The following is a 72,089-nucleotide window of genomic DNA, read 5'->3' on the forward strand; positions in this document are numbered from 1 at the left end:
GGTGCAACAATGGGAGCCCCTGCCTACTGGGAGCACGATCGACAGGCCTTTGCACTCCTGCCGAGTGGCATTACCCTCCCCAGTGCGCTGCAGGAATTCCAGCCGCCAGTGGGTCCAAGCTCTGAGCCTGCTGTGACACATTCCTTCCAGGACGGAGGACAAGCGCCATTGCCCTCTCTTTGCCACCAGAGCCACCGCTGTCTGATCCCGCTCGGACCAAGCCCCACATCGCTGCGGAGCCTGAGCCGGTCACAGGGCCAGCAGCTTAAATGATAAATGTCCCCGCCTGCTAGGGAGCCTAGGACACGGCATTGTGATCCCCGCTGGAGCTGTCTGTGCTCTCCAGCCAGCTCTCACCACCGAGGTACCCTGCGGGGTCCCCAGCACCAGAATCCAAGGTTGCTCCAACCCTCCCAGGCGGCATAAGAGGCGGCGCTGCAGCCTGTGCCTCTCTCAGCACCACTTGCAGCCCCAGCCTTTTCAGGCCAATGCAGAAGGACCGCACCTGGGGGCCTGCTCCGCCTGTGTAGCCTCTGCCCACAGGCTCAACTCTACAGACCTACAGGGACCTACGAGTGCTTGCTGATCTGAAGAGCATTTTTTCCTCCACATAGCCCGGCTCCAGAGCCCAGATCAGCACCATGTCCCATGTCAGCGAGGCCTCACCCACCTTCACCTTCTATTAGGCATTACTAGAACTTGGAGGGAAAGGAAGGGGGGGGGGGATTAAATATATATATATATATATATATTATCTAGTGCTGGTTTTTCTCTTTTCTTTCTTTTACTTTGTTGTCTTTTCTCTCCTTTCTTCCTCCTTTTTCATTATTGCTAATACTTTTTTTCTGCCCCTTTTCTATAGGTTTTCTTCTATCTCTTTTTTCTTCTCCTTCCACTTCCACTATTATCACTTCTTTTCTCTCCTCTTTTACAGCTTCTCCTTCCTCTTTTTCCACTTTCTTCTTTTCCCCCCCAAAAATTGTTTAAAATTATTTTTTTTAATTTTTAACCTTTAAAATTCTTTTTTATTACTAAACAAAAAAAGGGCTTGGAAGGGTACCCTGAAAAACCAGCTCAAAGAAGCCTGAGGGCACTCACTGAGGCTCCAGCCCCCACTCCAGTTACTGAAACATTTCACCACTGCGGTCACTAAGCCTTTGGGGAACTCTGCCTACACAGCAGTCTGACCCATCCTTTTAGTAGGTCATAGGCAGTCGCCTGAAATAATCCTTAACAGTAACACAGATAAGGTTCCCCTGGCCTCCCAGAAGCATGGGGCCTATGAAAGGATCGAGAAAAAATCAACAGACCACATCACTCCCAACAACAACAAAAACACAGAGAGATGAACATAGTAGCAGAGCTAATGTCTCTCATAGAAGAAACAGATACAGATCTGCCACAGAAGGAAATCTTCAGAAGTCTGCTTGCAGTAATACAGGAGCTGAGGGAAGCAACCCAGAATAAGGATGCAATGATAGAGGAGATGATGTCCACAATCAAGGGAATGAAATACACCCACCAAAGGGAACTGCAGGAGCTAACAGAGGAGGTACCAGAAGCCACACACAAACTCACAGAATTTACTATTAGGATTCAGGAGGCAGAGAACCGTATCAGTGATCTCGAGGACACTCAAACAGAGATAAGCGAGCGAAAAAGACAGTCGTGCAGGAAAATTAAAGAAACATAAGATAGCCCGAGATCAATGACAAAATCTATGAAGAGGAATAATATTCGAATAATCGGTCTACCGGAGCACAACACAACACACAAGTCAACACCCAAGATATCAAAGGAATTTCTGGGGAAAATTTTTTCCACTCTAACAAGGGAGAACCAGGCACTTATACAGGAAGCAGAAAGGACACCAGCTAGACTAGACCCCAAGAAGAACATGCCAAGACATATAATAAAAAAAATAACCAACGTGGAAGAAAAAGAGAAACTTTTATGAGTAGTAAGAGAAAGGAAGACAGTCACATACAAAGGAGCGCAGATAAGAATATGCTCAGACCTATCAGCAGATACTGTGAAGAGGAGGAGAGAATGGAGCAACATCTTCCATAAGCTGAAAGAAAAAAACAGCTCCCCAGAATCCTGTACCCTGCCAAGATGTCCATTAAGATAGATAGTGAGATCAGGGTCATCCAGGACTAGGAAAGACTCAAAGAATATGCTGCAAGACAGCCGACCCTGTGGAAGATAATAGCTGACTCCCTATGGCCAGAGGATCAACTTCCACCAAGAACAAACAGGTACCACCATATAGCCCATCTCCATCTAGAGGCCAAAATGCCAGCAACAATTACCTGGACAACAGGACCTGAGATGGAAAAGAGGACAAGATAGAAACTCTCCACTCAAACACAGAGCACTGATATGAAGTCACATAGGTAAGCACTGATATGAAGTCACATAGGTAAAGGCCCAAAATACAAAACAGGGTGTGACAACTAAAAATCCACAGATATTGATAATAACTTTGAATTCCAATGGACTCAATTCTTACAGTAAAAGAAAGAGGCTGTAGAACTGGCTCAGAAAACATAATCCATCAATCTGTTGCCTGCAAGAGACACATCTTAAGCACACAGACAAGAATATGCTAAGAATAAAGGGTTGGCAGAAAGTTTACCAATCAAATCGTAACTCAAAAAAGGCAGGGGTGCCCATCTTAATCTCCGACAAAATGAACCTCAAGATCTAAACCATAAAAAGAAACAAAGAGGGACACTACATAATGCTCAAAGTTTCCGTAAACCAAGAAACACTTAGCATATTGAATATTTAAGCTCCTGATAATGGTGAGGCGAATTTCATCCAACTATTAAAAAGAAGAAAAAAATAAATCACAGACTCAACAATCATAGTAGATGACTTTAACACTCTGCTATCAGAGAAAGACAAATCACTGGGAAAGAAGCTTAGCAAAGAGGCCATAGAGCTAAACAATGTAATTAGACAGCAGGGTCTGATAGACATCTATAGAGCTTTCCATCCAAATGAAAAGGATTTCACATCCTTTTCAAATCCACATGGATCTTTTTCAAGAATAGACCACATGCTTGGAAACAAGTCTAGCCTGAGTAAATTCAAACACATAGATATTATCCAGACATCTTTCTCATATCACCATGCCATAAAGCTGGAGATTAATAAGACGATGTCCAGAAAAGCAAGGGCAACCAATTGGAGAATAAACAATGATCTCCTGCAACATGAATGGGTACAGGCCCAGATCAGAGAGGATATTAGGAAGTTTCTAGAAACTAATGAGAACGAGAATACAATGTATCAAAACGTATGGGACACTGCGAAGGCAGTTATCAGAGGTAGCTTGCTATCATTAAATGCATATATGAAAAAAGAAGAGAGGTATATGACAGATACGTTAGCACAAAACCTCCAACAACTAAAACAGAGTCAACAGAACAACCCCTCCAATAGCAAGAGAAAAGAAATAGTAAAAATCAGTGCGGAGTTAAACCAGTGGGAAGACAAGAGAGCAATGCAAAAGATGAATGCAGCTAAAAGCTGGTTCTATGAAAGAATCAACAAAATTGACAGTCCTCTGACAAAGCTTACCAAGGGTAGAAAGGAGAAAACATCAATAGCGAGGCGAGGGATGAATCAGGGGTAATAACAACAGACCTCAATGAGATTAAAAGGATAATCACAAAGTACTATGAAGGTCTGTATTCTAATGAATTGAGAAACCTGGAAGACATGGATACATATTTGGAAAAACAGTCTCTCCCTAGATTATCTCAGAGAGAGATAGAGAGAGTCATCAAAAACCTACCAACAAAAAAGGCCCCAGGGCCAGATGGTTTTACAGCAGAATTCTACCAAGAATTCAGGCAAGAGCTGACACCAATCCTCCACAAAGTATTCCATAACATAGAAGAGGACGGCAAGCTCCCAAACTCATTTTACGATGCCAGCATTACTTTGATACCCAAACAGGGTAATGACCCCACAGGCGTAGAGAATTACAGACCAATATCTCTAATGAACATAGATACAAAAATCCTTAACAAAATATTGGCCAATAGAGTACAAAGGTTTATAAAACATATCATCCACCACGACCAGGTAGAATTCATCCCAGGGATGCAGGGACGGTTTAACATACAAAAATCCATCAATATTATACACCACATTGAGAAGGAAAAGGATAAAAACCATATGACAATATCCATAGATGCAGAAAAAGCATTTGGCAACATCCAACACCTATTCCTAATCAAGACATTCATGAAGATAGGATTGGAAGGTAAGTTTCTCAAGTTGATATAAGCTCTCTATGAAAGACCAACCACCAACATCATAGTCAATGGAGAAAAGACAAGAACAATCCCACTGAAAAAGGGTACAAGACAAGGATGCCCCCTGTCCCCACTTCCATTCAATATCGCTTTGAAGGTTCTGGCTAACAATATAAGACAGCGGAAGGATATCAAAGGGATCCAAATGGGAGAGGAGAAGGAGGTGAAACTATCGCTATGTGTCGACGACATGATCCTGTACATTGAACACCCCAAAAGCGCCACAGCTGGAGTACTTACAGTGATAGAGTAATATTGAAGAGTAGCAGGATACAAGATCAATAAACAGAAGTCGGTAGGTTTGCTATACACATCGGATAGGACCATGGAAGAGGGGATTAAGAAGGAACTACCCTTCACAGTAGCTAAGAACAAACTGAAATACCTAGGAATATATTTAACAAAAAATGCTAAAGACCTATGCAAGGAAAACTATAAGACCCTACTACAGGAAACCAAAAGTGACCTCCACAAATGGAAGAACATCCCCTGCTCATAGATTGGAAGGCTCAACATATTAAAGATGACAGTCCTACCTAAAGCACTTTACAAGTTCAATGCTATACCAATTCAAATACCATCAACCTTCTCCAAAAACTGGAAAAACTGACGACCAATTTCATATGGAGAGGGAAGAAACCCAGAATTAGCAGAGAATTCCTCATGAAGAAGGATACAGTTGGAGGACTCACCTTAGCCAATTTTAATGCCTATTACATAGCTACAGTGGTCAAAACAGCATGCTACTGGCACAATGGCAGACACTTAGACCAGAGGTAAAGGAATAGAAGGAATAAGAATAAAACCATCAGCATATAGACAACTGATCTTTAACAAGGGTCTCAAAACCATCAAGTGGGAAGCAGATGCCCTTTTAACAAGTGGTGCTAGAAACAATGGATATCCACATGTAGAAAGATGAAACAAGACGTTTACCTCACCCCATGCACAAGAATAAACTCAAGATGGGTCACAGACCTAGAAGTTAAACCCCAAACCATCAGGGCTCACTGCAATAGGGAAGGGTATACACACAGGTGAACTGGAAATCGACAAATGGGATTTAATAAATATAAAGCACCTGTGGACCTTGAAAGACTTCACCAAGAGGGTGACAAGACAACCCACAGACTGGGAGAAGATTTTTAGTAATGACACATTAGAAAAAGGGCTCATTACTAAAATCTACAACACCATCATGACCTGCAAAAAGAGGAAAAGAGTTAACCCCCTCAGGAAGTGGGCAAAAGAACAGAACTTTCACTAGGGAGGAGACCCATATGGCCAACAAACATATGAGCAAGTGTTCCAGGTCATTAGCCATAAGAGAAATACAAATCAAAACAACCATGAGATACCACCTAACACCACTGAGGCTAGCCCAAATTAGCAAATCAGAGAGCAACAAGTGTTGGAGGGGCTGTGGTGAAGTAAGAACCCTCCTCCACTGCTGGTGGTCATGTAGATTTGTACAGCCACTGTGAAAAGTACTCTGGAAATACCTAAAGAAAATGGAAATTGATCTACCTTATGACCCAGCCATCCCTCTACTGGGCATATAACCAGTGGAAGCAGCGAATAAAACATGACCAGTCATCTGCACTCCAATGTTTATTGCGGCACAATTCACAATCTCAAAGACTTGGAAACAGTCTAAGTTCCCATCGATAGATGAGTGTATTAGTAAACTCTGGCACATACACACAATGGAGTACTATGAAGCACTGAAAAGCATGGACGATCACATGAAACACGTCGTTTCATGGGAAGAGCTGGAAGGAATCATGCTACGCGAGGTAAGCCAAACTCAAAAGGACAGGTATAACATAAGTCCCCTGAGGTAAGTACAATCAGCATGCCAGGAATAGACAAATAAACATCTAGCTCGCAATAAACGGGTGGAAGCATAGGTAGTTGGAGGGAGGGCAGGCCACACCTAGGGAGGTACATGAGAGTCCAATATAAAGAAGGAGAAGGGGGATAGGTTGAGGGAAAGTAGGGTGGGGAGAACCCGAGTGGATGGCACGGGGTGAACAGGGCATTAACCCACCCAGTATTGGTTGTGTCCCCACAGAATTGGAACATGCATACGGACCCTACCATGGCACACCAAACCAGGAGGGCAACATTACGCATGAAGGATTCTACAAAGAGACTGGACCATACACTGGTCCTAAGCAGAATTAGTCCGACTCCCACTATCGAAGGGAGTACCACAGAAAATGAAAATCGATCGTCTGGTGTGGGAAAGGAACTGACCTACCACACCACACCCCAAAGGAAGCTGAAGCAAAGGAAGGAGGAAGAACGGAGCAGAGCACATCTGGGCCCACCAAGCTCAGAGGATGATAGGTCAGCTCAAAGGGCCCAATGTACAGAGAGGATCATATAGCCGGCCCCCTGGCGAGATGTGACATCCTGCATTGACCCATGGCCCTACACGGGATAGCAATGGAGACACAGTGGGGGATGTGTGACTGAGCTGATCCCACCACACTGAGGCAAAACACTGGGGGCGTGCAATGAAGCAGAGGAAGAAGCAGAGCAAGGAGGTCCTGAGGGAGTATAAAGGATGGACATTGGGGACAGGACGTGGCACCGCATCAGACTCGTCGGGAAAACACTCCTAAAGGTCAACAAACAGACCTTGAACTACTAACAGGCCTCTTTTTTTGCTGTCTTTTTGTTTTGTTTTTTCTTTTTTTCTCTTCTTTTAAATTTTGTATGTCACTGGCTTTTTTGTTTGTGAGCTTGTCTGTCATGCTGCCATCAACACCATGTTCTTATGTGTCACCTTGGTGTTATCCAAGCCACCTGCATTTTTATGCACATATTACTATATCTGCCTGTCCACCTAGACAAGATAGGCTGGACAAACAATGTGAGGAGAAAATAACGGGACCAACGGTCCCGGAGGGACGTCAGAGCGTGGGAGGTAGGGGAAGGGAGGAGGTGTTGGCCAACCCAGGGACAAGGGAAGAATGAGTGCTTCAAAACCAGTGGCAGGAAGGGGAGGGGAGGACTGGTAGGGAGTGACCAAGGGCAAGGTAACTGAGAGGAATTACTGAAACCAGAATGAAGGCTGAACATGGTAGTGGGACAGGAGGAAAGTGTAAGGAAATAGAGGAAAGGAGAGGAGGCAAAGGGCATGCATAGAAGCCTAAATACAGACATGTACATGTGTAAATATATTTATGATTATGGGGGAAATAGACCTATGTGCATATATTTATAGGTTCAGTAGTAGGGTAGCAGGTGGACATTGGGCCTCCTCACGTGTATTCCCTCAATACAAGAGCACTTTCCTCAGCTAAACGGTCATTTCATGATACCCACCTTCCTGACATGATTTCTGAAGACAGAAGTGTGCATAAGCAAACGTGATGAAGAAAGCTGATGGTGTCCGGCTATCTAGGGTCTTAAAGGCTTGAAGGCAAACAAGTGGCCATCTAGCTCAGAAGCAACAAAACCCACAGAGAAGAAGCACACAAGCCTAAGTGAACACGAGGTGTTGAAGGGATCAGGTAGCAGACACCAAAGAACAAAAACCATCATTGTGTGATCACCTTCCCCACATAAACGCTGAAGACGAATGTGTGCATAAGTAAGTGTAGTAAAGAAAGCTGATGGTGCCTGGCTATCGAGAAATATAGCGTCTGGGGACTAACAGGCTTGAAAGTAAACAAGCGGCCATCTAGCCCAGAAGCAACAAAGCCCACATGGAAGCAGCACATCAACATGTGTGATCATGAAGGGCCCAGGGAACCAGGTTTCAGGCACCAAAGGCGGGGGTGGGAGTGGGGCGAATCATATCATTGTGAATGAGAGGAGCGCATGATAGGGACCCAATGCCCATCTGTAGACAACTGGACATCCCTTGAAGAGGGGTAGTGGGGAGGAGATGAGTCACTCAGGATTCAGTATAGCAATAATGAAACTCACACCTTCTTCTAGTTCTTAAATGCTTCCTCCACCCAACTATCATGATCCCAATTCTACCTTGTAAACCTGGTTAGTCCAGAGGATGCATAGCGGTACAGATGGGATCTGGAAACACAGGGAATCTAGGACAGATGAACCCCTCAGGACCAATGGTGAAAGTGGCATTACCGGGAGGGAAGCGGGTGTAGAAAGGGGAAACGCTCACGGGGATCTACATATGACCTCCTCTCTAGGGAATGGGCAACGAGAAGGTGGGTGAGGGGAGACGCTGGGCAGTGTAAGATAAGATAAAATAATAATTTATAAATTATCAAGGGTTCATGAGGGAGGGGGTAGCGGGGAGAGAGAGGGAGGGGAAAAAGGAAAATGAGGAGCTGATTCCAGGAACCCAAGCCGAAAGCGAATTTTGAGAATGATGAGGGCAACGAATGTATGTGTGTTTTACACAATTGATATATGTATGGATTGTGATAGTGTTGTATGAGCCCCAATAAAATGATTTTTAAAAAAACATTCTGGTACATGGTTGTTCGGGATGCGAAACTTAGGGACACTGTTGGCATAGTGGCCTATCCATTGGGCTGCTAACTGCAAGGTCAGCAGTCTGAAACCACCAACTAATCCATGGGAGAAATATGACTCAATTACTTCTGTGAAGATTTATAGTCTCAGAAACCCACAAGGACAGCTCTATTTTATCCTATGGGATAATTCGTCAGACTCTACTCAATGGAAGTTAGGTTTTCTTGAGAGGTATGAAGTAGCTGGCTTACAACGTACATGGATGTGCTTACAGCTAAATGATTAAAAAAATGAAAACCAAACTCACTACCATCAAGCTGATGTGACTCCTACTGACCCTAGAAGACAGCATTGAACTACCCCCCGTGAGTTTCAGGGACTGTAAATGTTTTGGGGAGTAGAAAGCCCCATCTTTCTGCCACGGAACAGCTGGTGTTCTCGAAATTCGGACCTTTCAGATTGCAGCCTGACACATAATCACTACACCACCGGGGGGTTTTATGTATGGAAAGGACAATGGCAAGAAGATCCTGGGGTAGGTTGCCATGCAGTGGATTATTTAATATGGTTCTTATAGCCATGGACTTTGTTACTCCCACCAGAAGATGATGGCTGGGTAAGAAGGTGGGAAGATATACTGATTGGACAATATTACTAAACTACTAGTCTACTAACAGGATTAATTGTGACTACTAACAGGATTGTGATTGTCATCCTACTGGATATAAAATGAGCCATCTCAGAAGCAGGAAATGGGGGCAGGTTCTACTATCAAAAGAGAAGCATCAAGAGTGGACGACATCTCTGGGACACAAAGGTTGCTGAACATTGAGCCTCCTTGATCCAGGAAGCAGCTGTGGCACCAGAGGAGTGGCAGAGGAGCAGCAGCAGCACCCGAGTCCAGGGCATGAGACAGAGTAGTGGACTCCTCCGCCCACAGAGGAAGTAAAGCTGAGTGCTTAGAGGCAGGAGGCTAGCTTATGGAATGGAGCCAAGTGCCTAAGGGCACTTGATGGGAAGAGTTTGGTTTGCTGACCTATGGAGCTGGAGTCTAGTGCTTTCAGGCACAGGCTTATAGCAGAGTAACATGACCTTTGGACGTTTGTTGGCAGTCCTTTCTACGGCCTAATTTATTCTTTAGACCTGATAATTGTCTCCCTGACCTTGAGAAGTTTCAGTGAATTGATATAATAAAGTCTGTTGGAAAGTAGTTGAAGAGTGAATGCAAGAAGCCCAAGCAGTTAAGAGGCCAGGCCAGAAGGCTGGGGACCAGAGAAAGGCCTGCCTCCAGCCGCTGCAGAGAAGAAACTGGCTGGCTGAACAATCAGTTGTAGCCTGAGCATTTATCTCCTGAATTGTAGCCTGTTAGCTAATCAACCTCATAATCCTGAGCACATCTGTAAGCTTTGCATGGCCATTGCAATGGCTTATCGAACGCAGCTGTGAAAACAGAAAGTGCTATGGGATGGGTAACAGCTATCAGAATTGGTAAAAAGAATGGTAAGTATGTGATCTCTGCCTTGTGGCAATTGGTCTTGGGGGCTGGAGGAGGTCAGGTGTGGCCTCTCTGCCTTTTCCTGATTTACGATGTGTAAGCCCACTGCCATCAACTCAACACTACCTCATAGCAACCCCCTACCCCCACTCCACACCAAACTCTGTCATTGAGTCAATTTTGGCTGATAGCAATCCTGTAACTTTCTGAAACTATAAATCTTTTTTTTTGAAACTATAAATCTTTAGGAGCACAGAAAGCCTCATCTTTCTCTTGTGGCGTAACTGGTGGGTTCAAACTGTGGACCGTGTGGCTAGACAGGAGACAGCTGTGTCACCAGAGGAACAGCAGCAGAACCTGCATCCAGAGCAGGAAGCAGAGTGGTAGACTCTCCATCCCTAGGGGACTCCCAGTATGACCCCGTGAATCTTTAGAAGACCCAAATGGAGACATATGGATAAAGGGTATATTTAATGACCTCAACTTTTCAATTTTCAAATTTAACTTGAAAATTCAATTCAAACACAACTCAATTCAGAACATGCTGCCCCACTACTCAGAGCTACTAGAAGCTGGAAGAGGCAAGGAAGGATTCTTTGAAAGAATTTTTTATCTGCTGACATCTTGCTCTTCTGCTTCCCAGAACCATGAGGGAATCATTTTCTGTTGCTTGATATGATGAGACTTGTCATAATATGTTTACAGCAGCCCCTGGAAACTAATACAGTGTGTGCACTGCAGATTTGCCCGATGCAATATGGCCTTTGATTTCTTGACTTCTCCTTCCATGATCGTTGACTGAGGATCCAAACAGAAGCAAACTCTCACAACCTCAATTTTATTTCTGTTGATAATGTTATGTGTTGGTCCAGCTGTGAAGATTCTTGTTTTAATTACAGCGAGTTGCAATCCATACTGAAGGCTGTAGGCTTTGAACTTCATCGGCAAGGGCTTCAAGTCTTCCTCTCTTTCAACAAACAGGATTGTGTTATCTGCACATCACAGGTCCCTAATAAGCCTGCCTTTAATCCTGATGCTGTGTTCTTCTTCGTGTAGAACAGTTTCTTGGATTATTTGCTCAGCATATAGATTTAATAAGTATGCTAGCAGCATACTGTTGTGAAGCATGTCTTTTCCGATTTTAATATAGTATTACCTTGTTCTTTTTATAGGACTGTCTCTTCAGCAATATTCAGGTTCTGCAAGAGTACAGTGAAAAGCTTTGGAACTCTAGTTCTCAATGCTATCTATAATTTGTGGTGATCCACACAATCAAATGCCTTTTCATAGTCATTGAAACACAGGGAACATCTTGTTGCTATTCTCTCCTTTCAGCCACGATTCAACTGGTGTCAGCAATGACATCCCTTATTCCATGCCCTTTTCTGAACTTGGGTTAAATTTATGACAGCTCCCTGTTAATGTACTATTGAAACCACTTTTGAATTATCTTCAGCAAATTTTTACTTTCATGTGATATTAATGATATTGTTTTTTAATTTGTTGGGTCACCTTTTTTTGGAATGGGCAAAAATGTGTATCTCTTCCAGTTGGTTGTTCAGGTAGCTGACTTCCCAATTTCTTGGCACAGAGGAGTGAGTTTCCAGTGCTTCATCAGCTTGTTGAAATATTTCAGTTGGAATTCCATCATTTCCTAGTGCTTTATTTACAGCTAATACCTTCAGTGATCTTGTACTTCTTCCTTCAATACCATTGATTCTTGATAGAATACTGTCTCCTGACATGGTTGGATACCCCCCAGCTGTCTTTGGTACAGTGGCTCTGAAAATCATTTTCTTTTAGTGGTCCCTGCATCATTATAAACTTTGCCCATGGAAACCTTCAATAACTCAATTCTAGGCTGATTTTTCCCCCCTTAGTTCTTTCAAGTAGAAATAAGCTGAGTGTGTTTTATCCTTTTTGGTTTTCTAACACAAAACCTTTGCAGATTCCATTGTAATACTTTACTTTGTCTTCTGTAGATGCTCTTAGAAATTTTCTGTTCAACTCTTTCAGTTTAGCTACTCTAGGTTCAATAGCAAATCTCAGAGTCTCTTGTGATTTCCACTTTGGTCTCTTCTTTCTTTCCTGTCTTTTAAATGACTATATATATAATATTCTTGATGTAATTTCACAGCTTTTCTGGTCTTCTGTCATTAGTGTTCAATGCATCAAATCTCTTCTTGAAATTCAGGTTGGATAGACTCAAGGTCGTATTTTGGCTCTCATAGACTTGTTCTAATTTTCTTCAACTTCAATCTGAACTTACATATCAGCAATTGATGATCTGCTCCATAGTGAGCCCCCGTCCTCATTTTAGCTTCTGATGTTGAACTCCATTATCTCTTCCCACGGAGAGAGTCAGTTTGATTCCTGTGTAATCCACCTGGCAAAGTCCACAGGTATAGTTATATGTTAATCTGGGTAGACTAAAGAAACAAATTTATAGACACTCATATATATAAGAAAGAGTTTCATATACAAAAGCAATTGAATATTGAGGAAAACATCCCAGCCCAGTCCAGATCAAGTCCATAAGTCTGATATTAGCCCATATGTTGGATACCAATCTATAAATTCCTCTTCTGACTCATGAAACACTAAATGATACCAAATGCAGAAAGATCACAGGCCAGTGGGTGGGAAGTCTTGTGGATCCAGTGGTGGCATCTAGGCATCTAGAGTCTCCATGTGGCTCCTCCAGCTCAGGGCACGAGCCTAGCTCCATGTGTCTTGTCAGTTTCAATGTCTCCCAGGATATCAGCCTGTGTCCTGTCTCTAGCGAGGTATTTATCTCCTTAGTGCCTCCAAATGAGGTCATCAAGCTGCGACCTGACCTGATGGACAGGCTAAACTCCACCCTTTCACGCTTAATCCTTTCAAATTGACAACAGATTATATAACTACCACAAGTTACCATTTATATGGTTGAAACAAAAATATTTGCAATGAAGAAGTTGTTGGTCGTGCAAAATTATATTATACAATCTCCATTTTCATTTATATTCCCAAAGACACATTTTCTGACTGCTGTTCCTTCCTCTTTGTTTCTAACTTTTGTATTCCAATCACCAATAATTTTCAATGCATCTTGTTTGAATGCTTGATCAATTTCAAACTGAAGAAGCTGGTTGAAGCCTTTAATTTCTTCACCACTAACATTAGTGGTTGGTACTTGAACTTGAATATTAGTTGTATTAACTAGACTTCCTTTTAAGCGTAGTGATGCTGTGCCATTACAGACAGCATTTTACTTCAAAATATATCTTGAAAAAACTTTTTACGATGACTCTGATGCCATTCCCCTTGAATTTGTCATTCCTGGTTTAGGAAACCATATGATTGTCCAGCTCAAATTGGCCAATACCAGTTCATTTTAGCTCACTAATGCTTAGGATATTGATCTTTTGGGCATTCTGTTTCATTTTTGATGAGTTCCAATCATTCTAGATCCATACTTCATACACCCACATTCTAGTAGTGAATGCTTGTAGCAGTTTTTTCATATTGAGTCATGACCCATCAGGAGATGAAAATTCCCAAAGTTTTGCTCCATCCAAGTCATTAATGCCCACTCTCCTTTGAGGAGGCAGTTCTTCCCAGTGGAATTTTGCATGTATTCCAAAGGGGCTCGTTGACAGGCACTGTGTTTGACGAGGGTTCCCTGCTGTTCATAAGGTTTTCAATGGCTCACCCCTACTCCTCTTGTCTTCTCTCTGTCTGGAAGGTCTGTTGACACTTGTTTGCATTAGGTGATCCTGCTTCTAGGGTAATGCTAATTTGATAGATAATTTATTTATTAGGCCTTAATTTATATACAATTGCTAGATGAGGCGGTAAACAGAGAAGGATGGACTAAATAAGGTATCTGAGAAAATTTAATATGTCCCCTAAAAGACATATTAAAGTACTCATCCATATACCTGTGAATATGTCCTTGTCTAGAAATCAACTCCTTTTTTGTATTGTTAGTTGTTAAAGTAAGGGGTCATATGAGAGTCAGGTGAATCCTAATCCTGCTTGATGATGTCTCAGAAAAGAGAAGAACAGACATGGAATCAGAGTTGGGTGAGGAAGAGAGAGGCCAGGTGAGATGCATCTTAAAGGCAAGGAATGCAAGAAATGAATCCGGCTGCCTGAAGCTGGAAGATATAAGAAAATGCCTTCACCAAGAGCAGTGGTTCTTAACTTTCTTATGCCACGACCCTTTAACACAGTTCCTCAGGTTGTGGTGGACCCACCCCCTACCAACCATAAAATTATTCTTGTTGCTACTTCATAAGTGTAATTTTGCTACTGTTATGAATCAGGCGACCCCTGTGAAAGGGTCGTTTGACCCCCGAAGGGTTTGCGACCCACAGGTTGAGAACCTCTGGCCCAGAGGAATAGAGAACAAATTTGAATTTCTAGGCCCAACACTGTGAGACAACATATCTCTGTTCTTTAGCTCTGTGGTAATTTGGTTATGACAAATCTCTCCCTCTGCTTTCTGTGGTGTTTTCCCCTGTGTGTCTCTGTATCCGTTTCACCATCTGTTTTCCTAGAACAACTTGCCATTGGATTTAAGATCCACCATTACCCAGGATGACCTCATTTTGAAATCTTTACCTTAATTATATACTCAAAGGGTCTTATTCAAAATAAAACCACATTCCAATTCTTTACTTGGACATGTCTTTCAGATACGGCAATTCAACCCACTTATATATATTAACATCATGACAGAAAAAGACGCTCTAAATTTCTGAATAAAAGTATTATTTAACTCATTCTATAGTACCTAATGAATGGGTTAAAACTGAACATTGTAAGATAATAGAAATATAACTCTTCAAGAGAGAGAAACTGTCACTGTGACTAGCCTCAGAGATGGTTCACATGTTGGAATTACCGTATATACTAGAGTATAAACCAACACAAATATCAACAGAGGCACCTAATTTTACCACAAAAACTGCATAAATTATGTGCTGAAAAACTCAGCTTATACACAAATATACACGGTATTTAAAGTTTGTGCTTTAAAATAAGGGAATTGACATGATTAAAGGATTGAGTGGAAAGGGTGGGCCATATATGTTAACAGATGAGCAGAGAAGTGGAAACTATAAAACTCTGAATAAAATTCTAGAACTTAAAAACGTGTTATCAAAGATGAAAAAGTCTTTGGCTCATTTACAGACAGGAGAAAGACAGGGAAAAGAGTCAAAACACTTAAAAACAGAGTAATGTAAATTATTCAAACATTAACAAGAGGAGAAAAAGAAATGTTTAACAAGGGAAGATGCGATCGTTTATTGTGCCAGCCTGGCCAATAAACACAAGTAGGATTAACTGAAGGGCAGAGGGATAAGTGGCTCCGTGAGCCTCACCTTGGTTGTTCTGTGCCTCAGTTTAAAGGGGTACACTACCTGTGGGATGCCTAGCCTGTGGACTGTGCCGCTGTAAGTTGAGGTCTCTTTAATCCCACACAATTGGAATGTTCATCTCTGGAGCTGGGGACCGACAGTTGATGACAGTTGGGGACCTGCCTTGCTGTTTGCTGCCTGGGTATATATAGCCCAGCTCTCTCTACAGAAGGGGACTGGCAACTGGCGGCTCTCAAGCCTTAAAGGACTGCTAGTGTCTCACTGCTTTATAATTTAACTGTTAATTTCTTGTATTATCTATCTGTATATAATTTAATGGTTCATTTCTTGTATTATATATCTATCTTTATAAATATATTTATATATCATTACTAGCAATCTGGTCTTGTCGCTCTAGAGAACCCTGTCCAACACAGAAGAGTATCCAAGATACAAGGAGGATAATATCAAATCCTCTAACGCATACCTTATTATAGTCGCAGAAGGAAAAGGGGGAAGAATGGCTCCCAGGGAATGCCTGAGGATTTCTAAAATTAACATAAAACAAAAAACCGCAGATGCCCAAACCTCAAAGAACCCCAATAAAGGAGACACAAAGACAGTCAGGAAAAGCATAGCTGAACTTCTAGAATTTGAAAATAAGAAGAAAGCTTAGCATCAGCCAGAAGGGGTTGGGGAAGAACATTATATACAAGCGACAATCATTAAGAATGGGAGCTGACTTCTCATCAGAAACAATGGAAGCCAGAGACAATAGAGTGACATTTTTAATGCAATGTAAAAAAATAAAAGCTACCAAACCAGAATTTCTCAGCCCACCAGGCCGTGATGATGAAGTTCCTGAGTAGAGCAGCCAGTCCACAGAGAGAACAACATGACTGGCCCTACTATGAGACATGATGCCCCTCAGTGACTAAGGGCGATACAGGGGACAGCACCGGAGACACAGTGTGGGAATTGCACCTGACCTGATCCCACCACACCGAGGCAAATCACTGGGGGAGTGCAGCGGAACAGCAAGGGAATGGAGTGGCAAGGTCCCCAGGGAATGCTGAAAGTGGACTTTGGGGCCAGGGCGTGGTGCCCCAACAGACTGGACTGGAAAACGCTCCTAAGGGCCAGCAAACGATCCCTGAACTAACTACAAGCTTTTCTCTTGTGAACAGTTTTGTTCTGTTCTTTGTCAGTGGTTTGTTTTTGTTGTTTTGTTGTCTGGTTGTATACTGTTGCTTTGTTTTCCTCTGTCTTATTTTCGTGCATGTTAGTGACTCCACAGGTCTGACTGAATAGGACAGGCTGGATGAACTATCTGGAGGAAAAACAACGGGACTGACAGTTCCGGGGGGACTTGGGGTGGGGGGGTAGGGGGGGTAAGGAAGTGGTGTTAACAAACCCAGGGACAAGGGAAAAACATGGGACCCCAAATGGTAGAGAAGGGGGAGTGGCAGGCATGGTGGGAAATGATCAAGGGTAAGGTTGCTTAGAGAAGAGGTATACTCTAGCCCAGGTGGCGATGAAGCATGGTAGTAGGGCAGGAGGAAAGTCAAGGGAGATGGAGGAAAGAGCTAGGAGTCAAAGGGCATTCATGGAGGTCTAGACAAAGACATGTACATGCAAATATATATAGGAGGATGGGGAAATAGATCTATGTGTCTATATTTATAGGTCAAGTATTAAGGTGGCGGAAGGACCTTGGGCCTCTACTCAAACACTCCCTCAATGCATGAATACCTTCTTTTATTAAATTGGAACTCTATAATGCTCACTCTCCCGACACAACGGCTGGAGCCAAAGTGGGTGAACAAGTAAATGTGGTGAAGAAAGCTGATGGTGCCTGGCTATCAAAAGAGATAGTGACTGGGGTCTTAAAGGCTTGAAGATAAACAAGCGGCCATCTAGCTCAGAAGCAACAAAGTCCACATGGAAGTGATCGAGTGGTCCCAGGGGGATCAGTTACCAGGCATCAAAGAACAAAAAATCATATCATTGACTGCACACCTCCATGATAGGATCGCTGAAGACAAATGGGTGCATAAGCAAATGTGGTGAAGAAAGCTGATGGTGCCCGGCTATCAAAAGAGATAGTGTCTGGGGTCTTAAAGGCTTGAAGGTGAACAAGCGGCCATCTAGCTCAGAAGCAAAAAAGCCCACATGGAAGAAGCACACCGGCCAGTGCGATCACGAGGGGCCAAGGGACCAGGTATAAGGCATCATGCAAAAAAAAACAACAACGATATAAGTGTGTGTATATATGTGTATATGTATATATATACCATATTAAATGAAGGGGGAAGTGCAGAGTGGAGACCCAAGGCCCAAGTGTCGGCCAATGGAGATCCCCTCATAGAGGCGTTTAGGAGAGGAGATGGGTTAATTAGGGTGCAAGGTAGTACCGATGGGGAACACAGCTTTCCCCCAGATCCTGGATGCTTCCTCCCCCCAACTACCATGATCCGAATTCTACCTTGCAGGCCTGGATAGGACAGAGGCTGTACACTGGTGCATATGAGGGCTGGAGGTACAGGGAATCCAGGGTGGATGATACCTTCAGGACCAAGGGTGTGAGGGACGATGCTGGGAGAGTGGAGGGTGAGTGGGTTGGAAGGGGGGAACTGATTGCAAGGATCCACATGTGACCTCTTCCCTGGGAGAGGGACAGCAGAGAAGGGGGAAAGGGAGACTCCGGATAGGGCAAGATATGACAAAATAACGATGTATAAGTTACCAAGGGCACATGAGGGAGGGGGGAAAGGGGAGGGAGGGGAAAAAAAAGAGGACCTGATGCAGGGGGCTTAGGTGGAGAGCAAGTGCTTTGAGAGTGATTGGGGCAGGGGATGTATGTATGTGCTTTATACAATTGATGTATGTATATGTATGGATTGTGGTAAGAGTTGTATGGGTCCCTAATAAAATGTAAAAAAAGAAAAGAGGAGAAAAAAATGATTAGGGCAGGGACTGTACAGATGTGCTTTATACAATTGATGTATGTATATGTATGAACTGTGATAAGAATTGTATGAGCCCTAATAAATTGTTAAAATTAAAAAAAAAAAAGAGAAACAATTCAGAAAAAGCAGAATGAGAATGCTTGCCCGATTCAAAGAATATAAATAATGCCACTGTACATGTAGACACCGATTAATTGGTGTATGTTTTGCTGTCTAAATTCTCAACAAAATTAATTTTTTAAAAAATAAAAAAAAGAAAAATTTAGTTGAAATAAATATATTTCAGATAGCTGCAGTAAAATAAATGCTAATAGATGGAGATATTCAGTGCCTTCAAAACTTATGGACTATTATACTTACAATCTAAACAATTCACCAGTCTGAAATTAAAGCTCATTTAAATTTTGTACCAAAAACTTAACGAACAAGTGTTTTCTGCATAGTCAGGAAGTCCTATTTTTCTATTTTTAGCAGCAATAGAAATCGAAAATGCCATTTCATTGGATCCTGCATCAACTGAAACACTCCTCAAATGACATGCAGCTATAAAATATAATATCCTTTATACCTTCAAAGCAGGTAGTACAGCATGATAAGAAAACAGAGTGATACAAAAAATCTCCTAGGACCAATCACAGTAGAAGAGAAAACATCAATCTATTTTCCTCACAACTGGCATCCTCCCATTAGTGAAATATGTTTATCCAGTAGGGGAGGGTAAATATGCTATTCAGAAACCATCTGGTAGCTATATATCCCATTAGAAAATCAGAACATGAAAGACACAAACATCACAATGGAAACAAAACAAAAGAACATAAAGAGACAATTCATTCACATAGCAGGAAATTCAAATAGTTAATAAACATGAAAAATGTTCAACCTCATTAATAATCAAAGAAAGCAAACCATAATGAAAACAAGAGGACTTTGGGGGCCATTCAGATTGGCCAAACATTTTTAAATGCATGTGGTGAGATGGCGACCCTCAGACACCACTAGTCAAAATGAAAATCAGTGAAACTTCCTGGAAAATGAATCGACAATGTGTACTACGATCCTCAAAAATATTCACAGTATTTAATCCGATATAATACTTGTAAGAATTTAGTCTTTAAGATAAACAATAGTTTTTTTTTAATGTTCAATGTAGCATTATTTATTTTAGTGAGAAAATAAGGGGGGGAAGGAACCAAAGTTACAAATTGAACTACCAGGTCATAGTTTATAATTAGCTTCATGTTTAATGCTCAATACTTTATGTGAAGTAAATTTATGCATATGTTTATCAACATATACACTAATACACATATTTGTGTGTATTGCATACTAAATAAGAGGAGGCTCCAAAAAGTTCATGCAATAAATGTAATTAAAAGATAATTTTGAGGGGAGGAGGGAGAGAAAAAAGAAGAGCTCATACCAAGGGCTCAAATAGAAAGTAAATGTTTAGAATGTGATGATGGCAACATATGTACAAATATGCTTGATACAATTGATGTATGGATTGTTACAAGAGCCCCCAATAGAATGACCTTTTAATAGTAAAACTAAAAAGATAATTTCATTATTCCATAACTTTTTGAAGCATTCTCTGTTGGTGTGTGTGTGTATGTGTGTGTGTATTTATTACACACATGTGTGTCTGGGGTTATGGGTGGAGGTGACTGTGAGGGTGCAGGTGTATGAAGACAATTAAAATAAAATAGAACAAAATATTAATAATAACCATAATAGTGTTATTAATGTTAATGTGATCTATATTCTAAAGTTATATAATTATGTACACTATGCCAAGTTTCTATAATTACTTTGTACTGTTTGGGATGAAAATTCTTTAGTGAAACTTTTTCTCTTAAGTATGATTCTCATAAAGGATTTCTTTTATTTTAATATATCATTTTATTGGGGACTCTTACAGCTCTTATATAAATCCATACATCCATTGTGTCAAGCTCATTTGTACATATGTTGTCATCATCATTTCCAAAACATTTTCTTTCTACTTGAGCCTTTGGCATCAGTTCCTATTTTTCCCCTCCCTCCCCACCCTCCCAACCTCGTGAACACTTTATAATTATAGATTATTTTAATTTTCATATTGTACACAGTTTGCTGTATCCCTTCACCCATGTTTCTGTTGTTTTTTCCCTTAGAGGGGGTGGGTTATACGCTGATCATTGCAATTGGTTCCCCCTTCTCCCCACACCTTTCCACTACCTTCATGGTATCCCTACTCTCATTATTGGTCCTGAGTCATAGAGGATTTCTATTCATAAGCCCGAAACTATAAAATGTCTAGAACATTTTATGAATAAAAATATAAAGACATATAGGAAAACTCAAAAGTTTTTTTTAAAGTAAAGACTTCATTTATTTATTCATTTGACAAATACTTATTAAGCACCTACAATGTGCTTGGCATAAGTCTAGACCTGAGAGGTGTGGCACTGAACTAGATGCACCCCTTTCCTCCACACAGTGTGTAAGAATGAGGAGATTCAATGACACAAACGACACTGGTGAAAGGCTAATCAGCTTAGATATTTATCAGTTTCAAATTTCAGTGATATTGGGGGAATGTAAAACATTTTTAATCTGGATTTATTATGTAAAGATAATACTTTTGAAACACCCAAAGTATGATTCTCATACATTGTTGATACCAATAGAATTTCTATAGAATTTCTAAAGGGTCTTGTGGCAATATTGATCAATTAAAATGTAACATATTCAATCTCCAAATCCCACTTTGATGTATCTACTATATAAAATAAAAGCAGTGACATGGCTAGCCAACTAGGTAAATTCATATATATTAATCTTGGTTACAGAATTAATTTTATCAGTAAGAACTGTAAAATACTCTAAGGAGCAGCAGAATATCTGGATAATTTATGAATGTTTCATATAATTAGAAGTAAAACGATATTAATAACTATGGCAGAGGGATTCCGTTAGGTATTTCTGAAAGAGAAAATGAAGTTATAGACTCAAGCATACAATATAAGTTTATTTTTATAAAACATGCAACCAAATCCTTCTCTATCCTCCATAAAAAAAGGATTCATATAAATAAATATGGAAAATAGAAAATACTAAAGAGTTTAGAAAGAAAGCATTTTAATAAACCAGCAAAATAGACATATGGATGGCCAAATTAACAAAGGTACTGAACCAGGAATTCACAGAAAGATTTGCTTATTCTGTTCCAATAAGATAACTTTTCAAATTAATGGCTGGACTCCTTAATAGGACACTGAAAAATCAAAGTCATCTTGGCTTAATTTAATTAAATAAAAATCCTTATCAAATGCGAGGCATTTCCAGGCATCATTACAAAAACAATCTTTTTTGGTAACACAGTGAGAACTAATTACTCAATAATAATAGAGGTGAAAACTCCAAGTACTATATGTTTGTTGATTGAAGATTTGTGATAAATTCATTAAGAAAAAATTTTAAAACAATTTATTAGGGGCTCATACAGCTCTTATCACAGTCCATACATATACATACATCAATTGTATAAAGCACATATGTACATTCTTTGCCCTAATCATTTTCTTTTTTTTTCTCCTCTTTTCTTTTTTTACATTTTATTAGGGACTCATACACCTCTTATCACAATCCATACATATACATACATCAATTGTATAAAGCACATCCATACATTCCCTGCCCCAATCATTCTCAAAGCATTTGCTCTCCACTTAAGCCCCTTGCATCAAAAAAAAAGAAAAGAAAATTTTTAAGATCCTTTTAACTACATATATGTCTAATGAATAGCTTTTATTTAAGATTTGAAGAAAGAAATTCATGCTGAACAAAATAGGTGATGAATCTTGATGCTTAGATTTATCTAAGGATCATAATCTTGGTTTTAAAAGCATAACAAAATTTTAACCTATTTTTTAAGATATCATACAAAAATGAATGAGCATGAGAGCAGGGCAATGAACAAGGAAGCCCAAAGAAGAACTGATGCATGTAACTTAGGGTATTGATGAGGAATGTTGGGCTGTCAGAGGCACCAGCAACCTGTCTTGGAAAACGTACAGCCAAAATACTTCTTGGATGCAAGGATGGTGAGACTTTATCACCCTTACTTTGAGCGTTTGGTCAGGAGGGAGCAGTCTCTGGTCATGGGCATCATGCTAGGCCAAGTGTAGGGTCACCAAAAAAGAGGAAGGCCCTCAACCAGATGGATGGACACAGTGGCTGAAACAATGGGCTCAAGCAGAGGAACCACTGTGAGGATGCACAGGACCGGGCAGTGCTTCATCCTGTTTGTGGGTCGCCTCCCGATGGGTTGCGATGACTTAACTAGATGGCACCTAGTAACAACAACAGGAAGAAATGCCTGGAAATCTGCTGTCCCAATTCAATCGCTGGAGACCAAATGAATCACTTGGATCTAATCTACATGCAGTATTCTAGCTGTACTTCTTCCAAGACAGATTTGTTTCTCTTTTGGCAGTTCAAAGTACTTCATAGTCTTCATCAAAACTATAATTCAAATACATTGATTCTTCTTTGGTTTTCCTTATTCAATATCCAATTTTCACATGCATGTAAGGCGATTGAAATTACCATGGCTTGTGGCAGGCCCATATTAGTCCACAAAGTAATAGCCTTGCTTTTCGACACCTTCAAGACGTCTTGTGCAGCAGATTTACATAATGCAATGTGTTCTTTGACCTCTTGACTGCTGCTTCCCTGAGCAAGGATTGTGGATTCAAGCAGGATAAAATCTTTGACAATTTCACATTGAGTTGTAATCCCTACTGAAGGCTGCAATCCTAGACCTTCTTTGGCAAGAAATCAACAGAACTTCTGCTACAAGTCCTCCTCACTTTCAGGAAGCAAGGTTGAGTCAGCTGCATGCGGCAGGTTGTTAACAACCCTTCCTCCCATCCTGATGCTGCATTCTTCTTCATATAACCTGGTTTCTCTAATTATGTGCTCAACATACAAATGGAATAAGCATGGTGAGAGGACTTGTTTTAATTTTCTACATTTTACAAATGAGTTATTGGCTATTTGCTCCAGTAAGCCCCTGGCCTGGTTTTAGCTGCTGCTATTGACCTGCTCCATCATTTCTTCCCACAGACGTGGTCAAGGTGATTTCTATGTCTGCCATCTGGTGAAGTCCACGTGTATAGTTGCTGATTGTGTTGTTAAGAAAAGACATTTGCTGTGAACAAGTCCTTCTCCCATGTGGTCTCCAGCTTCGTGTCCATCACGATGTCCATATTGTCCAACTACTGTTCCTTCCTTGTTGTTTCTAACGTGGGCATCCCAACTGCCAATAATCATCAATGCATTTTGATGCCATGTTAGATCAATTTCAGAATGGAGATTTGGGTAGAATTCTTTAATTACTTCATCACTAGCTTTAGGGTTTGTGTATGACTTTGGATAATAGTTGTATTGGTTGGATTTCCTTGAATGCCGATAAATAGAAACCTATCATAACCAGCATTGTACTTCAAGAGCAATTCTGAAATATCCTTTTGGACAATGACTGCAACGCCGTTCCTTTTGACTGTGTCATTCCAGCAGAGGAAACCATATCATTTTCTAATTCAAAATGGTGACTGCCACTCGATTTCAATTCACTAATGCTTAGGCTGTCTATCTTTGGCTTGTTATGGTTAAGAAATCGACAGAACTTTGTCCTCTGAGAGCTCTAAGATATCTGTGGGTATATTTGTAGTAGATTCAATATATATGTAAAAATATCCTCTGTCAAACAGATTTGTCCTCTTGCGTTTACTACCATTTGCCTCCTATGGGCAGTTTTTGGTTTTTTTTTTAAACTCTCTATTTATTATCTTTAATAATTATGGTACTTCTCATGAGAATATGGAGAGCAGGTAGATCAAGCACTGAGTGAAAGCAGAAAAACTCGGAGATAAACCCAGCCGAGCAGGTGGCTTTCACCTTGAGAACATTCACTGAATGTGTGTGTTGCTTTTATAACTTTTTGGTGCTCAGAAGACAGAAGTTGCCTAATGACATATACATAAAGTTGAGACACTAAGGGACATCTGCTCTGTGGCTGGACCTTTCTGGTCTCTCTGTTGGCTAAAGACCCTGAACTGGTGTTCTTCAGCCTTTGCTATGAGGCCATTTGAAGCTTCTGCTCCTGACGCCCACCACAATACGTGGGCCAACAGGACTGTCTCGTTACTGTGGTACTCAGGCCCCCGCTGCTTGAGGAGAAGGCAGGTAACCTCCGCGTGGGACACAGACACACACAGGCCTCTGCCTTTCATGCAGAAGTATTGCAGCGCCTTTGGCTCCATTGGCAAGCTTCCTACCCAGAGGTATCTGGCTCCACCCTTCTTAGCATCCTCTGGGGTAACCCCTATGTGGGGCACACTAAGACCTCTTCCCTGCACAGACACGTATCACAAGTAATTTAGCTCTGTTGGCAAGCTTCCAGCTTAGAGACAGTCACAGGCCAGGCAGGATCACTACCACAGGTCCCAATGTCTTCCGTTTTCACCATTTCATCTGAGTCTAGACCTTGGTCTAAATGATGTGCTGCTCCAAACTCCTCTTGTTAAGGGTAGTGTAACCCTATGTGTAATTAGACTTTTTAAGCCTAGAAGTGTGGCAAAACTGATCAATTCCCTTAGTAAGTCACAGTCTCCTTACTAGTCATAGTAAACGTCCAATCCTTGCAAACGTTTTACCCAACTCATTTGCATAATCCCAGGGAATTACATTGTGAGAGTCAAACAATCATGGTTAGAGGGAAATAAAAAGTAACTCACTGCACTGCAGAATAAATAAAAGAAAGAAAATCCCAAAGATTCACCATGTAGATAACGAGAGTTATGAGGCAAGAGATCAGAGGGAAATCTCAAGGGATGTACTCCTCCTGAATGCCCGACACACGTGTGCTCATAAAACAGATCAATTGTAAAGGCATATGGTGATGGATTACCTGGTATGACTGGTTACAAGAAATATATATGGTGTTCATTTCATAGCTATATCCTACAATTTTGGCCTACTGGAAACAAATATTCCAGAAAGGGAAAAAATGATATCCCTTTTTAGATTTAGGAATTCAAATAGTCCAGATTCTCCATTGCAAAACTAGAAGAGAAACAAAATCATGAAATCTTGATATCAAGTTTCTGAAAAATAATCATTTACAATCTCTACTCCTAGACCATATTCACTAAAAAGTATAAGGTTGAAATTAAAATATGTTTAATCATACAATATCTCAAAATATTCACTTTTCAGACACCCTTTTGCAAACCAGAACTAAATATTGGGTTAACAGAAGCAAGAGAGCAAACCAAGAAAGAATATGTAGTTTCCAGGAAATAAAAGATATAACGTAAGAGCAAATTGAAGGAAATTCACAATATAATGATGAGACCATCTTGAATAAAAATGAAAATGCCATGAGCCCATGCACTAAATCCTAGCTCTCATTTAAGAACAATTGGTTCTTACGACATGGCCTTGCTCAGTGCCCACCCTCAGGAAGGGAACACGGAAGACATGGGTGCTGGAGCAAAGTGTGGTGAAGAAAGCAGACAGTGCTGTGCTATCAGAGAGAGCAGGCTCTGAGACCTTAAAAGCTTGTTCCAAACAAGCAATCATCTAATGAGATTTCAACCAAGCTCACATGGAAAAAACATACCACTATTCATGACCCAAGAACTGTAAATTATAGAATCCAAAGCCAATGGAGGGAATAATATCAGAGGTTAAATTTTAAGAATCTGGCTTCCAGAAGGGTAAGGGTGACAGTGGAAGCCAAAGAGATATTTGTGCGATCTACACAGGAAACACACCTCTGGTGATCTCCCTCTTACCACAATGAAAGATGGGAAGAAACTGGTTACCACACAGAGTGCACTGGAGAGATGACCATAGGAGATCAAAATGATACACCTGACTTCAATGGTTAAAACCTTGTCACTTGATTCCCCACCCCCACCCCTGCCCCCCGATACACTTTGGGTCTGATCTGTTTTCAATATTTTTTCATATTTATCTCTGATGTGTTTTCTCATGCAAATGGCCCTCTTGAATTGTTGTTTGTTTGTTTTTTCTGTTTGTTGGTATATGAAACCCAGACTTGAACCTATACAGACATTAAGTAGAGTAAGGATTACTGGGGAGCATGGCGGGGGAGGAGTAGTAAAGGGGAGCTGATACCAAGGAACTCAAGAAAAAAAAATGTTCTGAATCTGACTGTAGTAGCAATTGTACAATATTGCTTGCTGTGATTGAACTCCGGAATGGTGTGATATCTGTATTGGTTCCCAATAGAGTCGTTTTGGTGAAAATAATAATAAAATGCCACAAGCCCAGAGAGCACTAAGCGTAGACTCTAACAGGATGAAAGGGGCCCGGAGAAGTTATCCAACAAGGTAAAATTGAAACCTGTGGATAATTTATACTCCAAAAGAAAAGTTTGAGAATGTACCTAGAATTTGGCCACAGAAACAACAAGCATGGAAAACCAGTCAAGCACACCTTCAGAATAGCACGACCATGATGAAGGATGGAAAAGTTAGAGGTTGTGCCAGAAAGGAACGCTGTTAGTGCCATTGAACTGGTTTCAGCTCATACCAAATGTTTGCACGACAGAATGAAGCAGGGCCTGATCCGGCACCATCGTCGCAATTGCTGTGTTTGAATCTACTGTTGCCATCGCTCTATCAGTCAGTCTCCCTGATAGCCTTCCTCTTTTTCATGGACCCTCTACATTACATAGCACAATGTCCTTTTCCAGGGACCAGATCATCCTGACAAATGTCAAAATATGAGACACTGTTTCACTCTCCTCACTCCTAAGGAGCATTCTGGCTGTACTTTCTGCAAGATAGATGCATTTGTTGTTCTGGAAATCCATGATACTGCTGCCGTTCTTAACCAACACAATAATTCAAAGGCATCATTGTTTCTCCATTTTCCTTATTCGGGGTCCACCTTTCACAGGGATATGAAGTTACACGTTGGGCTGTGAGCTGAAAGGTCAGCAATTCAAAATCACCAGCTCCACCGGAAAAAGATGAGGATTTTCAATTCCTGTAAAGCTGCAGTTCTCAACCTGTGGGTCGTGACTCCTTTGAGGATCGAACGACCTTTTCACAGGGTTTCCCAATTCATAACAGTAGCAAAATTATAGTTATGAAGTAGGAATAAAAATAATTTATGGTTGGGGGTCACCACAACCTGAGGAACTGTATTAAAGGTTGAGAACCACTGCTGTAAAGAGTTACAGTCTCAAAACCCACCTGGGCAGTCCTGCCCTGCCCTGGAGGGTGGCTATGAGAATCACCTGGCACTAAAATCAGATGAGCCAATTGATAGCACCCTGGCTTGTGCCAGGGGCCCCTTGGGAGTCAACGTGGCATCTTTGTTCCTTAACATTGAAAAAGGTCTAATGTAATAGATTTTCCCGGTACAATATGTCCCTTTCTTTCTTTTTTTTGATTCTGAAAATCCTGTGGCCTATTTTATTTCTGGAGAAGTATATGAGGAGAATCACTTCGATTTGAGGGGCAGCTAAATTAGCAGCAATAGCGGCAGCAATTTAAGGGCCTCAGAGTCTTCTGATTCATAGGAACTGCTGAAACACCCTGTTTGGAGAGTCTAGGATTTTGTTTTCCCCTGGAGCAAGACCATCCATTTTCACTGAGAGAGAAGAAGAATTGATACAAACTCAATAGCCCCAAATGGAATTTTTAAGAAGACAATAAGGCCAGCTTTCTCCTTTCAAATGTCAATTTTACAGGAAAGGGTGCTCATGAATCAAGTTGGTTATCCTCTTAATTTAACCCTTTTTCCACCACAAACAGAAACCCTTAGAACCGAAAGAGCATGTGTATTCCCAACCAGATGCACAATCAACTGCTACAGTAGAATCGGATTACTAACGGATGGACCAAGCCCATGACATCTGTCAGGGCTGGGAAGCAATAACTACACTTTCAGGGAGACCAGATACTGAGGGCACCACCAATAAATGATCCAGAAGCTGCATCCTGGTCGAGGGTACCTTGCAAGCCCTGTTCATGGCAAAGCTTCTGGCCACTGTCGATAAGAGACTTCTGGAACACCACTCTCCCTCGATGGTGCCGCATCTCTGTGCTCACGCTGATAGCGAACGAGTGGAATGAAGTCCTGGCTTGGCAGGGTAGGAGCATCTTCATAATGAATGGACAGCTGTTCCCTTCCATTCACTTTCTCTTTAACATAGAGGGCTGGTGTTGTTGTTTTTCAACATGAAGATGAATTCCCACATGGATTCCTGTCTGCTCTCAACAGGTCTGCTGTTGGGACCGGAAAACTGCTCTGGGACCGGAAAACTAAGCATTTGGAGCGTTTGAGTGTGCTGGAGTGCTGTCTGGAATGGGGGGGGGGGGTTCTTGGAGCAGCAAATGACTTTTCCGTGTGATAGAGAGATCAGATCACACGTGCCTGGAGAGAGCACAGTTTCTCCACTGACTCTGGTCGCCTTTGCAAAGGCAGAGAGACGATCATCATGCTGTAGTTTTGGTCCAGCCTGGTCTGGAAGGCTGCAGTGTAAGCGCCAGTCCCAGAATTCTTCCCAATCAAGAGGCAATCCTCAATGTCTTCAGGATGGCTGTAGGAGGCCAGCAAGAGCCAGGTAGCCAGAGGATCCTCTTCTCCTCCTGCCCATCCTGAGATCTTCTCCTCCTGCCCGTCCTGAGATCTTCTTTGTGCCCTTTGTTTTTCTTTTCTCTGGAGACTCTTCTCTCATGAACGCTCTCCGCTTGGCGCCCATCTCATCCCTGCTGTGGATGAATTCAGAGAGCTCATTAGCCCAAGGAAGCACATGATGGCCACATCTGAGTTGGTATAATCCACCATCGTCACTTGACCCAAACAGGCGTCGTGGGCCTGAAACTTGAGTCACTTCGCTCTCTTGGGCATGGTAGAGAGTCTAGCCTTGTCCCAGGCCTAAAACTTGGTCCCAAGAGCCTCAGACCAGCTCCATCCGTTTCCTAAGCCACACCTAAGGCAGCTGTCCTTTGATTTCCTCACTGATTTTCCATAGATGAAGGAGCTAAGCAAAGTGAATCCCTTGACTACTGCATTCTCTAGTGAAGCGAGACCAGTGGCACTTATGGGTATGTATATAGAAAGGGATTCCTATCAAGAAATGGCTCACACAGATTACTGCCAAACAACTGAGAACCCTGACCGAGCCAAAATAACTTCACTCTTTTCTCCATTTATCATGATGTTCTCTATTGGTCTAGCTCGGCAGATTTTTGTTTTCTTTGCATTGAGTTGCAATCCATGCTGAAGGCTGAAGTTTTTATTTTCATCAGCAAGTGCTTCAAATCTGTGTGACTTTCAGCAAGCAAGAATGTGTCATCTGCATATCACAGGTTGCTTATAAGCTTACTTCCAATCCTGTTGCTACATTCTTCCTCATACAGCCTAGCTTCTCAGATTATTGCTCAGCATAAAGATTGAAGAAGTGTGATTAAATGACATCACCTGACACACTTTTTCTCATTTAAACCATGCAGGATCACTTTGTTCTATACAAAACACTGCCACTTCCTGTTCAGGCTCTGCAGGAATGCAATGGAATTGCCATCCCTATTATCCATAGTCTACTATTATTCAGAGAGTCAAATGACTTTGCATAGTCAATAAACAAAAATATCTTTCAAATATGCTCTGCTTTCAAACAATATCCATTTGGCATCAGCAGTGATATCCCTCCTCCCATGTCTACTGAATCCAGCTTGAATTTATTGAAGCTCTCTGTCAATGTATTGCTATAAATGTTTTTTAAATTATTTTCAGCAGTATCATACTTGCATGTGACATAAATGGTACCGTTTGGCAATTTCTGCATTCTGTTGGGTCACTTTTCTTAGAAATGGGCACAAATATGGATTTCTACCAGTCTGTTGGCTAAGTAACTGTCTTGAAATTTTATTGGCATACATTAGTGAGTGTTTCCAGGGCTTCGTCAGCGCTCTGAAATATTTCCATTGGTATTTCTTCAATTCCTGGAGCCAATTAGCTTTTCACTAATGCCTTCAGTGCAGCCAAAGAGTAATCATACATAATTACATCACTTATCCTGGCGAGTATAAACTACAGTAATGACTGAAGTAAACTGCAAAAAAAAAAATAATAATAATAATTAAAAAAACATAGGACCAAAGAAGATGTGTGAATATTCTAATGGAGAAGTTTGGTGAGAGATAGTTAAATCTCCTCAGACTCAGAAGGAGGTCAATAGACAGTTCTGAAATTAGAAATATTAAAAGACAACAACCAAAATGTGTCATGTAGAGATGTATAAATAAACATAATGACTTGCCACACATTGTTGAAAATTATGATCTGTGAGAAGGAAAACATTTGGAAATAACATTTGGGAGCTAAGGGTTTTATAGAAAAACTCATTTAAGAATTCTATCTTAAAGATAACACCAGGCTTACATCCTATCGGACTAGCATTGACTGGGGCCTTAAATATTCATGAGCAGTCTTCTAAGGTGCAGCCATTGGTCACCATCTTGAAGAAGGAAGAATAATGGAAACAAAAAGGCTGTGGAAACAATTAGCCCAATGTCCTAATGAACCATGTAAACATTGGTCTTCACAGCCCTGAGACGAGAGGAACTATATGGTGCCCAGCTACCACCGCCAACTGCTCTGAGAGGGATCACATTGAACATGAATGGTTTCACGTAAAACCAATGATCTGCTCTATAAACCTTACCCTTTACACACACACAAAGTATTTATAAATAAAATCACACCAAGGAGGTTGAATTCTCTAGACTGACCAACCACAGGAAATGAAAAAGATACCATTTTCCCAGGAATAAAATTCAGAGTGAAGGAAGAGGGGCGAAAGAAGAACAAATAGAAACCGTGGACATGGAGAAGAAGTGGGACAGATGGTGGTACACTGTGGAGACAGAAGCAATATTACAAACCAAAGTGCGTATGAATTGTTGAATAGAAAAATCAATTTGCTCTGCAAATTTTTACCCAAATCACAATCAAATGTTACAAATCAATAAAATAAAATTCAAGCATGTGCATTATAATGTTGACAAAGCAAATAATTAAAGTATAAGATGACTCAGTCACTATTCTATGTATGCTGATAATATGAGACACTTGAACACCGTAAGACCTAAGTACGTTTCTTTTTCTTCCACTGACAGGCTAAAGCCCAGCTAAGGCCACTCTTATTCCAGGACACCTGCATCACAAGGAGCTCAGGTTACATTGGAGCAAAAGAAAAAAGTTAAAGTGTTGCCATATTTCTCTTGGTTTTAGTTGCCACCTTCTGACGCCCTGCCATGTGACATGTGGTGAGACATTACCGGGTCCTTACACCTGACAGCATCATGGTTATGAAAAATATATATGGTTTCCCTTTCATAGCAATACGCCAAGGTTTTGCCAATGAAAAGCACTTTTTACACATGTAAGGCCTCATCATCTCCTTCCAATATTATTTTCTATTATTCTAAACGTTCTTTTCTCACCCTCTCCCTCATTTTGATATGACTGCCACACGGCAATCATAAAGCTTTATGTGAAGCTTGAGGTGCGGCTGAGAGGTGATAATGCGCTCTGGTTTTTACTTTACACAAACCATTTCATATGTTTCACATTTAAGGAGGTTGGACTCAATCACTCATTCAATCTTTCTAAAGTTCTGCTATGTTCTGGTGCCAGAGCCCATAATTACCATAAAACAGGTTGATTTCAGGCTGAATTGCACTGGAAAATGACATTTTCAATTTTTATTGGCACTTTGAAGAGAACATAGTCTTCTCTAGTTATTGTACTTTTAACACTAAACTTCAGAGAAATCGTCTTTCCATATGTATTATAAGAAAAAATATTTAAAGTTTAAGATTTACCCCCTCCTCTAGTAATTTTTATTAGCATTTTAAGCAAGTTCAGTGCCCATCAGACTTAGTTCTATTTATTTTTATTGATATTGTATAGACAATCCATAATCAAAACCATCAGTTAAACTGCCATGTCCCCTCTGCTTCTGCCAGAAAATTGGCAGAAAATTCTCATTTAAAGCCTCCAAGAAAACCCAAAGGAAGCTTACAGAAATCCTTTATGCTCTATTTCCCAGCAACAGAATATTTTCCTGCCTTTGAAAACTCAATTAAATTTTACTTCACTGAAAGGGTGGAAACCAGGTGCCACCTAGGACCCCCTCCTCTCTCTGATTATCCTTATAAAAATTATACTGGGCTATTTTACAAGCAAGAGCTTAAATCCCTTTAGACCATCCTAGAAAAATGTTATGTCATAGTCCATGAACATAGAATATTGATTTTTGTTGTTGTTCCCTCCAAGCATGAAGGAAGTAACTTGACACCAGCTTCTCCATGCTGTCTAGTTCACCAGAGAGGAGTGTTTTCTCCAGCCCCATGTGGGACCATTGTCTGGTGCTCCACAAGCTCCTGGGTGTTCTGTTCCTATCAGGGATGCTTAACTAAGCTCACGCAAGTGGCCCGCTAAGTTCCTACCTTCCCTTAGCATCCCCCAGCCTCTGAACACATCTGAAGTTGACATTTATTCTTCTCCAGAGAAGCCTCGTTGCTGTTTCTTTCTTTGTGGGCTTAGAAAGGAGACCAGTTCGGTTTGGTTTTTGCTTTACCTGTGTGAGATTATTTTAGCTCTGAGTGGACCAATCGTTCAAGAGGACGAAGTTGAAGAAAAGTGACTGATAAAGGCTTCCGGCAGCAGCGCCAGCTTTGTAAATCTGAGTCCTGTCTCAGTTTTCCTTGATTCTGCCAGGCCCCAATTTCCATCTGAAGTTTGCTTGATTAGCAGTTTGGGGTTGTAGAGATTGAAAAATTATCAAGCGGAGTCAGAATGATTTCAGCAAACTGATTAGGAAAAGTACGTTTTCTGAGTTTGCAGTTTCTTTTAAAACTTAATGACGTAAAGAGACTTCCCAAATTCAAGGATTAATGAAACTGTCAGGTCGATAAGACAGTTCTCCCATCTCCATAGACGATGTCAACAATCTACTACAATCCAGTAGATTGGTAGTAAATTTGACAACCTAAAGTAGGTATCTTGTTGGGACTAGATATGGGACTGGAATTCACGTGAATAGACACACACACAGTTAAAGACATTTAGAGAAAGAAAAATTAGGGTTGCAGCCGTTGAGAGAAAATTCCCAGGAGAGAAAATTTAATGTAAAAAGAAAATATTGAGATCTGTAATTTTCATCACTGGCGAGGAAACTCAAAGAGCGAAGACACATAATGGTTTGGAATTTTACTAGCACTGCAGTGCTAGCTAACACAGGAGTGTCGGATTCAAGACTGGCATGCAAACGCCGACAAAGCATTTGTTTTTCTACTTTGGCAAAACCTTTGTTTTTTCCTATGTTTCTCCACTATACAGAGTAGTTCCCATGATGTTAAAAATAATAATAATAATAAAGTTTTCTATAAAGAAAAATAGCCTAGGAGAGAAAGTTCACTAGATATATAAATGAGAAAATAACACAAAAGAGAGGCTATCTACGAAAATATTTGACAAAATGTACCCTGCCTAACTAGAAATGAATGATGACACCATCATTCAATTAATCAACTAACAAATATTGATTGTTAGACTTAAACCTGTCTAGTTTAAGTCTTAAAGTTACATCTGTGAGTACCCAGGGCATAATCTATGTTCCCAGTGTGTTGACACCTGGAAGGGAACGTGTAGAATAAACCATCAGCTTCAAATTAAAGAGCCTGATATTACTCTAAGGATCATCAAACACTTAGCTGAATGGGTAACACTGAAGTGAAGGCTAGTGCTCTATTGGGGGGGTGGGGGGCGGAATTGAATGATTCATTACATTACTTCAACGTCACCACCTCAGAAAATTCAAAAATTGTATTTTGAGAGAAAACGATATGCTTTAGGAGTCTTTGAAAAATTGAAGATTCTCTGAGTTATCAAATTGTTTATCCCTCAAGAATGTTAATGAGAGATGAGAGCTGCCAAGGGCCCGTGCCTAGGACGCCTCTTGGCGGGAAGATGAATCTGGCCCAGTGATGGAACCTGAAGAATGTCCATGGAGAGCAGGCGGAAGTGGAAAATAGCACGGAATGCCTCAGTGGGCAGGTTAGAAGGAGAAAGCAGGAGAAAAGAAAACTTATTAGGGACCTTCCAGAGAGCACTTGGAGTGGGACGGAGAGGGCAGAATTGACGGTAGCTGTTAAGAGGGGGTTATTGGAGCTTTAAACAAAGGGGCCAATTTCAACATTTCCCTCACTTCTAGAGCCTCCCGAAATCTCACTTCTTCTAAGAAACTGTTTTTAACAGGACAAAGAAAAAGGGAAACATTCTTATTCACCGTTCCTCCAACTTCGTCACAAACTGCGCTAAACAAGAGTGCACGCAAGACACTCAGCGTTGTAGGTCCTCAGCATTTTCTTCCACTCAGTAAGATGCTTTTAGCGTCGCTGGCAGACGAGAGAAATTATCGGTCACCCTCAGTTTTTGACAAATCAGTAAAATACTAATTTTATTCGGTAATTTATTTATTTAGGACTCTTCTGAGAGCACTTACTTACATACAGCCTTGAAAAAGAATAGAGGAAACAATGCTGCCTTCAAGCCGCGTCTAGTTCAGCCTCGGTGTATCTTCAAGGGGCCCTGCTTACCAGGCTCAGTCAACGTTGCTCTTATATCTCCTGACTGGTTACTCCTCATCTTACAGAACCTTGTCATGTCTCCTTTACCTATGTGAGAAAGTTCCATCAAACTGGAAACACAGGGAATCCAGGGCGGATAATCAGTAGTGTAAGGGGCAATACTGGGAGGGTAGAGGGAGGGCGGGTTGTAAAGAAGAAACAGGTTACAAGGATCTACATGTGACCTCCGCTCTGGGGGACGGACAACAGGAAAGTGGGTGAAGGGAGACATCAGACAGGTGAAGTTATGACAAATAATAATAATTTATAAATTATCAAGGGTTCATGAGGGAAGGTGGAGCGGAGAGGGAGGGGAAAAAATGAGGACCTGATGCCAGGAGCTTAAGTGGAGAGCAAATGTTTTGAGAATAAGACAATGAATGTACAAATGAATGTACAAATGTGCTTTACACAATTGATGTATGTATGGATTGTGATAAGAGTTGTATAAGTCCCTAATAAAATGTAAAAAAAGAAAAGAGGAGAAAAAAAAAGAAAATGATTAGGGCAAAGAATGTACAGATGTGCTTTATACAATTGATGTATGTATATGTATGGACTGTGATAAGAGTTGTATGAGCCCCTAATAAATTGTTTTTTTAAAAAGGAGTTGTATGAGCCCCTAATAAAACGATTTTAAAAAAAGAAGGGTCTAGACCTAAGATGGAGATTAGGTTGAGATATAATAGCTTCACACCTTGATACTTTTGTTTAATAAATGTTTCTATAATTTTGTAGCAAAAAAAAAAAAGAAGAAGAAGAAAGTTCCATGACTTCATTTGTCCTACAGAGTCTTCCGCAATACAGGCTCAACTAAGCCAACTTTTCATCATCACTTTTAAACATCTTCCAGTTCTACCCAGCTGACCTACTTCCTGTTCCCTGTAAGTGCTTCTTACTGTCCCACCGCAGTGCCTTGCTCTTGCTCTTCTCTTCTGCAAGAAAGCCGATCACCTCCGTGTGCAAATAAAAACCCCATTTGCTATCAAGTTCACCATACACAATGGAGTAGAATTGGCCCGGAAGGTTCCCCAAGGTTGTCGTCTCTATGGAAACAAACTGCCACATCTTTCTGCCATGGAGCAGCTGGTGTGATTGAACTGTCGACCTTTTAGGTTGCAGCTGACTACTTAACAAGTCTGCCACCAGAGGTCCTCCACCAGGTGTGTGTGTGTGTGAATGAGGTAGGTTGGAATTGTACAAACACACATATAGTCCCTGGTGCCTTATAACCCTCCGTTTGACATGATCGAGAGACTCTAAGTGCTTAGTACAGTGCCTGGTCGGCAGTGAATATGTTTCCATTGCTTTCCGCCTTTCAGGAGGGTGGCATTTCCAAAGGCACTTATCAATAGCTGTCTGATAAGCGCTATCTCGGTTGGACTGTACATTACACGTGACGTCCACGATTATTGCTGGCTGCTTTTCCTCCCATGGATCTCATCTTTTTTTCTTCAATTTAATTCCAAAAGCCTAGATTAGAATGTTTGTTACTGAGGTTATATAGCCAAAACCTTGAAGTTTCAATTCTTCCAAAAATATTTCTGGGTGATATGATAGCTCATTTTCGTCAAATGAATATCTAGAATCCATGCAATTAATTGACGTGTGAATTTATTTCTATCATCAGATGATCAAATTAAGCCAAAAGATTACATTTGTGCTATTCATATAAATATTCTCCAGAGAAAACTATACAGTTTATATTTTATAAAGCTCAATGGCATCTTGCCATAACTTTTCTAGTCTAATCTATTTCATAGCATCACATCTAGGCTTCAAAGGATATTCCAACATCTTAAAGTTGATATTTTTAAAGTCAGATTTCAAATATAGTTTAGTAGAACACAAAATAACTGTTTCTGCTCCAGTCATGGCAAATCCTATTTTTCCACACAATAAAATAATGCCTCCATGCCTTAAGGATTATATTCCAAGCTTCTAACTCTCCAATAAGTTCCATATTCAGCAAACATATATGGGTTCTTATTTCTCGATTTAAGTAGATAAATAATAATGACATAAAAATTGCTAACCCACCTTTATTATTTAATAGCACTATTTTCACACACTAAAAATAACTCCTACTTAGTTGTAGTAAATTTCAATGATTACTTTCAAAACTTTTTGTCAACATGATTCAACTACTCTGTTTTATGTCTCTAACGTTTTAAACCAAAGATAATTGGAAAGAAACTGAGGCCATGTGAATCCAAAAGGAACAAGAATAATGAAACTTGACTGATATGAAACCCACAAGTCTCTCCTACTTTTACCCGAGAAACCACCTAAAATGACGATGCTTTCATCTCCTCTGACTCCTCCCTTCCCCCTCCCACCACAACATACACCCTTTTGCTCCTTGGTGTGATTGTTTAGTAGACTGAAATTTTGAACTTGTTCCGACCTTTCAAGAAAAGAGGAATACTAACCATCTGCTCTAATCACTCATTCCAACATGCCTTGCTCATTACTGATAAGCTCACTGCCATCAAGTGCATTTCCACTCTTAACGACTCTTTACTGGAATTGTTCCATTGACTTTCTGACACTGAATCTTTACTGGAGCTAACAGTTTCATCTTTCTCACATGCAACAGATGGTGGGTTTGAACTGCTGATCTTGTGGTTAACAGTCCAATACATGTACTGACATAGCAACATAAAGCCAACGATGGTGGTGGGAAACGGGGAGAGACTTCAAATAGTTCACATCACGATTTTGTTTTCTTTTAGAATTTTATTTTCTCTTATACCCTTTTATTTTTCATTGAATTAACCCAAGATTAAGGTATCAGGAATACATAGATTGATGCAATTAAAACTAATATCTTTTTCAAGATAAAAGAGATAGCTGATAAATGGCAGAAATCAGAGTGATAAGGGGGATAAGGATGGAGGAGGTTGCTCTACACACAGCATTAGATAACAAAACAAGAAGAAAAAGGAAGAGTCAAAAACCATATCCTCAAGGAATTTAATTGGGGTGATACTGGACACAAAATCAGAGTGAACCTAAATCCTGTTGTTTCTTGTTTTCTTGACCGGGTTCGGGGGGTGGGGGGTGTTGGTAGGTACACACAGTCATAAAAACTTAACCTCAAAAAGTGATATCCCTCCAGCCTCCATTTCAAACACAACAACAAACACCACCATTGAGTTGATTTCTACTGATGGCGATCCTGTATACAATTTCAGAGGCTGTAAATGCTAACTGGAGCATATAATCCCATCTTTCACCTAAAAATTGGTTTGAGCAGTCAACCTTTCCATTAGCAGGCCAATGTTTACCTGACACTGCCACCAAAATTCCTTAATAGTGATATAATTGGATTTAATTGACTATAACTAGTTCAAAAGTGGGGCCAGGCTAGAATAAGAACCATAAGGGAGTATAACAAAGCTCAGCAAGAACTGCAATATATATATATATATATATTTTAATCAAACGAACAGACTACTGCCTACAATCTAGACAAATGGTTTATAAATAAGATTTTATTGACACCAGGACCCGTGTCAGAGCTCAGCAAGTCAGTTAGGGTGGCACAAGTGTGTGGTCAAATCGGACCTGGTGAGAATCTGGGTGTTGTACTCACTGTGGCTTCTTGGGGCTAATTTTAGATTTCCAAATACCCAATTAAAATATTTATCTGGATTATTGAACTTTAAAAACACCCTTAAATTCTGTGCCTGAAGTATATACTTCACTCACTTCACCCTAGTGCTACACCTGCAGTTCTAAGAAAAACACAAATAAAACACTAACAATATATGCAATGCACATACAATAAACTATTTGTTATGCGTAGCTTTCACTTCTAGTACATATTAACTTTTATTTTGAGCATATAAACTTACTTGAAACATAAAATACAAATTTTATTGTAAGCATATTTTAAGCAGGGTAAGCTTATTAGGAAAGGACCAGTCGCTGGAGAAGGGGATCAGGCTTGGTGAAGGAGAGCATCAGAAAAAATAAAAGAGGAAGTGCCTCCACAAGATGAAATGACACAGTAACAACAACACGAGCTCAAACAGCAACAACTGGGATGAGGGCACAGGACCAGGCAGTGCTTCCTTCTGCTGAACGTCAGGTCACTAACAGGCTGAACCAACATGTGGCACCAGACAACAACTACAACAAACAATCCTCTACAAATTCAGAGCAAAAAAAAGATCCCTACTAGTAAGGTGATAATGCATTAAAAGTAAATATTAGCGAAATAATGGCAAATTCAGAACTGGTTCTTGGTTTTCTTGACTTCATAGGATGACCAGCAGATGTTCCATCTACATGTGGCATTTCTTAGGCAAATCCTTCAGTGTTAGAAGCACGGACAGGAATGCTTGTTTCTACCCACTGCTCACTCCAGAGAGGAGCTAGCCTGCTTAGAAAGGGCACATCATTTCAGGATAATTTTCATTTATTTTTATTTCTCATCCTTTAAAAAATAAAACACTTCCTTCACTTTTCTTAGATACCTAACTTCCCTGACTTTCTCTGTTTCCCCCCATAGTTTCATATTTACTGGCTGTATTAGTCTCAGTAGACTAGCGAAACAAATCCATAGACAGACCTATGTGTATAAGAAAGAGCTCTATATACAAGAGTAATTGAACATAGAAAACATCCGAGCCCAGTCCAGATCAAGTCCATAAGTCCGATATTAGCCCATATGTCCTATACCAATCTATAAAGTCCTTTTGAGACTCATGAAACACATGCAATGACGCCAAATGCAGGACGATTACAGGCAAGTGGGTAGAAAGTCTTTAGATCCAGTGGCGTTGTAAGCATCTCAGCGCTGACAGAGGTCACTACGTGGCTTCTCTGGCTTCAGAGGTCTGGTTGCATCAGGGTAGGTCCATGTGGCTTGTCCAACTTAGGGCACTAGTTGTTCCATGTGCCTTGTCAGCTGCAATGTCTCCCAGGGAGTGACAAAGAGAGAGAAGTGTCTCCCGCCTCCAAGGAGGGAATACCGGATTTCCCAGGATTCTCAGAAGGCCATGCCCACACAGAGACCACATTGGCTATGATCTGATTGACAAGCTAGACTCCACCCCTACACTCTTAATCCTCAAATTGACAAACGATTATGTATATCTACCACACTGCCTCACAAACTATTCATGTGAAATTGGTCTACACAAAAAAATAAACTGTGGGACTAAGGTCTAATATCTGCAAGTTTGGATTCAAACTGGTGAAATGAGGAGTGTGAGGATTTATAAAAGATAGAGCTCTTGAGAGTACACACAATTCACAGCTAGGGTCTACCTGAACTATTTATGTTCTTTAAATTCACTTCAGTTGAACAAATAAATGTCTTTTAATAAAGCATGTTGCTTCAACATCTTTTGAAAGGAATTTTTTTGAAAGCCATGCAAAAACCTGCAATAACCATCCCAAGGCCTTTTGGAACATGCCTTCAAAACACATTATATTTTTATTATTTGTAAGAAATCAAAAGCGGAAATAGAAAAGAAGACCCTTCTCTTAGAGACACTAGGACCTATCTACACTCATCCATATTTACATACCTGCCATGGATCCTTTAGCCCATTTTAGTGCAATAAGTTACCACATTTGTTTTTATCACATCGATATGGTCCTTCGGTATCTGACCAGGTGTCCATGCCAGGCAGGAGGTTTTCAGGGGCTCCTTCCTCCAAAGTGGGCAGCCGATGCCTTCTACCAAGTCTTAGCCTGGTGGCAGGATATAAGCAAAAACCAGTGGTACTGAAGGACAAGCTGCACTAAAAGCATCAGCCAAAAACAAAGGTCTAGAAATTGATAGACATGTCAGGAAAGACCAGTCCTTAGCAAAGGACATTGGACTTGGTAAAGTAGTAAGTCGGTGAAAGAGAGGAAGATCTTCAAGGCAATGTTTGACATAGTGGGTACAATAGGCTCAGAGATACCAATTGTGAGGATGGTGCAGGACCAGGCAGTGTTTTGTTCTATTGTGCATCGGTTTGATATGAGTCAGAACTGACTCAATGGCACCTTGCATGCAAAGTGAATTTCGAATTAGACTCTTCACCTTTCATCTTTGTCACTCTAAAACATGACACATAGGAGGCTACATCTAACAAAATTAAAGAATGAATTACTAAGTGTGTCTAATAATTTAGAAATACTGTCATCTATACCACAAATCTAATTCTTTCCCAGCACAGAAATGTATATGTTTTTAGAGATCTACTAACTGTATGCTTCTTCTACTTGGCCACCATCCAGCACACAGAAGGAACTTAAAAGAAAGCAAAAGGTCAAAGTAGTTAGTCTAAGGCAGAGGTGTAAACTATGATCAGAAGGTCAAATTTATCCCACTTCTTGTTTTCATAAATTAACTGTTACTGGAATCCAGCCATACTGTTGGGTTTCACATTGCCTGTAACTGCTTTGCGCTTTGATGGAGGAGTAGAGAAGTTGCAGTGGAGTCTCCAAGGCCTGCTACATGTCAAATACCCCCTATCTATTCCTTTACAGAAAATATTTAGGAAACTTTATGTCTTGTCATTTTTGACAGCTCTCTTAGGGTCATCAACATCCCTGTTAGTAACAAGCCAATATATACATCTAGGATTAGCAGTCCATTTCTGGACTATAGACTATTGTGAGAATATATAAGGGAAATATGAGGGATTACCCACCCTCCAAAAATAACAGAATTGCACTGGGTAAAATGGAGCTTTCATAGTATGCATTTTCCCACTAGGCAAGCATTGAGCAACTCACTTTGAGTTAGTGCACTCAGTGGCCTTGCCTGGGAAGATTCTCTCTGGTCATAGTGAATTTTTTTGTAAAAGTAGTTTCACTCAAACCTCATCTTTTTTGATGGTTGATTTCAGAGAACAGTGGGTGTGCAGTTGTGAAATTTTGTTTCCTGCTCAGGAAAAATGCTGCAAAACTGTTGTGATGTTGAACACAGCTTATAAGGACAGCGCTCTGGGTAAAAACTCAAATGTATCAGTGTTTTTCTTGTTCCAAAAAAGGTGAAATGATGATTAATGACAAACCTCATTTTGAACATCTGTCAACTTCTCAAACAATGAAACTATCAACTCATAGTACATTTGCAATTTATTCCACCAGGTCAGATTGTTAATCAAACTTTCTATACAGAGGTTCTGAAAAGATTGTGTAACAGTGTGTGACAAAAAAAGGCCTGATTTGTGGCAGACAGGGAACTGGTTTTGTCACAATACACCTGCTTAGTCAACCTTTTCAGTGTGCCAGCTTTGAGCAAAACCAAGCATGCCTATCTTGCCCCAGGCACCTTCCTCACCCGACCACTCTCTGTGTGACTTCTTTTTGTTTCTGAGAATGTAGAGGGACATGAAAGGACAGCAATTTGACAACGCAAGAGCTAAATAAAAAAATGAGGGAGGCGCTGTCAGCCATCCAAACAGATGAGTTTGAAAAATGTTTCCATGAATGGAATCCCAAATTTGACCAATGTATTAAGTGTAATGACCCGTACTTTGAAGGTGATGAGGTTGTTTTGTTAAAAATAATAATAATAATAGGGATCAGGTATCAGGCACCCAATTGTAGGCCACTGGAGATCCCCTGATAGAAGGGTCTCGTGGAGGAGACGAGCCAGTCAGGGTGCAATGTGGCAACGATGAAAAACATAACTTTCCTCTAGTTCCTAAATACTCCACCACCACCCCCACACCCACCCCCCATATCATGATCCAAATTCAACCTTGAAAGTCTGGCTAGACCAGAGGATGTACACTGATACAGATGGGAACCAGAAACACAGGGAATCCAGGACGGATGATCCCTTCAGGACCAGTGGTATGAGTGGCGATACAGGGAGGGTAGATGAGGGTGGGTTGGAAAAGGGGAAGCAGTTACAAGGATATACATGTGGCCTCCTCCCTGGGGGACGGACAACAGACAGGTGGATGAAGAGAGACATCAGACAGGTCAAGATATGACAAAATAATAATCTATAAATTATCAAGGATTCATGAGGGATGGGGGAGTGGGGAGGGAGGGAGAAAATGAGGAACCGATGCCAAGGGCTTAAGTGGAGAGCAAATGTTCTGAGAATAATGAGGGCAATGAATGTACAGATGTGCTTTACACAATTGATGTATGTATGGATTGTGATAAGAGTTGTATGAGTCCCTAATAAAATGATTAAAAATAATTATTAAATTTTCATTTAAAAGAAGAAAAAAATTAAATACATAGCTTAAAAAATCAATTTTGGGGGGTAACCCCACATACACAGCCTTTTGTCATAATTTCTCCTATGATTTTATACCTGGAAATCTAGTCTTCTGGATGAGATATCAAATAAATATAGTCTTTGTAACCTTATATAAAGAATCTAATCAGGCTCTGTCAGGAACTAACAGAGCTGTGAAATTTCAGAATTTATAACTCTAAATTGAGGCGGCATAAACCATCCTTGAATCACTGTAAGATGGTTGTCTGGGAGTCTTGCAGTAACAAATTCAGAAGAGTTAGAAGCATTTAGACAGGAATATAAGATGTACACAGCTTCCACAGAAATCTTAAAATAAAACCACTAATCCTTTTGCTTTAATCTGCATTCCTTCCTTCTTTAGTTAGCTTCTTCTTTCTTTTGCTGGTTTAAAGCTTTTACTGTGTTACCTCCATAGGTACATAGGTGAAAATTCCTAATGTTACTTTTTGAAATGTTTCCAGAAGCTGTTGAAGCCCTGGAAGCACCCACTCATCATTTCCTGGGAATTTGGAAGACAGCTATTTGGCCAGCTGACTAGTAGAGATCCATATTTGTACCCATTCCAAAGAGCGTTGACCCAAAAGAACGTTCAGCTTAAGGTCTAATATCACTAATATTACATGGAAGTAAATTTTGCTGGAGATCAGCCAACGACAGTTTTAGCACTACATGGACAGGGAACTGCCCATGATATATGTATAGCATGAAGGAATATAACAGCCAATTAGTCCACACAGCAGTACAGAGAGTGCAGCTCTACTCACTTCCATGAAACAGTTAACATACTGGAAAACCTTCAACTCATGAGGACTGCTGGGTCCAAGGTCAAGGAAGCAGACAGCTGAGTCTTCCTTAGAGAAATGTGGGCAATCCAGCCACAGGCAGCAAACAGCAGGGCGGGTCACCAACAATCAGTCAAATGACAGGATCCAACAGTCGTCAGGTCAAGCGATGTGTACACCACCAGTGTGGTGAAGCAGATCTCGAAGGAACTTCAAAGTCTAGCGACACAATTCAGTGCAGCTCATAAGTTGAGGCAGTGAACTAGCTAAGGCAGTCGCACACTGGTCCAATCACGAGAGAGCACGAGAGCGACAGGTGGGGCTTACTGAGCCACTTACCTCTCTGTCCTCCAATGAAACTGTGACCTTATTAATCCCACATGTTCCTATTGGCCTGGTTGGCACAATAAACCTACCTATCACACGGAGCAAATCATTAGAGATGCTGGACTTTATGAAGGAGAGTGTGGCATCCCGATTGGAGGAAACCTTATCACCAACCTGCGATATGCAGATGGCACAGCCTTGCTTCCTGAAAGTGAAGAGGACTGAAGCACTTGCTGATGAAGACCAAGGATTTTAGCCTGCGGTACAGATTACAACTCAATGTAGAGAAGACCCCAATCCTCACTACTGGATCAACAGGTAACCATGATAATGGGAGAAAGGTTGAAGTTGTCAAGGATTTTGTCTTCCTTGGATCCACAATCAATACTCATGAAAAAAACAAACAAGAGATCAAAATACGTGTTACATTTGGTAAATATGCTTCCCAAGACATCTTTACCAAAAAGATGTCCAAATGTGCTGCCATCAAGTCAATGCTGACTCATAGGGACCACCTGTGGGTTTCTAAGACTATAACTGGTTACAGGGGTGGAAAGACAAGTTCCTTCTCCCAAGGAGCTGCTGCTGGTTTTGAATTGCCAACTATGGGATCACAACCCAACAAATAACCACTATTCTCCCAGGGCCCCTAAGACCTCTTTAGAGTGTTGAAAAGCAAGAATGTTACTACTGTGAGGATTACTGTGTACCTCACCCAAGTCATGGTATTTTCCATGACCTCATATGCATATGAAAGTTGGATATTGAATAAAGAAAATCAGTGCATTTGAACTGTGATACTGAAGGAGAATATTGAAAGTACCACGCACTGTCAAAAAGACAAACTGATCGGTCTTAGAAGAAATATGACCAGAGTGCTCCTTAGAGGCAAGAATGATGAAACTTGATCTTACATACTTTGAAATATTATCAGGAGAGACGAGTCCCTGGAGAAGGAAATCATATTTAGTAGAGTAGATGGACAGCGAAGGAGATGGAGTGACACCATGGATGCAACCATGGGCTCAAGAATAGGAACAATTCAGGGTACACGCATCTCTTAGATGTCCCATGACAGAAATTTCTTCCCTGACTTCTTGAATGTTGATGGGGTTTTTCTCCCTCTTGTGTATTATCTGTATTTTTGGCTTTATACTATTATAATCTTATCCTTACCACCTTAGTATAATTTGTTTTTCACTGTCCTCTGTTGGGTTTCGCAGCTGTGAAGCACAGGAGGAGTGGATGTATAATGATAATAACTGGCACAAGGTGTTATAGGGAATAAGGGGTGAGGGTGGGCCATAAGGAGGGGAAGGGGATTTCAAGAGTAAATAATGAAGGTGGGAGGGGGAGGGAGCACTAGAACTGATCATGATTGCACAACTCAGTTTAAAGGTGATTTAGCCATGGTGGGAAGGGGTGATGCTCTAAGATAGATGTGGTGCTGATTGGACAATTCCCCTTGATAGGATTGAACGATTAGAATGTTTAATTGTATGATATGTAAATTGTGTGCCAATAAAAATGTTGAAAAAATAAATTTAAAAATAAATGGGAACAATCATGACTATGGTTCAGGACCTGACAGTGTGTTGTTCTATTTTGCATAGGGTCACCATGGATCAGAAACAACCTCATGGCACCTAACAACGACAGCAGTCACTTCTTGGTATCGGTACAATAGGAGGCTACAGTTGATGGATAAACTGGCTAAAGCACACCACAAAACTGATATGTTAGTCTACATTTTCATTTGAAAGCCAACTAATTTTCTCTTGGAATGAATTTCTTGTAATTCATCAAATGATTTAAGAAAACTCTATTATTAGGCTTTTTAAAAAATCGTTTTATTGACTTATAGTTCCATCTATCATACAACTCAATGGTTTGAACATATTTTTAAAAGTTCTGTAATCATTACATCTTAGAAACGTTTTCTTCTTTCTTGTACTTGTGTTCTTGTTAGTTGCCCCTATTCCAACAACCTCTCCTGCCATAACCCCAAGAAACTATTAATCAAGTTACTGTCTATAGATTCGCCTAGCCTGGATTTCATACTAAGTAAAACATACAAAAGCAAAAAAAAAAAAAAAACCCAATAACAATATAAAACAAAAAACTTCAATTGAAAAGATAAGATAAAATAGTAAAAACTAGAACAAACTTAAAATAGAACAAATGAGAAAGTGTTCAATTTTAACCTAACTGTATCTATATTAGTCCACTTTTCAATGAACCCTCTTTGATAGCAAATCTATTTACATCCCTGGTCAAGGACCAGAAGGGATTAATCCAAATGGGAATTCTGCAAATGGTTTTTAAGCTGTACTGTCACCCAGAACCTACTTAAAATCGGGTGCTTAGATTTTTACCTCTGATACCATTCCCTACTCCAGTTTTGGATTTTAAAATTTGCAGTCCTTGGATCACACAGGCTAGTATGCTTCTTTGGTGTGTACTTAGCTGACACCTCACTTAGATGGCTGCTTGTTTTAAGAGAAGTCTTTAAGATCACCCCCAAACCCTGATGCTGTTCTTTCTAATAGCTGGATACCTTCTGGTTTCTTTGCCACACTTTGCTATCTTCAGTAAGCTCTTCATGAGGGCAAATATCAAGTAGGATATCAGATCATTCTTATAGTTGGAAAACAGACTAGAGGGCCAGTAATCTCTGATCACTGTACCCAGAAAATGAGGTCTTATTTCTGTCAACAGTGCTCTGAATGTATCTGTGGAAGATAGGCTTTGTAACCAAACATCTACAGAAATAGAAATCAAAAGAGAACTAGAAAACAGATGGTAAATATATTTGAAAACTGTATCATTTTCACATATCTTACAAGTAAAGCACACTACTGGTTTTTGTTTGTTAGCCTTAAATCGAATTAACTTATCCCTAGATGGTGCACAGTTTCTGTGCAGTTGCTAACATAAAAGCTGGCGGGGAGAGCCCACTCACCAGGACCACAGATGAAAAGCTTTGGTGATCTGCCTCTAATAATATTACCATCAAGAAAACTTGATGAGGGAGACCAGGAAAAAATGGTGACCCTAATAGGACTCACCCGTCCGGAGCGCCTGCTGCCAGACCAGAAAATTGGGAGGTAAGGTGAAGGAAACAGGGAGGTGGAGTCCTGAAATTAGAACTAGGTTAACAGGGTCTCTCCTGAACCCCCTTTTTGTGTGTGATTTTTCACTCACAAAGTAAACCAAGAACCCTTTAAAGCTCTCTAGCTTTGGCGAGCCAGCGGGTACCAGCTGTGGCCTAACTGGAAGCAGCGATGTCTCCAGGCTGATGACCTAAAGGGGACAGAATCTCAGACATGAGGAGAACCCCACACCGGAGCATTCTACATAGTTGGCTGCCTTGATCTCACAGCCTGGGGAGTGGGTGGGTGGGTAGCCATAATTTAGAGTAGAAGAAAAAGCATATTTTTTACCTCAGGTAGATCGCAATGTGGGAGAAAACAGGCGCAAAGTTGGGAGTCCAGGGAGTGGATTTAGTTCCAATTGGCTGAGAAGGAAACAACCTCCCTGATAAGCTGGATTTCCCCCTCTGGGGGTCAGCTGGACAGCCCCCAAATCAGAGCACATCACAAGCATAATTTTAAAAAGGGGTGAAATGTATATTATTGTTTTAAAACACAAACACCAGTCTGGATGCTCAGCTCCAAGGAAGACATAGGCGGGAGTCCCTTAACATAAATTAACATAAGAAGAAACCTAGCTAAGGAATGCCAGAATTCAGCTACAGGGCCTGGTGGCTTTTTGAATAGCAAAGACCGGCTGTAGCAAGTGTCAGCTTCAAACAGTGTGGACCTACAGCCTAAAGACTGTGGGAGACAATTTAATTTGATTTTATTCTAGCTGGTCAGGGGGATAAAAAATAAAATCCTCTAATCTAGTAGCACCAGCAGACTAGATAGGACAATAAGCCCAGCTTCCCTTTCAGTGATTATACAAAGAGCTGGGGAGGCCCTGCCTGTCCTGGGGCACTAGACTGGGCTGTGGGAACACCCCACCCCCCCGCCCCTGTTGCAGTGCTACCTACAGCACAAGGCAGGTACACCAGTGAACTCCAGCACTCAACTGATGCCTGGCCACAGGGGTGACCTTTCCTTTGAAGTAATCCCACACAGCATCTGTAGGACCCTACATCAAATGGGTACATCATCCTACTACCTTGAGGAAGAGTTGGACCGCCTCCAGCCTCATGGACAGGAGATCAATCTCAGTTGTCTCCTTACCTGCTACTCTATTTCCTCTCTCTGTATTCACTAGCCCTTCCATCTTTCCAACCACAATAAGTCTCAACGAGCCCAGGTTTGTGTTGAGTTTTTCCTCTAGTTCTTCTTTTTCCCTCTTTTTTCTTTTTCCCTTCTTCTCCGCTTCTCTCCCCTCACTCCTATCATATGACACTGCTGGCTTCCAGGTCACTACCCTCCGCTTAGAGCAAATCAACTCAAATAGCAGGAGGAACTCCAGCCTGCCATCCGTGGGAGTGCTGTACACCACACAAGGCAGCTGGGAGAAACATCTACACTGTGCTGAGCTGCTGAGGAAACCTCCATCCGACCTCTAAAGCGATCTCGTCAACTAGGGCAATTCTGCCCAGGACTTCTGGAACCCTGCATTAAAAGGCACACCAACCTGCCATTGTGGGGCAGGGTCTAAACCCCTCTGGCCCCACATTCAAACAATCAGGGATCAGCTATCTCTTTATTTCCTCCTTCTCTCTCTCCTCCCTCTATACCATCACAGACAATCTTAGTGAACACAGATGGGTTTTCTTCCCCATTCTTTCTTTTTCTTCTCTTTTTCTTTCTTTCCTCTTTATGTCTTTGTTCTCTTCACTTCCCTCTCTGCTTTATGATTCTCTCTTCTCACTCTCATTTCTTTGACATGCCACTGCTGGTACCCGGACCCCTACACTCTGCCTAGGGCAACCCTGTCTTCCCAGTGGGGAGCCTGACCCCTCAGACAGTGCTGCACACAGGACGAGTCATTGCTACACACACCACAGCACGGGGTCAGTTATTTCATTATCTATTTTTAAATTCTCACTCCTCCTTTTTCTTTTCTTTTTCTTTCTTGTGGTCTTCTTTCACATTTTCTTCTTTTCTCTGATTCTTCTGTATTTCCTACGACAGCCTCAGCAGATTCAGTTCTCCTTTTTTGTTGTTTTTCTTTCTTTCTTCTTTTTTTAACTGTTTTCACTTTTATTTACTCTGTGCATTTTAGTTGTGTGTGTGAGAGAGAGTGGGTGTCAGAATGCTTGGCTTTGTTGCTCCAGTCTGTGTCTTCCTCTTTCACTCTTTATCCTCTCCTTTCACTCTCTCTCCTGTCACAAGCCACTGGCAGCCTCCAGGCCACTCCCCGCTGCCTAGGGCAACTCTGAAGGCCCAACTGGGGTATCTCCCACCCATATTTATTGGCTTGGCAAGCAGCTGGAGAATTCACGCCGGTCCTCTTCCACACACCAAGCAGCAAGTTATTCTCCCCTAAAAAAGGTGGGGACATCCCCAGCCTAAATCCTGAGGCTCTACAAGTGACTGGGAGAAATGCCTGACCACCACTGGTGGGGCTAGAAGCTACTGAGGGAACATCCACCCAACCTCCAAGATGATCTCTCTGACTATGGTAATTCCCCTGCCAGCTACAGAGCTCTATACCAAGGAGGGTATACTCACATGCCCTCCTCAACACTCCAGTTGCAAAGAATACATAAAAAGAAACCCAGCCCTACCAAAGATCCTTGCCAGTATGGGCAGAAGATCAATACTCACCAAGGGAAAATAAGAGACCATTACATAGAACAACTCCACCCATAAGGCGACAAAGAGGAAACAGTCCCCAGGATAGCATCAGTTTAATAGTGGAAAGAAGGCAAACATAAACCACACACACAACACAAGTGGATAAGATAGGTAGATAGGAAAATATCCAACGCAAAATGTACAAGGTGACATCACAGAGTCCACATGGATATAATAGCACTGAATATCAATGGCCTGAACTCAGGCATTAAAAGGTCTGAACTCAAGCATTAAAAGGTAGAGGCTAACAGACTGGCTCAGGAAACATAACCATTGATCTGCTGTCTCCAGGAGACTCATCTCAAGCTTGCAGACAAAAACAAGTTGAGCTCTTTTGCTGTGGTCTCTCTCTCTCAATCCTTTCTTTCCCCCTCCCCCCTCTCTCCCCTCTTTCTCCTCTCCTCTCTTCTCTTTCTCTTCTCTATCACCTTCTCTCCTTAATAAAAACCCTTTTGGATCACCAAAAAAAAAAAAAAAAGTTGAGAATTAAAGGCTGGAGAAAAATATGCCAAGCAAATGGTAATGCATAAAAAGCTGGGGTAACAATCTTAATATCTAACCAAATTGACCTCCAGATACAGGCCATAACAAGAGACAAGGAGGGGCACTACATAATGCTAAAGGGAACAATAGACCAGGAACCCGTAAATAAACATTTATGAGCATAACAAACATATGTGTACCTAACAAGAGACCTAAGAAATTCGTAAATCAAACACTCCAAAAGATGAAAAAAGCGATCACAGGTTCAACAATTATAGTTGGTGACTTTAATACACCACTCTGTCAAAAAGACAGATTTGGGAAAGAAACTCAACAAGGAGGCACCAGATCTAAACAGCACAATTGGATGACTGGACTTGATAGGTATTTTCAGAGCTTTTCCACCCACATGCAATAAAATTCACATTCTTTTCAAGCCCACATGGCACATAAATAAAAAATTGACCACATGCTGGCACACAAGTCGAACTAGAGTAAATTCAAGCACATAGAGGTTATACAGACATCTCTCTCTGATCATTAAGTCATAAGCTGCAAATTAACAGAAGGACAGTGAATAAAACTAGGGCAAACAATTGGAGGATGAACAATTTCCTATTGTAAAAGGAGTGGGTATTGACCCAAATCAGAAAGTTTCTAGAAACCAATGAGAACGAAAATACAATGTATTGAGACCTGTGAGATATAGCAAAGGCATTTATCAGAGGAAGGCTGATAGCAATAAATGCACACATTAAAAAAGAAGAGGGACTTGTGGATGATATGCTGACACAAAACTTACACCAATTAGGGCAGAGTCAACAGAACAACCCTACTAATAGCAAGAGGATAGATATAATAAAAATCAGAGCCGATATACAGGAGAGGGAAAACAAGAAAATTAAGGGGGAAATTAATGCTGCTAAAAGTTGGTTCTTTGAAAGCTTAAACAGAATTGATAGACCTCTGGCAAACCTAAACCCCCAAAAAAAGGAAGAAACAAACGACATTTGCAAGGATGAGGGGTGAAACAGCGGACATTACAATGGATCCTAATGAAATCAAAAGGATAATTACACTGTATTGTGAAGGTCTATACTCTAACGAATTCAACAATTTGGAAGATATGGACAAATATTTGGAAACACAATCCCTCACTATATCCCAGATGGATGTCAAGAACCTCAACAGACCCATAGCAATGGAAGAAATAGACAAGGTAATCAAGGAATTACCAACAAAAAATCCCCTTGGCCAGATGGCTTCACAGGAGAATTCTACCAAGCAGTCAGGAAAGAACTGACACCAATCCTATACAAACTCTTCCAGAACATAGAAAAAGATGGAAAACTCCCAAATTCTTCTATGAAGCTAGTATAACTGTGATACCTAAAGCGGGAAAAGATGCCACAAGAATTGAGAACTATAGAGCAATATCACTAATGAACATTGATGCTAAAATCCTTAACAAAATACTGGCCAATACAAAAGCATATTAAAAAATAGTTCACCATGACTAAGGGGGGTTCATTCCAGGGATGCAGGGAAGGTTCAACATATGAAAGACCCTCAGCATTATTCGCCACATTGGCAGGAAAAATGATAAGAACCACATGATAAAATTAATAGATGCGGAAAATGCATTCGACAACATCCAACACGTATTCCTGTTTAAGACACTCAAGAAGATAGGAATAGAAGGAAAATTCCTCAATATTATACAAGCCATATGTGAAAAACCAATAGCTATTGTGGTAGTTAATGGAGAAAAGATCAAAATAATTCCACTGAAAAAGCGGACCAGACAAGGATGCCCCTTGTCCCCACTCCTATTAGCTAACAACATAAGAAAACGGAAAGATATTAAAGGTATTCAGCTGGGGGAGGAAGAGGCAAAAATATCATTATTTGCAGACGATATGATTCTAAATATTGAAGATCCCTTAAACTCCACAAGTGGAGTGTTAGAAGCAATAGAGGAACATGGCAGAGTGGCAGGATACAAAATCAAGAAACAGACGTCTATTGGACTTCTCTACACATCAGATAAGATCACAGAAGAGACGATTAAAAAGGTACTACCCTTGTCAATAGCCAAGCACAAATTGAAATACCCAGGGATATACCTGACTAACAACAACAAAGATTTATATGAGGAAAATTATAAAACACTACTTCAAGAAATCAAGAGTGACCTCAACAAATGGAAGAATATCCCATGCTTGTGGATTGGTAGACTCAATATAGTAAAGATGTCAGTTCTGCCCAAGGCACTATAAAAGTTCAATGCTATCCTGACACAAATACCACCATCCTTCTTCAAACAGATTACCAACTTCATATGGAAAAACAGATTACCAATTTCATATGGAGGGGGAAGAAGCCCAGAAGTTGCAGAGAACTCCTCAAGAAGAAGGACAAAGTAGAAGGGCTTGCTCTACCTGATATTAACACGTACTATACGGCCAAAGAAGTCAAAACAGTGTGGTACAGGCATAATGACAGATGTTCAGACCAATGGAAAAGAGCTGAAGACTCAAAAATACAAACATCAGCATACAGGCAACTGATCTTTGATAAGGGCCCCAAAAATATTAAATGGGAAGCAAATGCCATTTTCAATAAATGGTGCTGGGAAAAATGGATATCTACCTGCAGAAAAATGAAGCAAGACCCTTACCTCACTCCATGCACAAGAATAAAGTCAAGGTGGATTACAGACCTTGAGATAAAACCCCAAACAATTAAGGCCATTAATGAGGGAATTGGGACAAACCTGAGAACCTTGGCACAGGGAATACATAGGCTATCAGAAATAGGAAAGGATACAAATACAGAGGAGTCAAAAATAGACAAGTGGGATATACTGAAGATAAGACACCTGTGTACATCGAATGAATTCACCAAGAGAAGTAATAAGAAAGTCCACCAACTGGGAAAACATCTTTAGCAATGACACATCAGACAAAAACCTTATTACTAAAATCTACAATACTTTGCAAATTTACAATAAGAGAAAAACTAATTTCCCACTGAGGAGGTGGTCAAAGGCCCTGAGTAGAAGTTTCACAGAGTCTGAAATCTGAATGGCCAATAAACATATGAGAAAATGTTGCCGATCATTAGCCATAAAATAAATGCAAATCAACACAAGTATGAGATACCACCTAAAACCCTAAAGGACAGCCCAGTTCAAAAAAAATCAGAAGGAAACAAGTGTTGGAGGGGCTGTGGTGAGAGAGGAACACTCATCCACTACTGGTAGACCTGTAGGTATGTACAGCCACTATGGAAATCGATTTGGCGATTTCTCAAACAAATGGAAATTGAGTTACCATATGACCCAGAAATCCCCCTACTGGGCATATACCCAGAAGAGGGAAGAAACAAAACATGACCAGATATCTGTGCTCCAATGTTCATTGCAGCACAGTTCACAAGCGCAAGGAGTTGGAAACAACCCAAATTTCCATCAACAGACGAATGGATTAAAAAACATACATACAATGGAGTACTATGCATCGTTAAAAAGCAGTGATGAACGCATAAAGCATATCGTCCATGGGAAGAACTGGAGGAAATTATGCTAGGTGAAGTAATCCAAGCACAAAAGGACAAGTATAACATGAGTCTACTGAGGTAAATATGTACATATTTACCTCATATATGTGTGTACATATATATATATATATGAAAGAACAGAGAGCTAAGTGTGTGTGTGTGTGTTTGTATATATATACATATATATGAAAGAACAGAAAGGGAAATGCAAAAGGGGCACAGGGAAAAAGCTACTGTATACAAACACTCCAGGGGTGAGGTCCAGGTAGTATGGCAGGTGCCAGACAAATCCAGGGATACATATGGTAGTCAACTAAAAAGGGGGTGGAGGGAGGAAAGGGGAAAGATAAAAATAAAGATGTGTGATGGGGAAATAGAGCACTGACCCACCCAAGGGGAGGGTATTGTTTGTGTCTCCCAGGGAAAGAGGGACTAGATATAAACCCAGTGCCAGACAAATGCAGCATGCTGACAAGGAGTGAGGAGGCTGTGGAGGGACCTTAGGGCTCGGCCTCCATACCAGCTATGTGGACATCTGCCCCTCCCTCAGAAGAATTTACTTGAGAGGATGGCACAGAGGCTGCAGCTAGGAGAGAGGGGCATGTCTTATCAGAGCAAATGGGAACAAATGAAGGGGGAGGAAGGGAGAGTGGAGCACATCCTGACCCACCAGACCTGGAGGACAATATCCCCACTCTGAACAGCCAATGGACAGAGTGGACAATATGGCTGATTCCCACCATGAGACACGCCATGCCTTGATGGCCTAGGCCCTAAGGGAGACAACACTAGAGACTCAGTGTCAGGACTGGCCCTGACTGACCCTGTGACACCGAGGCAAACCACTAAAAGCGTGTGACAGAGCAACTGTGGGAGCAGAGCAGGGAGTCCCTGAGAGAGCACAAAGGACAGACTCTGGGGCCAGAGCATGGTACCATATTGGACATGACTGAAGGACACACCTAGAGATGAAAAATCAGACCTTGATATATTTCCAGGGTTTTTCTTTCTTTTTATGTTTTTTCTTTTAATTAATTTAATCTTCTATGGGTAATTGGTTTCCTTTTTTTGTTGTCATTGCTGTGTTCTCACTCATCGCCTATCTTGCTATGTTGTGATTTTTGGTGCATAGTATTATCTCTACAGATCTATCTAGATTTGATAGACTGGATGAATAGTCTGGAGGAGAAAACAATGGGACCAATGGTTCCAGGGGGACATAGGAGAGGGGGTGGCAGGGGTAAGAAGGTGGTGCTGACCAACCCAGGGACAGGGGCACAACAAGTGATCCAAAATCAGTGGCAAGGAGGGTGTGAAAGGCCTGGTAGCGATTCAGCAAGGGCAATGTAACCGAGCGAAATTAGTGAAACCCAAATGAAGGCTAAGCATGATAGTGGGATGGGAGGAAAGTAAAGGGAAATAGAGGAAAGAAGTAGGTAACAAAAGGTATTTATAGAGGTCGATATACTGGAATATACATATGTAAATATATTTATATAAGAGTGTGAGCAAACAGATCTATGTGCATATATTTATAGGTTTAGTATTGCGGCAGCAGATGGACAATGGGCCTCCACTCGAGCACTTACTCAATGCAAGAACACGTTGTTCTATTAAATTGGCATTCCAGATGCACACACCTTCCCAGCACGATTGCTGAAGAAAACAATGTGTGCATAAGCAAATGTGGTGAAGAAACTGATGGTGCCCGACTATCAAAAGATATAGTGTCTGGGGTCTTAAAAGCTTGAAAATAAATAAACGACCATCTAACTGAGAAGCATCAAAGCCCACATGGAAGAAACACAACAGCCTGTCTGACCACGAGATGTAAAAGGGACCAGTTATCAGACATCAGAGAACTAAAAATCATGTCAATGGGTGCCCACCTTCCTGATACAATCACTGAAGACAAACATGTGCATAAGCAAATGTGGTGAAGAAAGCTGATGGTGCCCGGCTACCAAAAGATATAGCATCTGAGGTCTTAAAGGCTTGAAGATAAACAAGTGGCCATCTAGTTCAGAAGCAACAAAGGCCACATGGAAGAAGCACACTAGTCTGTGTGACCACGAGTTGTCGAATGGATCAGGTAACAAGCATCAAAAAACAAAAAATCATATCATTGTAAATGTGGGTGAGTGCAGAATGGAGACTCAGAGCCCATCGTTAGGCAACTGGACACCCTCTTAATGAAGGGTTTGGGGGAAGAGATGAGCCAGTCAGGGTGTATGGTAGCAACGATGAAACATATAACTGTCCTCTCCCCACCCACCACCACCACTATCATGATCCCAATTCTACCTTACAAATCTGGCTAGACCAGAGGATGTACATTGGTACAGATAGGAACTGGAAACACAGGGAATCCAGGACAGATGACTCCTTCAGGACCAGCAGTGAGAGAGGTGATGCCTGGAGGGTGGAAGGGATGTGGCGTAGAAAGGGGGAACTGATTACAGGAATCTACGTAAAGCCTACTCCCTGGGGGTTGGACAGCAGAGAAGAGGGCGAGAGAAGACATCTGACAGTATAACATATGACAAAATAATAATAATTTATGAACTATGAGGGAGGGGGTACGTGGGAGGGAGGGAGAAATGAGCAGCTGATATTAAGGGCTCAAGTAGAAGGCAAATGCTTTGAGAATGATGATGGCAACAAATGTACATATGTGCTTTACACAAAGGATGTATGTACAGATTGTGATAAGAATTGTACGAGGTCCCAATAAAATGATTTTTTTTTTAAAGAAAAGAAGAAAACTTGATGAAGCAGCTCTACTTTATATAGTACAGGGATAGAATGCGTGAAGGTCAACTGCACAGCAGCAACAGCAATATCAATCTCAGTAATACAATTCCATTGTCTAGTCCACAATCATTCTTGATGAGTAGTGGGCCAAGAGTGCCTCCAAAATCCAAAGAGGCTCACCAGGTATTGTGCCTTCTTTTCCATTCTGGGAGGGGCCAGAAGCAATCATGTATCCTTCACACTACTGAATCCCTAGAAATTTCTCTGAGTTGGAAAGTGCCTGAAATTTTGTTAGGTGAATTTCCAACACTCTAGTGGACAGATGTTTTACCAACAAATCGGAAGTCATTAATACTTCCTCCTTGCTGGTTTCAATCAGCATGCCATCAATGTAATGGACCTGTCTGACATTTTGTGAAAGGGCAAGTCGATTAATAAGTCTATAGATGAAATTATGACCCAGGCTGGTGGACACTGAGCTGAATGAATCTAAAATTGGCTGAATGAATCCAATGTTTGACATCTATTGATGGGTCCTGGAATTGGCAGGCAATATCACAGGAGATCATGAACAAAATGCAGGATCCAGATGTGGCAGTAGAAGTGAGCTAGCATCCTCACATTGTCAGTCTGGACCAGTGGTTCTCAACCTTCCTAATGTCATGACCCTTTAATACAATTCCTCATGTTGTGGTGACTCCCAACCATAAAATTATTTTCTTTGCTATTTCATAACTGTCATTTTGCTGTTGTTATGAATCATAATGTAAATATATGATATGCAGGCTGTATTTTCATTGTTACAAAATCAATGTAATTAAAGCATAATGATTCATCACAAAACAATATGCAATTATACATTGTGAAATATTTATTTCTTATTACAAATAAATGAAATTTTGTCTTGAAGCATGGTGTAGCATGGGTAACAGTCTTAATATAACAACAGTAAACTACACTGCTACATTTTATAACAGTATGTGTAAAAAGTCAGCATCAGTGCGAAGGTTGAGATAGCTTCTTTCTCACCAGATTAGAACTTCTCGGGGCTGTCTTTGCAAGATCTCAATGAAGATCATCTTCCACAACAAGTCTGCTTCTGTATTTTGACTTAATAACCAACAAGCTGGAAAACCCTGTTTCACAAAGATATCTTGTTGGAAATGGAAGGGGGTGCATTACAGTCTCAAGCAGAACAGGATATGGCTGTAAACACTTGATCCAGAATTTTGTAACTGGCATTGCTGAGAAATCAGTTCTTGCTGCATTGCTATTAATAAGTTCGATGAACTCCTCTTGTGCTGTCTCAGGAATATCGTCAACTTTGACTGTGAATTGACTTTTGGCAAGTGAAAATGGGGTGTAAGGTAGATTTGGAAAATATGATGAAATTTCGTCTGCTAGCATGTGCAAGTGTTCTTTCATAGAAATTATCATCATAATCCTTTTGTCTGGTTCAGTGTCATGTTTCTCAAAGTAAGTAGATAAGGTAGGCAACTTGTAAATTTTATTTTCATCCCATTTTTTTCCAAAGCTGAAATTTCATTTGTAATGATCGTATCTTTTCAGACAAATCGAGGCATGTTGCATTAGGTCCTTGCAGTGATAAATTTAATTCATTCAAGATAGCAAAGATGGCAACCAAGTAAGCTATTTTCTGAAGTTCACATTTATTGTTGAAAAATGCTTCGAACTGCGGTCTTGCTTTCTGATTAAAAAACGTTTTGAGTTCATCACAAATCTCAGAAACACATTTTAAAACTTTTCTCTCGACAACCTTCTCACTTCAGTGTGAAATAGCAGAGCATTATTCGGTGCATCCAGTTTGTTGCACAGTTGTGAAAACAATCAACTCTTTAAAGTGTTCACCTTTACAAAACTGACAGAACTTAGGGTGCTTTTCGTTACTACTTGTAACTCTTGTGGCAGTGTTTTCATTGCTAACATTTGCCAATGACTCTTACAGTGAGTTCCTATGACTGTTTGTGATTCATTCAGTGCCAAACATTGAAATCCAGATCGACATCCTAGCATAGCTAGAACACCATGTGTGCAAACACCACAATCCTTCTCCCATGAGATCTTATGCTCTTTCAGAAATGAACCAACTGTGTCAAGTACATCACGTGCAGTAGTTGTCATTTCAAGAGGTTTGCAAAAAAGAAACTCATCTTCAAAGTTGCCATCATTAATATACCTCACGTAAGCCAGTAAGTGTGAACAGTTTGCAACGTCTGTAGATTCATCAAGCTGGATGCTAAATATTGGAAGTGGAGCAGATTTAATTTCCTGGATTACCTGATCAAGAATATCAGCAGACATGTAATACATTCTTCTGTGGATAGTGTCGTTACATAAGGAAATTGCACTCAATTTCATAACAAATTCGTCTCTGATCATAATTAGAATAATGTCTTTGGCTGCTGACAACAGTAAATCCTCAGCAATGATGTGAGGTTTCATAGCTCTGGCGATTCAGAGTGCCACCAAATATGAAGCTTCAACGGCTGCTACATTTTGTTTGTGGTACTTGCCACCAGCGTCAAGTCTGGCTTTCTTGAGTCCATCAACTTTGCTTCTAAAATAGTTGGTATCCTTGACAGCAAAGCTTGAATGCTTGCTATCAAAATGGCATTTTAGTTTGTTCAGCTTCATAGATTCAGCTGCTAGAACTTCACAACAAATAACACACTGCAGTTTCTCTATTCCTGCTGTAATTATTGAGGTAAAACCATACTGTAAAAAGTCCTCACTATATTTTCTTTTCTTAATATTCTTCTCTATACGATCCATTGTCCTGGGATGGTTTGCTAATGAAAATAATATATAACAAGAGCTTTAATAATACAAAAGATGATACATGGCATATTTCAGACTATACAGTTCATTAAAGTTTCCTATGATTTACCATTCCTTGTTTTCTTTAAATATTTGTTACTATCACAAGGGGCAAGTATTCATATCAACCACAGCTGAGTATAAAATGACCAATCAGTATCTATATTAAGTTCCTATGGTATATATATATATATATATATATATATATATATATATATATATGTAGTGCAGTAGTTGATGATTTTACAGTACATGATTTTACATTTACCAAGTAATTATAATTCATGAAGTGTCCTTTATCTCCAGTACTGCTTCTCTCAACACAGTAGCTGCTTTAACAGAGTAGCTGCTTTCAACATAGCAGTTGCTTTCTACACAGTAGCTGCTCTTTAGACATGTGTGACTGGTCTGCATGAGTACATTACAGCACCAACCCTATCACATACACCTGCATTTGTATGGGGTGTATGGGATGGGGTTGGCGCGATGATATCATCACACTGGGTACTCATATGTGGGTGTATCTGCATGTGAACGGACCCACCTGGCGACAGATAGAGGAGCTGTGTCTCGGAAATACATGTTTTTCGATGGTCTTAGGCAACCCCTGTGAAAGGATTATTTGACCCCCAAAGGGGTCACAACCCATAGGTTGAGAACCGCTGGTCTATACCAAGTGTAGGCTACACCCTGAATAAGTCTCCCTTGGCTACATCAAGACAGTGACCAGGTTAACTGTTTTGCTGTGTCACAGAATGCCTTAAAATGTTAGATCACATCATGGGAGAAACCCGACCCGTTCAAATCAACATAAAACCTAACTATCATATAAAGTATTGTAATGAAATGACCAGCCATTGAGTTACAAAAGGAAAGCACACACTCAGCATTTCTGAACTTGAAAGAACTGAGAGGAAAAACCCAAGCTTCCAGTTGCTAGACTGAAGGATTATATGGGCAAATTCAGAGCCCAACAACAAAATCTCTTTTCTTGGTGTCTTGGTTTTTCTCCTCCTCCTGAGGTTCTCTGGGGTCTGATTTAGAAAATGATGTAGCGTAGACTGCATCTGCTCTAGCTTTGTAACTATGGTTGAATTTGTAACATTTTGGCCCACTCATTGAAGGATCTCCTCTGCAGAATCAGGGGATGGGAAATCTATGTAATTAAATTACTCCCACTTTTGTGTACATTGACCTTTATTTCCCACCTCCTCGCCTACTTCCTTTCCCATAATTCCCACTGTTCCACACTCAGAATCACCACCTTTCCTGGAACTACCACAGAGCATGCGTCCAGTATGTTGGCTCCCACACGAGGTCAAGAAAGCGGGGCCTGTGACAGTGATTACCAAACAACTTCACGGAGTGATTGCGTTGACCAGAAGGAGCCGAGTGATCTAAGGAAGACTGGAATCTTTCCAAAAGGTCTCCTGGGTTGCTTGCCTCTAGACTAAAGGAAAAGAAAGTACTTCAGTCTGGCATGAAAATTATATTATATTGAAGGAGAGAAGGGGGGTTGCTGCTATTCTTTACTGATGAAGCTTAGTCTTCTACAATGACATCAGAAATCTTCTGAAGAAAATTGGTCTTTCAGAGTATAACCCCAATGAGTGGATACCAAATGCCAAGGAAGAGAGGGTGACAGGCTATTGTTGGAATCTTATGTGGAATTGTCCTGGCAGAGCCCGCACTTGGAAGTCTTACAAAAGGAACTTTTTGTGTGTCAAATGATCGAAGAGTTTGTATCAGAAACATGTGCTTTTGGTATAAAATGAGTCCATTTTATTGTAGTATACTTTTCTTTTAATTTTTAATATGGTTCCTTCATGCTTAAAAAACACTAATTTAAACACTATGTTAAAATATCCTAATCTGGGGCTTTCTACTCCCATAAACAGTTACAGTCTCAGAAACCCACAGGGGGTCACTATGAGTCAGAATTGACTCAATGACAATGAGTGAGAGTGAGAATTTATTATGAGCAAGAGTAGTAGATGACATATATTCTATGTCACAAAAACTGCAGCTGATAGGGGAAACTAGTGCTATTTTTTTTTAATCAGCAGGTCAAATATACCAAGCATCAAGTCTAACATTTGAGACACCAACATGTGTGTTGGTATGAAGAACTGCAGAAGACATCACAAGAGAGGAGAGGAATATGCAGTCAGTGCACCAAAAAGCAGTTGTTGACATTCAACCATTTCAAGAGTTCAGAAATGATCAGAAAAGAACCACTGGTCTTGATGGAAGCAGTCCAAGCATCACAGGAGGCATAAGTCAAAAACAAGACTCCAGGAATGGACAAAATACCAACTGAAGTGTTTCAACAAAGGATGCACCTCCAGGGGAAGGTGCTCACCCCTCTATGCCAAGAAGACAGCCACCTGACCAACCAATCAGACGAGGTCCATATCTGTGCCCCTTACAATGAAAAGTGATCCAACATAATGTGAAAACTATCAAACATATCATTAATACCTATCACAATTAAAATTTCACTACAGACTTTTTTTAATGTTGAAGGAGTTCATAGGAAACTGCCAGAAATTCCAGCCCATTTTAGAGAAAAGGAAAAAAGGATATCATCGTCAGACACATGTTGGCTGATAGAAGAATACGCCAGAAAGATGGTCACTTGTGTTTTGTTGTGTATGCAATGGTATTCACCTGTGTGGATCATTAAAAATTATGGATAACTTTTCAAATAATGGGAACTATACCACCATTAATTATGTTCTGCAGAACTTGTACCCAGACCAAGGGGTAGTGGTTCAAACAGAAAATGAGGGGGATAGTTGTTGATTTTAAATCAGAAAAGGTGTGTACCAGGGTTGTATTCTTTCACCGTACTTATTCAATCTGTATTATGAGAAAACAATTTGAGAAGTTGGTCTATATGAAGGAGAATGTACTATAAAGATTGGAGGAAGGCTTATTAATGACTTCCCCCGTGCAAATGACAGAAAATGGCTTAATGAAAGTGAACAGGATTTGAAGCACTTACTGATGAAGACAGAAGTTTCCTGCCTTCAACATTGATGGCATCTCATAAATAAACAAAATAAATATAAATAAAACAAAAATACAACTGGACAAAGAGTGATATCATGACAAATGGAGAAAATGTTGAAGTTATCAAGGATTTCATTGTAGTTGGATCCACAATCAACAGTCATGGAAGCAGTAGTCAAGAAATCAAACTCCCCAAGTCCACATGGAGGAAGCACATCTGCTCATGTAGTACAAGGATTGTAACTAATAAAATTCAGAACTAAGAGGAAGGCATTATATTAGTGCTTAAATTCTGAGCATCCCAGTTTGTAGAAGTCTATGAATGACAATGAAAGTCCAAAATCCATTTGTAGAGTCACTATGGGGGTTAAGGCTCCATTGAACTCCCTTGGACCATTGGCTACTGTAAGAATAACTTATCCTTAGACAGGTCCATTGCAAAGTGGACCACTGTAAATATTGTTAGCTTAAAATTTTACATCTTATCACTTGTTTTCCCTCTTGACCCATTCTTAATTTGTTCTACTTTTATTACTGTCTGTTTTCTTTTGGATTAATGTTTTCCTGTGTATTATTTTATTGTAGTTGGTGAGGTTTTTCTTTGTATGATTTCATTTACATCAAGTCTAAGGTAACTAAGTATATAGTAACAGTACCTAGAGTAATAGTTTCTTATGGTTATAGAAGGGGAGGTCGGTGGAAATGGAAAACTAATAACAATGAACACAGAATGGTTTTTTAAATGACTGAGGTAATGATTCTATAACCCTTTTAATATAATTAAATCATATAATTGTATAATATGTTGATGTTATTTCAATAAAACTGATAAAATATGTAAATTTCTGTGTCTAGAAAAAGAAAGAGATCAAACTTCCCACATCCTAAATATTCATCAATAGAGGAAATTTTTAATAAACTATGGAACAGTTTATATACAATGAGATAAGCAGAAAAAGAAGAATGTGAACTATCTCTACATTCTATTATTCAATAATCTTCAGAATGTATCAATACATATTATATTAAAATATAAAAATTTAAATTTAAAAAGATGGGAAAAAGTGAATATGTATGCTTGTCATGATTTATCTAAAAAGGGATAGATTTAAATATATGTATATACTTTATAATAAAATATTGAACCATCAAGTTCAAAAAATGAATTCTAATGAGGGAAGTCATTAATAGAGTTCAGCAAACAGGGAAAGAAAGATTTCTTTGAATATAGGTTCTTTCAAAGGTTTGTCTTCTGAACAACATAAATATCTTTATATAATTAAAGATTAAAATTATAGTAAATTATTCCTAAATATATAATAGAATAAATATATATAAATGTACATTTAATCCATAGCAAAACCACACAATGAGAAATCAATTCAAACGACAGAAAAACATTGTATCACCAGTGAGATGTATTGTGGAATTCAAGAAATGAGTGAATATATTTGCTTCTTTGAGAAATTAGATTATCAGAATGAGAAATTGAAATTATAATAAAATGTTTAATATAAAAGGGATTCTATTCTGATTTCAAATTGGATGTATCAGAATGAACACACAATGTCATTTATCTTTAGAGGGAAAAAAAATCTGTATTTCTAGCTCCATTTATGTAAAAGCTAGAAGCAATGACTAACCCAATAGACATGATCACCCCTATTACTTGGATTGTGTATTGTTGATATACCATTTTCACTAAATGGAACCAGAGATTCTTGGAAAAATGCTAATTTGGGGCATGAAACTGGAAATGTACGATGCTATTGGAACCACTTATTATACTAGTCAGAACACTAACCTAGTTCAGTATGATCAGATCAGCAGCACTGAGACAGCTTGAATTGATTCCAAGGATGGGACAATTTAGTCCAAACAATGACAATGAATCAAAACACAAATTATGACTTTGGAGAATTCTAGAGAATTAACTCATTATTTTGATAACTGATAAACATGAGGAAAGAATTAAGCAATTTTATGCCTTCCTGTATGAACTGAACATCATGGTAATCAAGTACCTGATAAGGGAAAGTTTCCCTTTTTAAAAATATTCTAGCTATGAAAATAATAATACAATAATAGCATTATTAAAGTGCAACCTTTAATGAACTAATATATCTCGAGTTATACAGTGCAATATGATAGCCATGAGCCATCTCTGCCTGTTTAAATTTTAACTGATATGAATTTAGTTTAAAATTCAGTTCCTCATTCACACTAGCTAGATTTCAAATTCTCAATAGCTACATGTTGCTAATGGCTACCTGACTAGGCAGAACAGATAGAGAACATTTCTGTCACTGAACAAAGTTTGTCTTACACAGAAATGCTCTGGAGAATTTTTTCTAGACAATGAATTTCAATGGCTACCAGACATTGAGTGGTGGAAATGTAGAGTAGCAATTCGCAAAATACAGGTTTCAAATCTGAAATGCAATTTAAGTGTCCAGTTCTAACAAGCCATTTCACAGTAGATAGAGGAGACAGACAGCAGTGTGCTGATGACATCGTGGGGGTGCAATGAGCAACTCTTAGCCTATGGGGCATTACACTGAACCAAGGGTGCAAGTTCATCACCAACGTGTTGAAAGAAAAATTGATAGGAAAACAAAGATATATAAAGAATGTTAGTGCATAGCCCTTAATAATGTCATATTTCCCCCCAAAATTAAAAGATTGAAAACCTGAAAATAATAAAGCAGTTGTGGAAATCAGAGCAGGGTAGATTGTCTATTTGAGGCCCTGGGTGATCCAAATGGTTAAGCAATCAACTGCTAGCCTAAAGGTTAGTGGTTCGTGCCCATCCAATAGCACCTAGGAAAACAGGTCTGGAAATGTGTTTCTCAAAGATCACCATCGTGAAAGCCCCATGTAGCGTTTCTACTGTATCCTCTTACAGGTAGCCGCCATTGGAATGGACTCCACGGTAACTAGCAGTAACAGCATTTCTAGTTTTGATTCATCACAATACTATGGAGGTATTTCAAACATACTTCTAGTTTAGGTTCATATTTAAACGTTTCTATATGAATTGATATTCAAAATGCTCTGTGTGCAGACCCTGGGAGAGTAATTAGTGAAACGAGCTTGGCTATCTATGGCTTGATTGTGGGAGCTGTGTGATAAGGTATGTGGGACTTTGTCTAATTTTTCTCTCTACCTTTATTTATATTCAAAGTTTCCAAAATAAAACTCATAAAAAACTTTTCCATTCCATTTGTCAATTATAATGCATTGTCAAAAACGTATTTATTGCTGAAAATCAGGAGAATAAGCAACAATAGTTAACACCACCCTTATTCTGTGATAAACCAGGTTCTACATAAAATCTTTATAGAGTTCATTCCAACACAAACCCCACTGCAGTATATTTAAACTGCCCTATACAGGGTCCTGTATTAAGTATGAGACAGTCTCCCAATTACAAATGGAAATATATTACTCTTAATTAGAATATTCCTCAGTTTAAGAATTGAAGTTAACCATCACTCTTAATTTGACACCAGTAGGGGGAGATAGATGCTGGATTTCCTCTGGGAATTTTTCTTTTTTTTTTTCCCCAAGAACTAATCAATGCTTCATCAGGATGTGCTCAAGAGGAGACCCTTCTGCTCTGTTTTCATAAGACTCGTGTCTACATTGGAAGCCCTTCACCCTTTCATTTCCAGGGGGGGGCAATATTCTGTCATCGCAATCCATTCTCCAATCTTACTGTTCAAATTATTGTAGTAACGTTGTCCTAATTGTTCTTATGCATCTCTATTATGACATCCTCTTATTGGATCTTCTAGATATTTCTCAATTTTGAAAGAAAGAAAGGAGGGAGGAAAGGGAAGGGCGGGGAGAGAAAGGAGGGAGAGAACAGGGAGAGAGACAGCGTCTCTTATCCTGATCATTTAATATCTGGACTAAACCATACAATTGGTTCCAACTCACAGCACCTGTATACACAACACAATGAAACACTACCTGTTGCTATGCCACCTTCCCAATTATGTTTGAACCCATTGTTGCAGCCATTGTGTGAATCCAACTCATTGAGGGACTTCCTTTTTTTGCTACTGACTCACTCCACCTTACTAAGCATGCTGTTCTTTCCAGGAACTGAATTCTCCTAATAATATGTCCAAAATCTGAGGGACCAAGTTTCACTATGCACGCTTCTAAGGAATATTCTGGCTGTACTTCTTTCAGGACAGGTGTCTTTATTCTTCTGACAGTCCACAGTACTTTCAGTACTGAACTATATTCAAAGACATCGATTCTTTTTCGGTCATTGTCCAGCTTTCACAAGCAGGGAGAGTGATGGGCAAGAGAGAGAGAAGTTCCCAGTCTAAAAAGACCATATCTCCACGGCGGCAGCAGCAGACTGTAACTTGACTCACCCCATACTTTCACACAGATTCCAGTTGACATAAAATCTAGCAATCACACCCTCTAGGAAACGAAACAGGTGTTACTTATGCATTCTCTCCACGTATGCTTACACAATTTCTAATGCTGCTAAAGTCAATATGATTGTTCATAATAACAACAAAGAAAAGGCTACTATAGGTCTTACTGTCATGTCACTAAGTCTGGGGTGACTTATACAAGTCTGGTTGTATGCTCCGTTGGTCAGTAAAGGAAAGAGGCTTCCCCGCCACCAACCCCCCCACCAGGAATTCCATCCTTTGGGTTACAGTCTTTCACGGCTCTCTAATCTTCTCAGTGGTACCCCTCCTCTGCACCAACCACAGCTCAACCTGGAGAGATAACTAAATCCAGAAGCAGCCTTTCTACTTTGTGAGGAAGGTAAGTCCAGAACAGTCCCTACTTGGCAATAGTGCTGGGTGGTCAGCCAGCTCCACAAGGGTCTCCTCTGTAGCACTTTTCATTTTGTCTACCAAAAGGCTCCTCTTCGACTTCCCTCCTTCCCCAGTGCTAGGCTCATATTTCATTTTGAAAGCACAGAGTGAAACATTCTCTTTCACTTGAGGTCAATGTAGTCTCTGATCATTCCAATAACCACCTTAGCCAACATCTGTCTGACTTGTCCTTCAAGAAGTCTCCTATTAATCTTGACATTCCTTTGGGACGATAATCCCCATATTCAGTTTTCCTTTCTTCGACATTCTTCCCACGGCTTTTCCCCAGGTCTTCTTCATGCTTTCAGGTTTACACTCTGCCTTATTAGTGAGGTCCTTCCGCCCTTCCAAGACGGATGTTCTTCAGCAAGTTCTCTCAAGTTTCTTCCTTTTAAACTTTAACTAATGTCCCCTTATCTTCCCATAATTATGTCCTTCAAAATGTTTCATCTGTTTCTCTAGTCTGAAGGTCAGAACCTATTGTGGACCTTTCTCTTCCCAGACACCCTTTCTCTTGCTTGACTTTCAGCAACCTCAAAACAATCTTTGAAAGGCAGTTACTGCCGTTGTTTCTCTTACACAGATCACACCCCTGACCACTTCCCCTCTTTTACGCTGGCCTTTATCCAACCATACCTAACAAGTCTGCTGAAATCCAGCACAGACAACCTTTTCATGTGTGCAATCATTCCTACTGCAATCAAAGTACATGCAGAATACACGCTGGATCCAGACGATGCACTTACAAATGGATGGTGGTCAGGTGGGTGTGACTTAGTTTAGTAGAGAGGGAAACTAGGAGGCTTTTCCAAGCTCCCCTGGTGTTCGCTTTTTGTCATGGGCAACTCTCTCAGCCCTCATCCTGGGCTGCCACTGTTTTCTGACTTGTTCTATTTTCACTTCCTGCTGCAGATGGCTCATGTGCCACTCTCTGGAATTGGTGCCTTGGATTGAGGTCACTTTTGGTAACTCTTTTGGCCTTAGGTCAAAGTACTCTTCTTAGATCCTAAGCCCTCAGCGCCTTGCTGGGCATCCTCTCATCACTGGTTCCTTCTAGTCCCTCTGATCTTCTTTCAGGTGAGGTCTAGCTGTTAATTCCCCGTTACATTCACTTTCCATCTGTTCCTACTGGTGTTTCTCTCTCATTCTTTAGCCTTTCTTCCTTTGCCTGTATTTTTATTTTCTCTAAAATCTTCAAGTTTATTTAAAACCTTGCTTGCCTGCCAGTTTCCCTAACCACTTAGATTAAAAATCACTGGGGTCAACCCAGGACCCCAGTATAGTGAACATTCAACCAACTTCCTCTCCTAAATTCTGACTAAGGATCCAATTACACTAATATTGCTTTGACCTTAATTACATGTGTACTTAAAGATTCTATTTCCATTTGTTTCACATCTAGCTTGTAAATCATAGTGTTTTAAAGTACATTTGGATACTTTTTTTTTAGAATCTCTTAGTTGTAGTCTCAGTGTTCGTATCCACGTACCTGAAGTAGATAGTATAGATATATAGACAGACAGACAGATAGAAAGATGACTATATTTTCATTTGGAATAAATGCTGATGGTAACAAATAATAGTAATAATTGGAGTGAGTTTTCTAAAGACTCTGAGTCAGCGGTCCAAGATGCATTGTCCAGCAGAGCCTTGTGTGCAGCCTTTGTAATAGGAAAAGGACCTGCCTCATCCTTCCCCTGAGGAATTATGAATGGGAAACTCCATGGCTAACTCGGAATCTCTGATCTGAACAAGGCTAGTGGTTGTGTTGTTGGTTGTCATCAAGTCATTTCTGATTCAGGGAAACCTCACATGCACAGAGTGGAACTGTTTCCTAAGGTGTCCAAGGTTGTGACCCTTCGGAAGTAAATCGATAGGTATGTCTGCAAGGTGCTTCTGGGTGGGTTCCAACTGCCTACCTTTGGGTTCATAACCAAGCATTTACCCCTTGGCAAGTAGGAATCCAGAAGTTTTCTCTGTAGGATGTATACTCACCATTCCTTTAAGATGCTGCTTTGCTGTTCTAAAAAAAAAAATTAAAATAGTGACATGTAAGTAAGTGGTCGATACCCTTTACAAAAGAAAACAAAAGGTGGAAGGAATCCTTTGACTTAATTTTTTGCATTGTGAGTTGTCATGCTAATTTATGTCTAAAGATACATAAGAATTTCCTTTTCCATCTCTAGTGACCCTGTAATTTATTCATCATCTAAGATTTCTTATAAAATCAAGATCGCTGAACCAGGATTGAAGAAATTATTTGGACAAAAGTATCCTCAGAGAGAATAGAAACAAAGAAAGTAATTAAAGATCAAACTTGCTCCATCAGCATTTACTGATGGCCTGGCTTGTCTGTGGCATTAAATTTGGCAGTTCTTTGTTCACTTCGTCAGGAGCTCTGATGAAGAGGTGAGTTCAGCAGTAGACTGAACCACAAGGTGGGCAGTTCACAGACATTCCAACCCAGCTGCTCCAAGGGCGAAAGATGAGGTCGTCTGTGTCCATAAATCTTTATATCCTTTGAAACTCTATGGGGACTTCTAATCTATCCTACCAGGTCACTGCGACCTTAACAGTAGAAGGGGATTCATTTTAACCCAAACCCGCTGCTATCGAGTGACTTCCATCTCAAATAGGGTTTCAGAGACTAGAAGTCATTACAGGGTCAGGTGGCCTCAACTCTCTCCCACAGTGCCAGTGTTGGATTTCAATCACTAATCTTGTGCTTGCAATACAACATTTACCCCCACATTTATGAATGCAAAAAGAAAAAAAGAACCTCGCTGCTATGGAGTCCCTTCCAACTCACAGTTCCTTTATGTCCTTTTTTGGACCCAATCTCTCATTATTATTTTACTTGTCATCCACATTTTATCTCAATTCACTTCCATTTTCTTTCTGTGCTGAGTACTCAGTAAGCAAGAACGAGAGAACTTCTGCCTTTGCTGAGAAATATCAAGGGATGCTCTTATATAATTCAAGTGATCTTGTATTTCTGACGTGGCTGCTGGGGTGTTTGACATTGCTGGTGATTCCTAGATAGCTTTGTTTCCCCGCAAGTGGGGAAAGTTACTGCCTAAATACTTGAAAAAGTATGACTTTGAAAGGTAGATAGCAACCAATCTATATCAACCATGGTCTTATCTAACCATCTGTATGACCTTAGAGAAGCCACTTAACATACCTGAGAATCACTGAAGGGCTGGAATCCACTGCCATGTTTCTTTTTTTTTTTTTTTTTTAAGGAGCAGACTGGAGTCCCTGGGAGGCTCAAATGGTTACTATTGAAAGTTTGAGTTCATCTGCAGCAGGGAAGGGCAGGGAAAGGGAGCACTGAGCAAACAATGCCATAGACAGGGGAGTAACTAGGGAATTAAAATCAATAACAAGGAGGACATAGAGATCCTAGGGTGTTGGAGCAACAGCAATCTAGCTGAGAGAAATTACTAAGAAGCAGAAGAAAGGTGAGCATGATGGTGAGAAGGAAGAAGGTAAAAGGAAACAGAGGAAAGACCTAGGAAGCAAAGTTGTGCATGGAGGTATAAACAGGTGTGCACTTATGTAAATATATTGTCATAAAAATAGAGGCATTGGCCTATGTACATATGGCAATACATTGAAGAAGTGGATGGACTTTGGGTCTCTGCTCATGTCCACCCTCAATGCAAGAACATTTTGCTCCAACAAGCTGTTCTAACAGTGCTCACCCTCCTGGCATGATCACCAAAGACAAAACGGGTGCGCAAGCAAATGTGGTGAGGAGAGCTGATGGTGCCCGGCTATCAAAAGATATCATGTCTGGGGTCTTAAAGGCTTGCAGTTAAACAAGCAGCCATCTAGCCGAGAAGCAACAGGCCCACACAGAAGAAGCACACAAGCCTCTGCTGTCACGAGGTGTTGACGCGATTGGGCCACAGGCATATGTACAAATATGCTTGATGCAATTAATATTTGGATTGCTATAAGAGCCATAAAAGCCCCCAATAAAATGATCTTAAGAAAGCAAAAGAAAAAAGATAGGCCTGGCAAAATACTTTCCAAAAATCTAGCCACTGAAATCCTCCATGAAGCACCGTTCTGCTCTGGC

General features: G+C 40.4%; 1 pseudogene; it reads right to left on the reverse strand.

The window, feature by feature from the left end:
• Positions 1–28,870: 28,870 nt before the first annotated feature.
• LOC142442307 (transmembrane protein 183A pseudogene) lies at positions 28,871–29,548 on the reverse strand (annotated as a pseudogene).
• Positions 29,549–72,089: the final 42,541 nt, after the last annotated feature.

This window comes from Tenrec ecaudatus, chromosome 3 (genome assembly GCF_050624435.1).
Source record: "Tenrec ecaudatus isolate mTenEca1 chromosome 3, mTenEca1.hap1, whole genome shotgun sequence".
Taxonomy (NCBI): Eukaryota; Metazoa; Chordata; class Mammalia; order Afrosoricida; family Tenrecidae; genus Tenrec; species Tenrec ecaudatus.